General features: G+C 53.9%; 1 protein-coding gene across 1 annotated transcript; it reads right to left on the bottom strand.

Moving 5' to 3' along the window:
* Positions 1–11717: 11717 nt before the first annotated feature.
* LZTS1 (leucine zipper tumor suppressor 1) lies at positions 11718–62382 on the bottom strand. Its single transcript, XM_079773359.1, has 4 exons — positions 62220–62382; positions 19847–20322; positions 18054–18854; positions 11718–15498 (listed from the first exon to the last, which is right to left on the bottom strand). Exons 2-4 carry the CDS (start codon positions 20189–20191, stop codon positions 14827–14829), a joined length of 1818 nt encoding a protein of 605 aa, XP_079629485.1. The 5' UTR covers positions 20192–20322; positions 62220–62382; the 3' UTR covers positions 11718–14826.
* Between the last annotated feature and the right edge of the window lie 8122 nt (positions 62383–70504).

The following is a 70504-nucleotide window of genomic DNA, read 5'->3' as shown; positions in this document are numbered from 1 at the left end:
GATGAGTAGGCATCCTGGTTCCTACTTGGCAGATAAGAAAAGGGAGGCTCCTGTAGCCAACTCCCCCACAGAGGCCGAGAGCCCGCAGCCGGCCCCACACCCTGAGTCGCCAGCCCCGCTGGCTTTTGGAGCAGAGCACCCGGGGTCTGGGTGCCGGCCGGGCCCTGGGTTTGAGGGAAGTCAGGGTCATGGAGCAGCCAGCTGGGACCCTCTGCCACAGAGGCCCGCTTACCTCCTTCTCCCCAAGTTCATCACTGATTCTTAGTAAACCACTAATGCCATCTCATCATTGCCCGGTGTGACCGAGCCCCACGCCCCCAGGGCCGCCTGCTGAACAAAGGGCCTCTTGCCCGCCCCTCCGTCCTCACCCAGCCTGCGGGACAGCAGGTATCCCGGCGGATGGGGAGGCAGGGCAGCTGCGCCGCGCAGTGCACACTCATTCCCTTAATCCTCCTCCGCCAAGTGCTGATTGCGGGGCCTGGGGACCCCCGGGCCTGACCCCCCAGCCACCTGACCGCAGCCGGTGGCGGAGAGCGGGAGCAGCTGGCGGGCGCACTTCCCGGCGGCGGCGGCAGATGCCAGGCCAGATTATTCAGGGAGGGCTGCGCCGGGGGCCGGCATTTGCACTTCAAAGGGGTCGGGCCCCAGTTCCCCACTCTGGGGACTTGGGTCTATTCTGAGGAAAATCAAGTTGCCTGGAGTGAGTTATCCACCCCCTTCTTAACAGGGGGCGGCTTTAAACAACCCGGGAGTGAAAGCCGGCCTGCAGCCCCGCCCAGGCCGCTGCCCCGTCTGCAGCTCCTCTCCCCGGGGCCTGCCTGGTCAGCGCGGGCACCGGACTGAGCGGTGGCCTTTCAGGCTCAGGCCTCTCATCGCTGGCGATGGGCCCCGTTGTGCTGACGTCCGAACCGCCAGATCCTTATTTGGAGATGGGATCCTTGCAGACAACATTAGTTAAGATGAGGTGGCCCCTAATCCAATATGACTGGTGTCCTTACCCAAAGGGGAGAGACAGAGAGAGCGAGGCCGAGTGCAGGCAGCGCGCAGGCAGCGGGGAGCTGGGGCGGAGGCTGGGAGGACGCTGCTGAGGTTAAGCCAGGGACGCCCAGGCCACCAGGAGCTGGGAGAAACGAAGGACCTCCCAGAGCCTTCAGGGGGGCCGGGCCCTGCCCACACCGTGCTGTCTGGCTCCTGGTCCCCAGAATGGGAGGCGATAAATTTCGGTTGTTTCAGGCCACCCCGTCTGTCTGGCACTTGCGAGGCAGCCCTAGGGCACTAACAGAGCCCTGGAAGGTCGGAGGTGGTACCCCAATTTACCCAGAGAGGAGGACGGGGAGCAGGCTGAGAGCTCCCCACTCCCAGGGCCGGAGGCTAAAGGTGGGGGCGGGCCTCTGTCCTCGGCCACCCTCCTGGCTCTGACACCAGGTGGCTTGTGGTGCCTACGGTTGGGGAGGCCAGCCCTGGTACTTCCCACCCCCCACCCCATGTAGTCAGGTGTGACCAGGGGGGGCCTAAAGCTCCGAATGAAATGGGTGGAAGACTGAGCACCCTCCTCCACCCAGACCCGGGCTCCCCCGCTGTTTGCACAGTGCACCCTGTCATTTACTCATGTTTGTGTCTCCAGGACCAGAAAGCCAGTCCTGAGCGCAGCTGGGGTTCAGCCCTCTCCCCACTCCCCCACTCTACTCAGCACGTGTTGAAGGAACCGGATGCCTCTGGGTCTGCGTACTGGGTGGGGATTTGAAAGAAATGAGCACCCTCATGGAGCTCATCGGCTGGAGGAAACCGGAAGAAAGGTGTTTCAAATCCTTCCAGGCCAGTGCTGGGGGGCAGCAGGTACCAAGGCCCGGCCTGGCCCCGAGCACAGACGCTCTTCCTGTCCCCAAGACTACTGTGCAGATGCTCAGCACTGCTCACTGCCAGTGTTAGAAATAAGGTGAGCCCCCCCAAGTCAGGGGTTCTGGTAGCATACAAAACACTCGGGAGCCAGGCAGCAAGGCAAACATATTTACTTCTACGTAGAAGGGTGCACACACATGGTCTGGAAGCACATGCACACCAAGCAGGTGGGCTGCTTGGGTTTATAATCCCTTACGCACGTGACCTGTCCCTTGCTCTTGATTGGAGCTCAGGTGCACAGTCTTTCGCCATTGGCTAATTCAAAGGGAGGGGCTGGCCTTTGCTGTTTCAAGATGGCAGCCTCCAGGGGAGCTGCAAGGTATGAGGCCAACATGGCGGCTGCCAAGTCACGTGGTCCAAAATGGCAGCTGTCTAAACTGTTCTTTGACAGAAAAGATGACTTGTTTATTCTCACACCAGGAACCAAGCGCATTATGAACTTGGGCAAGTTGCAGAGAGAGAAGGGACATTCATTGAATTCATTGAACCTCTTCTACGTGCTAGGTGACAGGCACTGTTAAGGACTTCTCCGATGCCCCAGCAAATCTCCCATGGTGAGACCCCACCCACGCATGTGCAGGGCAGCTGGCTCCCCCAGACCTGGGCTGGCAAGGAAAGGGGCCTGGGGCTGCTGTGCTGTGTGGTGCAGATCTGTGAGTCACCCAAAAGCCAGCCCACTGGTTCAGCTGTTGTAACCCCCAAGCAGTGGCCAGAAGCCAGCCCAGCTCATCCTTGGCCACAGTGGGTGCTCGGTCCTTGGAGAGGTCTCTGAGTGTGACTTCCCACAGGCTCACTGCCAGTTCCCCCAAGTGACCTCGAGCAAACCCCAAACCTCTGAGGTCCAGCTTCTCTAATCCACGTCTGAGGGTCCCTCGTGAAGGCTCCTCCCCTCCAGGTGCTGGTGAGGCCATCTCAGGCTGTACTGTATTTTTCCGTGTGTAAGACACCCCCATGTATAAGATGCCCCCCACTTTTCCAACCCAAAATTAAGAGATCAATATTTTAAGCATAAAACAGAACACATTTTTATTTAGTAACTATAGGCCCGGCGCAGAAATTCATGCACAGGTATGGTCCCTAGGCCTGGCCTGGGATCAGGGCCATCTTCCCTGGCTGCCGGCAGCCGGCCCCACCCTCCGCCACCACCCACCCCCGGTTTCCCCGTTTGCCATCAGGCCATCGGAGCCTTTCGGCTAGGGGGAGGGACTGAGAGGTTGGCTGTTCCCACCCACTCGCTGGCCCCGCTCCCTGCCGCCAGTCACCCTCTATGTGGGGGGCAACTGGTGGGGCAGGGGCCTTGGCCTGGCACTGCCCACATCTGCCATCTGCCGCCACCCACCCCCGGTTCCCCACTCCCCATTGGGTGATTGACGCCTGCCTGCTGGGGGAAGGGACCGAGAGGTTGGCTTGCAGGCCTCGATCAGGCAATCAGGGCCTGCAGGTTGGGGGCAGCTCCTGCATTGAGTGTCTGCCCCCTGGTGGTCAGTGTGCACCATAGTGACCGGTGGTTCCACCATTTGGTCAATTTGCATATTAGCCTTCTATATATAGGATTACCGCAGGTAATGTTTGCATACCAATACTATGACATTATGCAGCATATCACTTTATTCAGCCTCTGTTGCATCACAGCCCTCTTCGTCATCACTATTAGTTTCAGACATATCAATTTCTACGTCTATTGTGTCATTGCTATCTTCTGAGTCACTGTCTATACATGTGAGATCATCCTCATAAACTGGTGGCATTTTCTGAGCTAACTTTGTTCATGTTCTCATGGCCAACCCTTCTATCCTCATGAAATTGAAGCACCATTTTGCCTTTCCTGTAAAATCAACAGTGTTCATTTCGCTTGCAAACATTCTTGCCTGACATTGAATAAGCTTGGTTGACACACATAAGCCACTCAGTGCAGCTCCATAATCCAAGTCTTTTCAGCCTCTGCTCCAAGTTTGTCCATTTTGCTAGTTTTCCTCTTAAGGCCTTCTTCTTTTATAGCATCTTAAGGAGTTGTTCTTCCTGTTTTCTCCTCTGTCTGATCATACACGCAGTGGGAGGAGGTCCAAATTGTCTCTCTGCAGCCCTATTTCCATGCTCTTTTGCATAGCTGATTACATTCAGTTTGAATTTTGCAGAGTAAGACAATCGCTTACCAGTATTTAGTATCTTTTTATTTTTTGACATCTTTATGGACTCCAGTCCCTGTTGCATCTGCACACTCTCCACCTCCACCTCCAATTACAGCATCAGCTGAGGTCAGTAACAATAAGGCTCATGATTGGAGGAAGCCTGTTTGACAAGGTATGGGCAGCTACGCACCCACGCAGCTCCTTCCTCGGCTGACTTCCATGTATAAGAGGCCCCTCGATTTTCAGTCTAACGATTTTAGGAAAAAATAGCGTCTTATACACAGAAAAATACTGTAAGTGACAGGGGAAGTGGCATTTCCAGGCTACTGTGCTCTGCAAAGAGGAGAGAGAGCAGGTTGCAGAATGGGGAGGTGGCCTGGGAGGGCAGAGGGCTCGGCATTCAGCTGCCTAAGGAGGACAGAGGAGATCATTAGCTGCTTCAGCCTCCCGGGCGGAGGCTGGGAGGAGACTAGCATGGGGCGGGATCCAGGACTTCCGCTTTGCCAGGACTCTTGGTTGGTCTGGGTGCCATCCTGTGAGGGCTTGGAGGTGGGTGGTGAGAGCTAGGATGGAGACCCCATCCATTTGGCTTTGGTTTGTGGTGCATGGTTCAGAGGTGGGGGCAGGCGACAATGAGGGTGCAGAGAGGAGGGGGGGAGATGGGTGGGGGGGGGGCCCTCCTGGAGGAGACTCATTCCCTAGCTGAGGGAGAGTAGTGGCTACAGCTCTCAGCTGAGGTTCCCTGAGACTCAACCTGAGACTCAACCACACCTCTCCCCAGGGGGCCACAGGCAGGGTGTGGGGACAGGGAGGGGTGGAGAGGTCCTTGCTCTCACCCAGCTGTGTGAGGATCAGCTGGGCACTCAGGGTGCGTCTCCCCTCTAAGCAGTTCCCCGGCTTCTGTCCCTGAGGGGATGCCAGGACAGGTTTCCCAGGAGGCTGTGCGTTGTGTCCGTCCTAGACCAGCCTCCTGGGGAGCCTCCCAATGTCAGAGGCACTTTCTGAGGTTGACCTGTTCCCTGGCGAGGGGCAGGGGTGAAATAAAGGTAGTGCCCTTCCCCACATGGGAGCGCCTCCCAGCCCCTTCTCACCCACACCCACGTATACACCTGCTCACACCCACCACACACTCACACCCACACACACTCACACATACACACACACTCACACACACTACACACTCACATACACACATTCTCACACACACCATACACACACACACTCATATCCACCACACACACCCACCACACACACACACACACACCACACACACACCACACACACACACCCACCACACACTCACACCCACCACACACTCACACCCACCACACACTCACACACACCACACTCACACCCACCACACACTCACACACACACACCACACTCACACACACTCACACCCACTACACACTCACACCCACCACACACTCACACCCACCACACACTCACACCCACCACACACTCACACCCACACACACACACCAAACACACACACACCACACACTCACACATACAGACACACCCACTCACACCCAGTACACACTCACACACACACACTCTCATACACACCATATACACACATGCTCACACCCACTACACACACACCCCACACACTCACACATACAGACACACATGCTCACACCCACCACACACTCACACCCACCACACACTCACAGACACATAACACTCACACCCACTACATACTCACCCACCACACACTCACACACACACTCTCACACATATTCACACCCACTACACTCACATCCACTACACACTCCCACACACACACTCCCACACACAGACACACATACACCCACTACACTCACACCCTCACATACACTCACACAGACACACACTCACACACACCTTGCAAGCCCTAATTTTCAACATCAACTTAAAAACATCTGGTCCAGAGGAAAGCAGCATTGTCTTTTTGCTGGTTTACCCTGAGGGCATGTGTGTGCGTGCCCTCTGGGAATCGTAAGGAGGAAAATACCTGCTGAAGGAAGGTATTGCAAGATGGCAGAAAGTGAAATGGAGCCTGAGACGGCCTGCTTTTCTCAGGCGCTGGAAGCAGGAGGGAGCTGGTAACCAACTGGGAAAGCCGGGCTTTGGGCTGGGGTCCTCCGGTTTGCCCGTGGCTGTGCCTTTCTGGGATGCCAGCTCTGCCTTGGAGCTGCCAACGGGCCTCGTCGGGGCCCCTCCTGCTTTCTAAGTATAGCCTCTGAGGCCCAGCCAGCTGGGAGCCGGAGCCAGAATTTCCCTGGAAAGCATTTGCTTTCTCAGGGGCCTGGCGGGAAGCTGGGCAGGAGGCTGGCGGGCTGGAGGGTGGGCCAAGGTGCTCAGCCGCCTGGAGGGCCTGGTTCGCTGGGGTCCCTGTCTGTACAGATGGTCCTGAGGCCTGGGAGGGTGGTCCTCGCCCCCCGGTCTGATCGCGCGGGCAAAGCTGGAGCCAGAGCAGACCAAGCTCAGACTGGCGTTTTCAGGGGCTGGAGGAAGGGTGGCGCTGGAGGGCTGGGGCCGCTCAGATGGGCAGCGGAGGGGAAAAGCTAGGTGACCTCGGACCGGCTGACACTGGCCACTCACCACTGCCCCCTTGCTGTGCCTGTGCCCAGCTCCCCGCCTGGAGCCCCACATTCTCCCCGACCCCCTTCTCCTCTAGATTGGGAAATGCTTCAGAACCCCATTCACTTATCGGGGGGTCATCTCTCCTGGGATACTCATACTTCTGAACGTTCACCCCAAAGACACGCCTTTCTAACATGAAATTTCAGGATTCTGGGATGGGAAGGGCGATGGTGAGTTGTGTGTGTGTGTGGGGGGGGGGGGGAGGGGTCGGGGCTCCCTTTGTCTGTGGGTATGTGGGCAAGAGGAGCTCGGACACAACTCTGTGGCCTGCCAGGGACAGGGGACCTGGGCTGTAGCCAGGGTGGCAGGAGAGGCAGCCTGGTGTCCGTGTGATGGCCTCAGCCAGGCCTTGTGGCTAGGGACCTAGGCGCCCCGAGTCACAGCGTCTTCCCGTGTGAAATGCAGGGCCTATGGGGGTGGGTGCAAGTGCAGGTTTGGGAAGTCATGCAGCCCAGCCAGTGCCCCCAATTTCCCTTCCCTGGGCCTGGCCAGCACCCCCGCCCCCCCGGCCTGCTCTGCTGCGCCCCAGCTTCCTGCCTGGAAAACCCAGCCGAGCAAAGGGAGCCTGGGCTTTGCACCCACAGGCTGTGAGCACGGGCCTCGCGGGGCCCAAAGCCCAAGCAGGCACCACCGGTGATGGATCACGGCAGGCAAATCGTCCTGTTACTTCTGGTGAAAGGATTTCATTTGCCTCACCTGCCACTGACCATAAACGCTGTCTTGAGCTACTTACTGTTCAATTAGCCCTAATTGAGGCAGTGGGGGCGGGGAGCAGGAGGGAGAAGGGAGCACATGTGAGCATGTGCGTGTGCCTGTATGGTTGTGAGTGTGCGCGCTCAGGCTGGCGCTGAGAGGCAGGGCTGAGTGGGGGAGGGGCCCTGTGCGAGGAGAGGCTGCACTGGGGTGGGGAGCGGGGTGCTAACTGCTCCCTTTGGCTGGGGTTTTGGTGGGTCACAGGCTGGCTCAGGCCCAGGCCTGTTCCGCACACCCCCTCGCAAACTCCTCTTTGTTCCTTTCTTCCCCAGCTGCGCCCTCTCCCCCAGGGCTTTCCCCACAAGCCCGCCTTCTGGAGTTGAGACGGGGCAGAAGGGCGGGGGAGACAGCTGATCAGAATCCGTCAGCTGCACCCCCAGGGCTGCAGCTTTGCTGGGGCGGCTGGAGCCTGGCTGCCGCTGTAGTTCATCACAGATCGAAGCCGTGGCATTGCACTCACAAACAATAAGCATGGTGAACAAATTATGATAGTAATAATAGTGGCAACACCAGCTTATTTTATTGGGCATTATCTCATTTGATCGTCCAAACAACCTTCTGAAGCACAGGGTTAAGTAACTTATCCAAGGTCACGGGGCAGCTTCGGTGCAGCCAGCTCAGAATCCGCAGATGGAGCACGTGACCCCTGGCCATGCTGCTTCCCATGCAGGCACCTGGGCCTCCCATGCAGGCACCTGGGCCTCCCATGCAGGCACCTGGGCCTCCCATCCAGACACCTGGGCCTCCCATCCAGACACCTGGGCCTCCCATCCAGACACCTGGGCCTCCCATCCAGACACCTGGGCCTCCCATCCAGGCACCTGGGCCTCCCATCCAGACACCTGGGCCTCCCATCCAGGCACCTGGGCCTCCCATCCAGGCACCTGGGCCTCAGGTGGAACGGGACGGGGCAGCAGAGAGGGTTTTCCCACAAAGATCATGACCGACAAGAGGGCTGTCTTGGTGTTATTGAGCCCATATTGATGGTAGACGTGACGTTTCAGTGAATAGACTTTGATCAGCGGTTAGGTTCAGGTTTGCTGAGGTAGGTGTTGGAACCATAAGCTGAAGAGGCTTGAAGCCCGCTGAGAGCATTGAACCCGATTCGGAGGTCAGCGGGGAGCCCCCGAAGGGTGTGAGCAGAGGAGGGCGTGGTGGGAGCAGCACGGGGGATACACCCGCCTCTGTGTGCCGGTGTGTTTGATGGACCAGCTCGGGGCAAAGGAACCGGCAGGGTCAGCAGGGTCAGCACGGTGACTGGGTCTGTCATGCACTAGCTGTGTGACCTTGGGGAAGTCCCTTCCGGTCTCTCTTTAGCACGTCTGTCAGTGAGGTGGGTGGAATTAGATGCCTAAGATGTCTTGGGCGTTCTGTGGTTCTGTAACGACCTCAGCCGGGCCAGTGGATGTAGGAAGGAAAGAGGAGGGAGGCGAGGGCTTTAAGAAGTAGACGCCACAGGATCTAGGCTCTGATTGGAAAGAGAGGATCAAGGAAAAGCAGGGCCCAGGTTGGCTCCCACTGCAAGACGAGACTGAGATTGGAGGAATAAAGCAATCCTGGGGACGGTCCCAGTCATGCAGTGAGCTGGATAAATGTCTGCGGAGGCCCCAGCAAAGCAGACCCTCCCGCCCCAACAAACAGACGTTTAAAAGTATGTGTAGGTGGATAAATTAATTGAGCATTTCTAAGCAAGTTACATGGAAACTTGAGCATCCACACAAGGATCATGCCATTTCACAAAGTGTTGTTTTTCACTTGCACACGTGGAAGAGCGATGCTTAATGCACCAGGCTCGCCCGTGGCCTTCACGGGACGTGATGGGCGGAGTTGTTTCGTGGGAGAGGAAGGCAGGGGCTTCAGGCTGCTCGGGGCTGCGGAGACATCCAGGTGTAGCAAGGAGAGATGCTGCGCTAGAGGACAGTGGGGAGCCGGCCAGGAAGCTGTCTGCTGAGGCCCAGGGAAGGTAAGATTTCCCAGAGAGAGAACTTGGGGGCGGGGGGCGGGGGGCAGGAGTGGGGAGAGGCCCTCGTTAGGAAAGGACAGTGACTAGCAGTCTCCCCACATGTGGAAAGAGGGGAGCTCCCCTTTCCTTGTAGCAATCCCCCCTCCCCCTGCCTTCCAGGCCCAGCACCGCCTGTGCGCAGACCACGGTGCCCGTGTGTCTCCCTCACAGCGCTCAGGGCTCACCGGGATGGAGGCGCTCCCGCTTTATCGGTCACCCCCACCGCGTGAGGCCTGTGAGGGGCAAGGGCCTCAGCTGCTTGCGTCCACCCGGTATCTCTCGTATCTGGATCAGAGCTTGGCACCCAGTGGGACCCGGTAAATATTTGCTGAGTGAACGCATGCAGCACCCGAGGGGATGGAAGGGGATGTTTGATGCGTCGCCTGTGACGCACGGGTTGCGCAGGGATCCGGGAGCAGCATGGCCTTCCTCCCGGCACTCGGGAGGCACCTGCTGCGGGGCTGCGTGGGGACCATGGCCACTGCCTCCCTCCCCACAAGCACAGCGGCAGGTGCTCCGTCCCCGGCCCCGTGAGGACCCTGTGACCGCGCTGGGCGGGCCATGCTGAGGCTCCCTCTGCTTGCTCTACAGCCTCTCTCTCTCTCTCTCTCTCTCTCTCTCTCTCTCTCTCTCTCTCTTTCCCTCCTTCTGCCTCCTTCTGCCTCTCTCTCTTTTGTTCTCTATCTCAATCTCTCTCTTTCCATCTCATTTTGCCTTTTGTCCCCCCCCCCCCAAACAATAAGCAGGTTTGGAGGCTCAAGGAAGGCCGTGTCCCGGACGGCGCTCCAGAGGAAGTGGGGTGGGGAAAGCCGTTGCTCCCCACGTTGCTGGCAGCTCCTGCGGCTGGAAGTCACTTCCCCGGCCTGTCCCTTTCTGAGCCCTCTTCTTCCTCGCCCTTCAGAGGGAGAGGGGCTTGCTGGGGTGGCCTGTCAGGGGCCTGGCTGCCCAGGGGGTTTAGTTATTTACTGCTAAGCCACATGATAACCCCCCTCCCCCGATCGAGGGGGTAAGGATGCTGCCATTTGATGTGTGCTGGGCGCTGAGGCCAGGCTCTGGGGCAGAAGCGGGAGAGGTTTCTGTTCCTCAGGATTGGCTGGGTCCTGGTCACTGGCTCGGTTGCACTTAGCTAGGACAACAGGACCTCCTGCCCCAGGGGGTCTCTCTAGCAGACTTGGGGGGCTTCTTACAAGGCAGCTCAGGGCCCCCAAGAGTATAAAAGTGGAAGGTGAAAGTGAGTCCCAGGGCGTGCCTGAACTCCAGGGGAGGGGGCTACCCCGGGTGTGAACAGGGGGAGACAGAGTCCAGGGGGTATCACCCATGCAACAGCCTAGCAGCCTTGGGACACATTGAGGAGGAAGACTGGACAGGGTCACCCCAGGCCCGCCAGGACCCCTTTGCCTGGGAATTTGACCGATGCGGGATCTAGTTCCAGCTTGGTCACTGCCCTTCCTCGGGCTGGAGGCTCACAGCAGCCGGGCCTTCCTCCCTCTCCAACGTGCTCCTGGCGCCTGTGTGGGCGGGAGGGACCCTGGCTGGTGTGAATGCCTGTCCTGGGATGAGTTTCTTCTCTCTCCCTCCTCCCACTCCACTCATGTCCCACCCTTGCCCCCAACCCCTCCTGCCTGCCACCTTCCCTGGACATTCTGAGCAGCCCCCTGCAGAGGCACTGTCTCCTGTCTCCCCTCACCTGTTCCACAGGCTGCCTCGTGTGCCTAATTCCCTCTTTCCACGGCACCTGCCACCTGAGTAGACCCCCTTTGAGCCTAGGACCTGAGCCCAGGGAAGTAGGTGACTTTGGTCCCGGTAAATAAGGTAGGCTGACAGCAGGAGGCTGGCCAGATGGCCACTGTGGTGCCTGCACCTTCCCAGCTGGGAGGCCCTGGGCAGTGGCAAGAGTAGCCACTCTGGACTCCTGCCAAAGTGGCCATGTGCAACAGACCAAGGGGCTGGCTGGTGAGGTGAGCGTCTGGGGGCGTGAGGCCGGGGAGGCCTTAGATGGGGCTGGGGGAGGGGCTCTTTTGGAGGGGACCCCCCTCCTTTGCAGAGGACCATGCCCCTTGGTCTCCTTTTCCCTCCTCGGGGTCAGCCCAGGGCCCATTCATAGGTAAGGCACAGGGTTGGTGAGTGGCAGGGTCCAGCTGGAAATCCAGCTTTCCCACCAGCCAATCCCGACCTCATCAAGGCCTCCCACCTTCCCCAGTGGGAAGGGCGGCACCTTTGTTTCAAATGGAGGGGCCCCAAGAAGCTGCCGGACCACAGCCCGGGGAAGGAGGGTGGCTTGCGTAGACAAACGTGGCCATGGAAGACAGGAGAAATGGCATTCTTTATTCATAAATAAAAACATAAAATCACCAGAAATAGTTTACATGGCCAAAAGGGGCATCAAAAATAAAATAAAACGAAGCTGTCAAAAGCAAAGCAAACAAAACAACAAGAAGCAACCAAGAGAAAAATAACTGTGTACATATTCTCCCAAACGCTAGTCCGTCCCAAGGCAGCCAGCCCGGCTGGGGGTTCCGGCTCTGCCTGCAGACGCAGCACAGACGCTCCACACTGGAGTGCGGGGAGCACCACCCGCACGGGGGTGGGTGGGGGGAGATGGCTCCAGCTCAGGAGAACTCGGGGCGCAGGGAACGCCCCTCCCGAAGCTGCGGCTCCACCAGCCCAGCCTGCCTCACCCCCGGGCAGCCTGGCTAGGTCGGGACACGGCCAGGGCAGGGGCAGAGGCTCAGCAGTTGCCTCTCGGGGAGAGACGGCCCCCAGTCCCCACAGAGCTCAGTGTCCACAGTCCGTGAGTCTGGTCATCCCAAGTCCCAGAGGCAGAACCCCCTCCTTGGAGAGGTGGTGCGGGCTGCCGCGCTCTCTGCAGACAGCGGGAGCATTTTCAGGCCAGGCACTCTTTGGGGCGCGAGCAAGCCGGCCAGCAGGAGTGCTCAGAGGGAAGGGCCCTGGGTCAGGCTGCCTGCTCTGAGATGCAGTCGTCCAACCTCCCCAGTCCCTGCCAGCCTCTGCTGTCCAGAGCCCCGTCTGGAGAGGCTGGGTCTGGCGGGCACGGTCCAGGAGGAGTAAGGCCTGGAGAGGCTGGGTCTGGCGGGCACGGTCCAGGAGGAGTAAGGCCTGGAGAGGCTGGGTCTGGCGGGCACGGTCCAGGAGTAAGGCCTGGAGAGGCTGGGTCGGGCGGGCACGGTCCAGGAGGAGTAAGGACAGTTTCCACAGGGAGGGGAAGAAAGCCACACGGTGGTGAGGTTGCTATGTTACAAGTCACTGATGCACCTGGTGCCATCCTGGGGCCTTGGGCTGGTGGCGGCCCAGGGTGGGATCCAAGGGTTGGCTGAGGGCAGGGCTGTGGGGTGCAGGGCACAGTCATACCCCGGTTAGCACCCACCTCTTCTCAGGGGAGGGACTGCTCTTTGGGAGGGGTGTCGGGGTGTCTCCGGCCCGGGGAGGGGCCAGCAGCCTCGTTCTCTGGCCTGTGGGGCAGTCTCACTGGGAGGAAGGACTCAAGGCCCGGCTGGTGGAAATGGAGGGATGACGGGCTCAGCACAAGGAATGGGACCTCTTTGACTTGGGGTTCTGCACTAGGCCCAGTGGCCGGTAGGGCCCTGCAGGCGGGGAGGGGGCTCTTGGCCTGTGGATTCCGGGTTTAAATCTGGCTTATGACGAAGAGCCATGGCTTCAGATTCCAGAAACGCTCCTCCGTCGTGTGAAGGCAGCAGGACAGGCAAGGCGTAACCCGGGGACGGAAAGGCAGAGCAACCCCAGAGAAGGTGGCCCTGCCCTCACCCCGGACTCGGGGAAGGAATGCGGTGGGTCCTGGAGGGGCAGGAAGAGGAGCAGCTTCATTCCCACCAGGAGTCTGAAGCCAAAGGTCAGAGGTCGGGAGGCAGATGGGGATTGGTGTGGAACTGCCAAGTGCCCCAGGGAGCTCCCCCCCCCCCCCCCCCACCCACCGCAGGCAGGCATGAGGCGCGGGCACCCAGCAAGGGCTGGCTGTCCTAGGAACAGCAGCTGCGGCTAGAGTCAAAAATAGAACATGGAACAGCCTGGCTGCCTGCTCGATATGGCTTCCTTCTAAAAAGACAAGAAAGAAAGAAAAAGAAAAAAAATTCTGAAACAAACAACTGAGAAACTCTACCTTTTCTGTCCTCCCCAGCGCTGCACATCCTGAGAAAGGAGACCCCGCCTCCCCCGGCGGCCCAGCTCCCAGCAGCTGCAGCCTCTGGCTTCCTGACAGTCTGGCTCTTGTGGGGCTCGGGGTGGAGGGAGGCCCGCGGTGGCCCTGGGACACTCACAAGGCTGTGTCTGTGCCTCTCACTCTCCCTGCCTGGGGCTCGGGCCACCGGCACTCTGGGGACCCCTCCTGACCAGGAAGGACTCTTGCCTGAACCTGGCCCTGGAGCTGTGAGGGGAGAAGACGACCTTCGCTGCCCAGGTCGTCCTGACCATCTTAGTGGATACAGGTTATTCTGGATCCAGCAAAGGCTGGGTTCTTGGGAAGAAAACAAGGTCAAAATAGCTGCTGGCCGACTGAGCCAGGTGGGGAAGCCGTGCTTCCAGACCCGACCAGGAACTATCCGAGGCTCTCCTGGGGACAGCTGGAAAGCCACACCCACCTGTGTCCCCGTCCCTGCAGCCTTCCCTTCCCAGCACCTCCCCAGGTCTCTACGGCTTTAAGAAAAGTGGTCACTGAGATCAGAGGCCACCAGCTGCCCAGAGGCCGCTCACCTTGTTAGCAGGCCCAGCAGGGTCGGGTCAGACTACTGAGCTGCTCCCTCTGGCCCCTGGGGTCCTCGCTGTCCTGGGCTACCCAGCTCTCCCCTCCTTTCTGTGGCTTGCCGGCATCGGGACAGCGCTGATGTGGCTAAGCCAGCTTCTCAGCACCCCACCCCAACCCCTGCACCTCCTCAGCCAGGGGAAGAGCTCAGGTTATGACTGGGTCAGATTACAAGGATTCCGGTCACAAATGGCTTCGTTCTATTCCCAAGGCATCCCAGTGTGTCAGGGGAGAAAGACGGTGGGAAGAGGGGGCCGGGGGAGGGGGGTCGCTGGCCTCCACGGCAGCCACCACCATCCCTGGGGGAGGGTATCTCTAAGTATTTGAATAAAGGCCAAGGTGTGGGGAGACCTTGATCAAATGATGGAGATGCCTGGCCCATCTCTCAGGAAGGCTAGAGATCTGGTGGGCGGCAGAATGGTGAGCACTGCGCCACGGGAAAGGGGAGGAGAGGCCATGGGGCAGTCCCTTCTCTCCCCTCTGCTTCCCTCCCCTGGAGGATGCCAGGTCTGTGCCCGGGCAGGCTTCTCTCAGAGAGGCTCAGCTATGGAGCAGGGAGGAGGGGAGGGAGCCCTCCTGGACAGGGCCTGCACCCTGCCTCCCAGTGCCGGGTCCCAGCTCTCCCCCGCCCAGGAGGCTCCTCAGATCTCGGTGGCTATGATGTCCTCATAGGGGATGTCAGCCCCTTCAAGGTCAATCTCCAGAGGCTCCCCCGCACCGTCTCTGTGGGCCAGCTGCTGCAGGGCCTTCTCCAGGCGCTGGTTCCGCTGGTACATGGCCAGGTAGCTCTGCTGCAGCTGCTTCTGGTACTGGATCACCTTCTCTTTCTCCTCCTTCCAAACCAGCCGCTCATGCTGGAAGCCTGAAGACATCTGGTCGTGGCCTTGCCGCTCCTCCTTCAGCTCAGCCCGCAGCCGCTCCAGCTCCCGCTGCAGGGCGGGGATGTCCTCAGAGAAGGTGGGCCCTGGCCCGGCCCCCAGCACCGGCCCCCGGGGCGTGCAGTCCCGCTGCAGGGCGGCCTGCGCCCGCAGGTCCTGTAGTTCCTGCTCCAGCAGGTTCACCTTCTCCCGCAGGAGCTCCGACTCGTTCTTCTTGCGCTGCAGCTCGTTCTCGCAGACCTCCAGCTCCAGGCCCTTGGTGTGCAGCGCGCCCTCCAAATCCTGCGTCTTCAGCTCCAGGCCCTCCAGCTTGCCCCGTGTGTCCTTCAGCTGCGCCTTCAGACTGAGGATCTCACTGGCCTTGGCGTTGACCTCCATCTGGGACTCCTTCAACTGCTGCTTCAGGAGGGAGATCTCGCCCGACTTCTGGCACACCTGCCGAGGGTCAGGTCGGGGTGGGAGAGAGGAGAGAGTGGGAGGTGAGAGGCCGTGGCCAGGGCGGGCGACGGCTCCGCTGCCTCCCAGAAGGAAGCTGTCCTGACAGCTCCCAGGCGTGCTGGTCTGAGTGACCATGAAGGCCAAGCCCCTCCCAGAAGCTCATTTCATTCTGTGTCCTGGCTCGTTCTGTCCGCATTCCTCCCTCACCCCCAATTCAGAGTCAAAATCTCAGTCTATACCCAAGCCTATAGTCACGTGCAATTGATGACCAGGGGTTTAACCTGCCCACTGCTGGCATCTCCATCATCCACATTTAACATCAGTGGCATCGATTCCCATGTCTGCCACATCTCCATCACCATGTTTATGCACATACACTCTGACCTCACCCCTGCACACACCCAGCTCCCCGGTCCTCCCTACTGGGGTGAAGACCACATTCATGTATTCACCCTATGATGAGTGCCATGCCTGGCTCAGAGACAGGCCCGATTCCGATCTACCAAATGATGGGCGACTGTGTTCTGCCTGCCCCCATGCCTCCACCATTTCTGTTCCTGTTCCCCAACAAATTCGGCCAAGATCCACAAACAACACCCAAGGCACTGAAGCAGACCGGCGTGTTTCCGGGTCTGGGCCATTCAGGGCCGGGAGTGGCTCAGAAGAAGGCCAAGGCCCGTTTGGGTGTGTGTCACAGAGGGCCTCCTGCTGCCCTGGGAAGGCTGGTGGGATGAGCCTGGGGCCTGGGCCTCTAACAGGAGGGATCTGGGAGCAAGACTGGAAGCCACCTGGACATTTCTCACTTTTCCTCGGAATCCCCCTTGTTGTCATGAACTGCCTTGGAAGCATTGACTGGGACCAAGAATGCCTTTCCAGGGCCAAGCCTGTATCTGTTTATGGAGGGAGCAGCAGGAGTGATGGCTGAGGCACGGGCCTGGCTTGGGATCCTGACTTGACCCTTAGGACCTGAGCGACCCCTAGCGTAGTGGCTATATGGCATAGTGATTAGATATTTGAACTCTGGGGCCACGCTGTCAGGATCAAGTCCTGGCTCTGATACTTATTAGGCGGTGGCCATGGGCAAGTCATTTAACTAGCTACTCTCTATCAGAACCTCTCTGTGCCTCAGTCTCCATAATTGAAAACTGAGGATTAGGAACAGTACCTCCTCCATAGGGTAAGGAGTAGATGAGAGAACCTAGGGCCTGACATTTAATAAACACTCTACACATTATTAGCATAAATGGTTGAATATGCTTATCTATAATAATAAAAGCGTAATATGCTAATTAGACCAGACAGCGGAACAACCTTCCAGACATCCTTCCGGACGAAGCCGGGGCTGTGAGGGCTGGGCCCCTTGCACGAATTTCATGCATCGGGCCTCTAGTGTTATCATAAATGTTTAATTTAATTTATTTAACTTACTGTTTTACTACATAGCCTGACTGGACAACCTGGGAGCGAGGTTCGCAGCCATGTCCAGCTTAGCTCCAGGTTGGACGGACAAGGAGGGATGCCTAAAGCCAGCACTAGCTTATATCCCCGAGACGCCCCCAGGTGTCCCCAGGGCTGGCTGAGACACGATAGCTGCGGGAGGGTCTGCTGTGCCCACGTGGACATGCAGGAAGGCACTGCTCTCACGGCTCATTCTTTCCGCCCCAGAAAACCTGCAAACAGGAAGTGACACCCTCCTCCCCTGCCCAGTCCCCCATCCATCTCTTCCACAGAAGGGATCTTTCCCTGCTACGGGGAACACTTCATCCTGACTGCCAGGATCAGCACAGAGAGCTCTAGTGCAAACAGATGTTTGTGCTGCTAGGGTAGTGGTGCTGGTCCACCCAGACCCAGTGGCCCTTCAGACCCTTTCCACACAGAGTTTGCCTGGGGGAGGGGGGGCACAGAGCTGCTATGCACACACTCCTGCCTGTCCCAGCACACCGCCAGGGGCCTCTGGGTGAGAAAGGCTGCCCTCAGGCAGCAGGATGGGGTCTGAGCCTCACCGCCAGGGTGTCTGAGCGCGTGCATGTGCGTGCGTGATCCCTTGTCTTCCTGTCCTGTTTCCATCTCAGACACGTGACAGAACCCCCACTGACACTTCCGGGGGAGGGGAGCGGTCCGTTCTGCCACTGAGACCTGCCACACATGGCGGCACTCTCACCAGTGGGTGGGGACCCTCCCCTCAAAAGTAACACATCCTATGCTCTCTCCGGCATGAACTCAGGTATGGCCGTGCTTCCACTGAGCCTCCTGTGAGCAGGTGAAGCGAGCTGGCCCTCAGATACCCGCTGGGCCTTGCTTCTTAGGGTTCCAGCCTCTTGGTCAGTGACTTGGTCAATAAATTGAATTCTGGGGGCCACGAGGCCCTGAGACAGGGAGAGAGTGGGAAGCGCAGACCAACTGCATCCCTCATATGGGAGGCCCTCGTGTGGGTCATGAAGCTGGCCCTCTAGCGCGGCGTGCTGGGCAGTTTGTGTCCACACACCGCTGGCCGGGACCTGGAGGAGGGGAGGGGCCGGGCACCATTCAGGGCGAGCCCTCCCCAGCCTTACCTCCCACTGGGTCTCCTCCAGCGCGGGCCCGAAGCTGGTCTTCTCCTTCTCGTAGGTCCGCAGCTTGCTCTCCAGCAGGTCCTGCTCCTTCATGAGGCTCTCGAGCTCCTGCCGGAGCTGCCGCTTCTCCTGCTGCAGCTGGAGCACCTGCAGGTGCAGCACCTGCTGTGTGCGCTGGCCCTTCTGCGAGGCCTTCAGCCTGCTGCTGCTCTTCGGCTCGGGGCCCTCCAGCTCCTCGGGGTAGCGCCACTGCCGCTCCTCGTAGGCCTGGCCGGAGGCCAGCTCCTTCTCCTCAAAGCTGCGCCGCAGCTTCTGCAGCTCGCCCTCCCTCTCCAGCAGCTTCTGCTCGAGCTCCTGGATGGCGCACTCGTCCGTGGAGATGGGCGAGCGCACGCACGAGGAGCCCCTGTCCGCCTTGCTCGGGTGGGCCAGCTTGCTGCCGCCGTCGGAGAAGGACAGCGCCTTCAGGCTCATCATGTTGCTGTCCTGGAGGAGGATGCCCTGGGTGATGTTGTGGGCTGAGCCCCCAAAACGGCTGGAGGGCCCCACGGCTGTGACCAGCGGTTCCAGCTGGTAGCTGCTGCTGGTGCTGTGTGTGGGCAGGCTGGACATGGAGTTGCGGCCGGAGTCAGACAGAGCCCCGGAGCACTGGCCGGGCCTCAGCTCCTGCTCCTTGGGCTTGTCCGGGGGGGCGGGGTGCAGCTGGTGGCCGGTGCTGTCGGGGGAGGCGTGCAGGACGGCTCCTGATCGCGGCAGCACCGGCTTGAAGGCTGTGGGCCGCACCGCACCCTTCTCTGAGGCCTGGGGAGAAAAAGAACCACGTGACCTTGGGTCTCCCTGTCCACCCAGCCACGTGGCACCCTTCTTAGTCACAGCCCTAGGCGACCTCGCCGGGTGCTCTGAAGCTGCCGAATGTGCTGAATCTCTCAAGGAGAAGCCACTCTGTGCCACGAGCTGCCACCTGCCACCAGCTCCTCCCAGCCTCCTGAGATGAACACTCCGGCTGTCCTGTGTGGGGCCGGCAGGGGCAGGGGGCTGGGTGGGCATGGTCTCCCTGCAGAAGTCCCTGCTCACCTCACCGCCCTCCCAGCAGGCACCACCGTGGCCTCCTCAAAGGGTTGTGAGGAGCACCTGACATAACCCTTTTCTTAAAATTGTCATTTTCCTGGGTAGAGCATTTGCAGTCTACAATCCCTTTAAACTGAAAAGCTTACGGCTCCACACGGGGCCACTTCCTAGTGGATCAAAGCCCGCGTAGTGCCGGGGCTGAAGTAGGAACATGGTTTTTGGCATCCACCCGTGGGCCCCAGGAGAGCTTGAGCTGGAATGAGGGCTGGCTTTCTGGAGTACGTAGGACTCTTTTGCCCTCGTTTCTGCTAAAGATGATGGCAAGGAACTCACAGCCGGCTCCTGGCCCGGCTTGAGACGAGCTGCCACACCACCCAGCCGCACAGGAGGGTCTGCTAGCAAGAGAAGCTGCCGGCTCTCCAGGCCGGCTCTCCATCTGCTCTTCCGGGGCCCCCTCTCCTTCCCAGGCACTTGAAAATGCTGCTGGTGGTCTTGCCTTGACCATCGGTTACACCCGGGAGCTCAGCAAGCCTTTCATTTCCCCCTGCTCTTTGCTGAACGGCTCACCTAAGATTGACCGACCTTTGGTCTCTGCAGCGCGGCTGAGCATTCCGGAGATCTGAATGTTTGGGTCACCGCCACCCCTCCCTGCCCTGTGCTCTCCACCCGTGTTGCTCTCACCTGCCATTCCAACCCACCCGCCCTTACCAGAGACCCCCACTTACCATTTCTAGCTGATTGGAGAAGGGCATGAGCTTGGGTGGGGTAGACGGGCCGAAGTCCACCCCAGCCTGGCCCCCTAGGTCCCCACTGGACAGAGCAGTGTAATCGGGGTGGTGGGCGCCCCGGGCCTTCTGGCTGACTTTAATGTAGAAGAAGTCTTCGCTCTTGCCCATTTTGGAGCTGGACTTGCCATGCCCCGAGTCCTGGGAGAAGCCGAATCTGAGCAGCCCGTCCGAGTAGCGGTTGAGTTTCTTGAGGTGCGAGGACTTGCGCAGCTTGTACTGCGACGCGCGGCAGTGCTTGCTGTGGAAGCCGTGGCCGGAGATGAGGCTACTGACGCTGCCCATGGTGACGCGGGGCGGGGGACAGGCGGGGCGGCGCGGGCACCTGGCGTGGCTGCGGCAGCGACGGGCAGTCCTGGCTCCGGGAGGGGACTGCGGTCATAGCAAAGGCCTCCAGAGCCTGGGAGAGCGCGGATCTGGAAGAGACACAGGGCAGCGGTCAGCAGGGCTGGCCCTGTGGCCCTGGTGGGACCGGAAGAGGAGTCCTCACTGCTGGCTCTGGCAGTGGAGACAGGCGTGCGTCTGAACAGAAGCCCAGCCCTGTCCCTGGGCTCTCCTTTCTTCCTTTGTCCCCAGATTCAGCAGCGTCCCCTGAGGGCCCTGCTTCTGGAGGGCGCTGTTCTGAGTGGGAAGACAGGGCGGAGGCCAAGACACTTACTGCCCCTGCGCCCGGGGGCTCGTGCTCAGGGTAGTATGGATGGGCCATGGACAGCGTGCACCATCTCATGTGACAGAGGTGCTACGGGATAAAGCAGAGCACCTGGGACGGAATTCAGGGGGCTATTTATACAGGGAGCATCAGGTGACAATGGCCTCTCTGTTGGGGGTATCATTTAAAAAGACCCCCCAAATGGGGCCCCAGCGCTTTGGCTGTTACTCTGTGGCTTTCAGCAGCAACACCATGATCTGACTGAGGCTAAGGAGGGCCCCTCTGGCTGCTGAGTGGGCAAGAGGCTGTGGAGGGGCCTGGGTGGACATGGTGGGCTGATTACGCTAGGCCAGTGGTCGGCAAACTGCGGCTCGCGAGCCACATACAGCTCTTTGGCCCCTTGAGTTTTTAGCAAAGGCCAGCTTAGGAGTACCCTAATTAAGTTAATAACAATGTACCTACCTATATAGTTTAAGTTTAAAAAATTTGGCTCTCAAAAGAAATTTCAATCGTTGTACTGTTGATATTTGGCTCTGTTGACTAATGAGTTTGCCGACCACTGTGCTAGACGAGTGATACCATGGCTGGGACAGGCGGTAGCTTTGGATTACACGTTAGATTTAATTTTAAGTTTCAGCTGCTAGGATTTGCTACAGGATCAATGCAGGGAGCAAGAGAAAGAGAGGAAGGAGTCTAGTCAAGTCACTAGAATAAGTATGTTGCCGTTTATTGAGATGCAAAGACCACAAAAGGAGCCAGTTTAGGATGAAGCGGGGGCGGAAACGTCGGGAAGGTGGTAAGGCGTGCTGGACAGTGGGCAGCAGGGCGGGCGGGAGCTGCGGCGGCTGCAGATTTCTGTGTGAACGGTGCTGCGGAGAGAAGCCAGCTATGAGAGCAGAGGAGGCCACGGAGGAAGCGGAGGCAGGGAGAGAGAGAAGTCTGAGGATCCGCTCGCGGTGGTAGGAGGTGAGGAGTATGCGGAAGGGAAGCTGAGAAGCTCCCAGCTGATGCGGGAGGCCTAAGGCAGCCACGGAAAGAAGTCGTCTCGGGAAGAGGATGGAGCCAGGACTGCTGAAGAAAGATGATGGCTGAGGACTGGCCAGCGGATTTGGCCGTGGGGTCATTGATGGCCTCAGCAAGAGCAGTTTTGGTGGAGTGGCGGGAAGAAAGGCCTCATTGGAGAGGGTTCCAGAGAGAACGAGGAGGGGAAGAATTACCCCCTTGAATGTTGAGCAGCAGCGATAGAAGGTTTGGATTCCCAGTTAGGAGCCCTGCCTGCTACGACATGTGAGGCAAACTCTCTAACATCTTCAACCTTCAGTTTCATAGACTAATGCTAAGACACACAATTTTTTTTAAGGTAATAGGAATGCATCTTATGATAAATGCTGACAATAATAATAATGACCTTGCCCCTCATTGGACAGAGGAATGAATACATCGGGATGTCAATGCCAACACACGCTGATCCAATTAAGAGAGACAAAGCTACACGCTTAATCAAATGGGAAGTCAGACGGACCCTGCGCTCTTTTTCCTGCTCTAAAGGATACTGCTAACCCTGAAGGGGCAGAAGATGTCCAGGCAGGTTATGGGGAGTTGCGTGTGCACAGCGGGAGGAGCCAGAAGACTCCTCAACTCTGCATGTGAAAGCTTAGATTCAACTGAGCATTGCTATCCTGAAGAATCAAGGGGTTATGCATGACTGAATGTGTTCTATGTTCCATTAGTAAAAGCAACACAGCAAAACAAGTTGATTGAATCTTAGAATCTCCGAACCATAGCCATACCTACTCCAGAGGTACGTTATGAGGCATGAGATACCACCATGAGCTAATGGGTATGTATAGGCATTCAATAAATGGTGGGCATTTTCATTGGTAGCTATTATTATGTTATTACCATGGTTCCCTCTAGAATTCATCAACCCTGTTATCTTCAATGCCCCCCATTTTCCAGAACGAGTTATTGCTTTTCTACATGCGACTTTCTTGCATCCTATTCCCTGACAGTGCTACCTATGAGTATGGAGTTCCTCTGTTCGCTTGACAGGTGACAATGACTAAATATATTTCTCATCCCCTAGGTCACCCATCTCTTGCTTAGCTGAGAACTTCAGGTCCTTTGAGACAAAGATTCTTCGGTTTTCCATATGCAGGAAAGCTAGTGTTGGCCAAAAGACTCTCCTGCACTCTGTACAGTACAGCCCTTGGGCAACTGGTGACTTCCTTTTGCACATCCAGTTGCACATTTTTGAGCATCTGTAGGGGCAGTGTTGTGGAGATACGGCAGATCTGGATTTGAAAATCAACTCCTCTGAGATTTCTTTGCTTACAAAATAAAAATAATCGCTCCTTCAGAGGACCAGCATGCGGATGAGGCAAACCAACAGCAGTCAAGGGCAACGCTCGCACATGGTAGGCGCGCTGCAGATGTGCGATCAATGCAAGGATGAGACGAGAGCGTTGCCCTGGAGATGCATAGACGAGTTAGATTACAGCTAGTGTCAGGCTCCATGGACCTGTTTGCGTTCTCCTGCTCCGCCGCCAGCTCCTCTCACCTGCACCTTCAGACAGACTCCAAATTTGTCTTTCCCCAGTCTGTTCATCTTAGGCATCTGAAGGGGCACAACCATCACACACCCTGGTGAAACCCTTCAAGGCTTCCCATTGCTCTTGGAGTAAAGCAGACTCCTCACCAAACCCCGCAGGCCCCTGGCAGGCCTTGGTTTTGCTCCAATCACATCTCACCCCATCCTTCCCTGCTCATAACTACAGTTATAGCCCTCGACTCTTTTCTGTTGGTTGAACACATCAAGCCTTTCACCCCTGCTGTTGCCTTTGCGGACAAGTCCCTTCCCTTAGCTCTTTACACAGAACATCCTCTCATCCATTAGTTCTCAACCCAAATATCACCTCCGAAAAGTAGTTTTCTCTGGCTGCCCTGGAAAAATCCATCTCCCCCATCGCTCCCTATTACTCCAACCTGTTTACTCTTTCGTAACACTTGCTTTAACCTGTAATAATCTTCTTTTTAAATGTGTGTGTTGTGAATGTGTCCAACAGGATATAAGCTCCATGAGAGCGAAGACTTTGCATCTATAGCTCCTGGAACAAAAATGAGGAACATGAAGCACAGACTCAGAGAGGTCGACATGGCTCTTGTTATTTGGTGACCAGTTACCCTCGACCCAAGTGCCATGAATCCACGCTACAGACACTGCTGAGGATTTTAGGTGAGGCTCGGGGATGTTCAGGTCAGTCCTGGATAGCAAAGTGAGTTTCCAGGTAGGGGAGAGAAAGCCTGGAGGACAACTCAAGGTCATCACTTCTGGCCACGGCTTCATTCCCTTTTGGGTGGATGACAACAAGGTTTTGAGTGCAGGTGAGCCCCTGTGCTCCCTGAGCAGCAGCCTGGATGCCTTGTGAAGCACAAGCACTGCCCTAGGCCCAGGGCAGTGATGGCGAACCTATGACACGCGTGTCAGCACTGACACGCGTAGCCATTTCTGATGACACGCGGCCGCTGAGGCGGCCGCGTGCCGAGGATGAAACATTTGCTGCTCCTGAGGATGAAACATTTGCGAAATAATGTTTTTTCCTCAAAGTGACACACTACCCGAGTTATGCTCAGTTTTTTGGCGAAGTTTGACACACCAAGCTCAAAAGGTTGCCCATCGCTGCCCTAGGGGATGGAGAGGAAAAGTCCAATGATGCGGGGAGCAAACGAGAGGAGGGGGTGAAGGATGGTGCCTCTGGCCTCCGAGTGCATCCTTAGCCCCTGATCCCTGCCCTCCCTCCACTCCCCAGGTCATGACACACAGAGGAGCTTTGAAGTTTGAGATTATCCCCAGATCCACTTGGAGCTAAACTAATTACCTTTAAATGCCTGGGCTCGTTCTGTTTTTAACTTGGAGAGAACTTCAGAGAAAACTTGGCTGTGGTCCAGCCCTAGCTTTCCCACCCGCCCAGCCCCGCAGGATTGTGTCTCTGTGCTCAGGGGGAAGGGCACGTTTTAATTCCTGGGAAACAAGCCCCACTGGCCAGGAGTACATACTCAGGGTGGAAATGAGCACACAGATCTTGGCGATCAAGCAGGAGAGAAGGAAGAGGGAAGGACTGGGGAGGGAAAAGGAAGGAACCATGGAACTCACACTGATCATGTTGGAGGAACCTTGTTCTGCATGACCTCCTCCTGACTTCAAAGAAGGAATCCAGCAAGAATTAGACTTCAGGTCTTAAGGGAAGAGAGAACAGCCAGTGGAAAAGGACCCCCCCCCCGCCCCGATGCTATACTCAGAATCTGACCACAGAGAACTCAGGAGACTTCCCCCAGACTCAGTGCCAGCCTCTCTCTCTCCTCTCCCCCAAATGACTAAGGCTGCTACACAGTGACCTGGATCCTGGGGCACCCTCAGCTTTGGGCTGCTTCTATTCCCACCACAGCTGCCTTCCCCGACTCCATTCTGCACCCTCCTTCCCTTCCTGAAACATGAAGATGGAGGTGAAGAGGGGCCTGTCTAGACTCAGGTGAGAAATAATGCTACACACCCTCCCAACCCAAACCACAGGGAAGAGCAGCTCTGGCCTACCCACATCAATCCAAACTTCTGGCCCAGGGCGGGGGAGGCTCCACATCTGCCCTCCCCTCTCCCCTGGGCCTGGAGAGGTCACCACCAGATCAGGATGCTCAGCCTCGTTACCTCACTCCTTCTCAGCTCCCATATTGCCCTTCCTGCTCCGTTTTCTCTCCCTCCTCCGCCCTCCTCATCTATTCTCTCCCCTCAGCCTCCCAGGGAACGGTCCTGGTGGGAGGGTCAACCAGAGGCCCACAGCCACGCTGCAGGGCATCTCCGCTCTCCTGCCAAGGAGGTGCCACCGCCTAGCGCACACCCACGGGGACTCACAGAGCTCGGGGAGGCTGTGCCAGCTCCGATGTGTAGCTTCCTCCAGCACCCAGGCCAAGCTATGCGGCCCACTCCCAGGCCCACTGGCGGGGTGTGTCCCAGTAACTGCTGTGCCTTGTCACCTGCAGGCTGAGCCTAGACGATGGGGCTATGTGTGGGGTTCATTCAATCATTTATTCGATGAATATTTATTCAGCAACTGACAAGGACCAAGTATGCAAAGTGCAGGGGGAGGGAGGGGAGGAGAACAGTAAGCACATAGAATAAAAAACAAAAGCCACAGAGACAGGGAGGAACGGGTGAGCACGCGCACTCACTGCTTCGCTGGCAGTGCCCAGCGAAGACCTCTGAGACGGCACTCAGGCACAGGCAGCCTGGTGACATTTCTGACAGAAGGGTCCCTCGGGGAGAACAGCAGTGCGAAGGCCTGAGGCAGAGCAGTGGTTCTCAAGGGGGGGTGACTTGGCAGGTTTGGAGACAGTCATGACTGCTATGACTGGGGCCTAGGACGTGGAGACAGCACAGCCCCTCTCTAGTACATGTGACAAAAACAGCCCCTTAGGACCAAGAATTACCTGGCCCAAACTGTCACTAGCCCTGAGGGTGAGAAGTCTGGTTTTAGGGGAACAGAAAGAAAAATGTTACAACCTCAGTCCTGCCATCATCGACTGGGTGTGACTTAGAGCAAGTGCCTCGAGCGCTCCATGCGTTTCCTCACTTGTGAAGTGGAGGCAACCACGCCTGCTTTGCCACAGGACATCTGTCTTGACAACGGGTGGTCACTGGCACCAAATCAGCACCAACAGGAACCTCGATTTGGGGGGAAGCAAACTTAATTACTGCAAGCACCTTAAGGGTGATAGCGCATGGCTGTGAACACATCAGCCGTCCTATAGAGTAGGGCCCTGGGGCCAGGCCCTCTTCCACTAGGAAGCTCCGCTCTACTCACAGGTGCACCACGAGACCGTCTCCAGTGTTTCAGTTCCAGCCAGGAAAACACAGTCTTCAATCTTGGAAAGCGCATTCTCCTGGCCAATGAGGAGCTGGCTTATATAGACAGACAGTCCCATCCCTGGCCCCTGATTGGTCAGAACAGAGCCGCTCTGATTGGTCAGAGCTGCGCAGCTCTGATTGGATGCGGAAAGCCTCAGTCCTATTGGTTGAAGTAGGACTCCAGGAGCTCCTTTATAAAGGCTGGCTCACGGGGCAGCAACACAGGGCAGGCCAGCAGTTTTGCAGCCCAAAGGTGGACGGAGGCTTCTCCCCAAGTGAGAGGCCCCTGTGCAGAAATGGCTGGTAGGCTGTTTTTGTTGTTGTTGTTGTTGTTGTTGTGCGTGTGTGTTTAATTTGAGCACATTTAGCCACGAGGAGCGTTTCTTAGCAGGTGCCTTTTTCTTTTTTAAATTCAGGGTTCACAGTTTGAACATGAAGGAAAGTTGGAGCTTAGCACGAATTTGGAAAAATCTCCAGTGCTGGTTATTGTTAGTGTTGTTTTTCATTACTCTCCAGGCCAGTTCGCTGAGATATTTAATTATACAAGAGATGGCTTATTGCAGGAGTGCCCTGCACTCCCAGATCAACCTGGCCGGCCTCAGTGGTCTGAGGACTTCGGATTCCCCATGATGCTCCTGTACCACGGAGACACAGACGAGGGGCCAGGTGTAACCCTCCCTTTACTGAGCAGCTGGGTTCAGCTCAGTTCTCCTCTGAGGCCTCTGGAGAATGAGTGGGAGCTGCTGACCCCCTCCTCACAAGTGTCTCCCCTCTGAGATTTGCTTATGACTTCTCAGGGTTCCTTGACCCGGAATGCCCCTCAATTGACCCACGTTAAACAGATTAATATATCCTGCTCGGGGGGATCAAATGTGAGCTTGGGGCTCTGAGGAGGGACAAATAACTTGGTCTTAGATTCTTGTCTTCACTAATGACTCCCGGCTTTCCTTCTCCTGGATTTCCTTCATGGACTGGGGAGGTGGGAGCAAGGAGAGGAAGTGAAACTAAGGAAACTTAATCACCTCAGTGCAGCCTGCCCCTCCCAAACTCAGACTCCAAGGCCCTGCAGCCCCCCTTCCCAGGACTGGGACAGCCTTCAGACCTACTTCAAAGAGGGTCATAAAATGAAAGGAGGAGCCAGGCAGTCAGAGGGGCAGCCACCTGGACCATGATGAGCACGGCTCTGGGTGGACACCTCACCAATGCTCGCCTGGGTCCCGACATGTCGCTATTTGAGCTTTCTTCTTCTATTTAATTTTAATTGATTATTAAAATACCAGAACGCTACAAAAATAACCTGGGTCGCTCATGCAGAATTGACAACTGTTAAAATGCTGTCATGTTTGTTTCAGAAATAAAACATCTAAGTTGCAATCCCCATTCCCTATTCCTCCCCTCTCCCCATTACTCCCTCCCTAGGGTGGGTGTGGGGGTCCCTGTCATGCATTTTCTGGGTACATTTTTTATATTAAACATATTTTTAACATACAAGACTATTCTGTATTGCCTTGTTTTCCTCTTTTTATAAATGGTATCATGTATCATTCTGCAACCTCAAGTTTTATTTAACCTTTTGCATATTGGGCCCCACTTATGTTGCGTAGTCATCCTATCACATTTTGTTGACCATTCCCTACTCAGGTGCTTCCATTTTGTTGCTAAAATCCTCTTATATATGATTACTTCCCCACATGTGTGGAATTTTTGTAAGATTTACTTTCTTTGAGTCTTGGAAGACACCTAGTTTTTAAAGCCCCTCCCCTTTCCATGGAAACTCTCAAGAAGAGGTGGTACCTGAAACCCATATTGGCCAATATATCAAAGGAGGGCAACAAGAGTGGGACCAGAGCCTCAAATCCCACTTCCCCATTTCACTCCAGGGTGGGGGAGGCATGTCATTGTTATGGAGAAGAGGGTGCCATTGGCAGAGCGGAGGTGGGAGGGAAGGAGTCTTGGCCAGAGACACTGTCCTGCTGCAGGTGACAAGGGACCTTCCCGCTCTGAGGCAGCCTGGATACGGGTCAAAATTCCATAACGCTGAAGCTGTGCAGGACCTTAGAGATACTGTACCCCAAGTCCTTCATGACCCACAGAGGCCAGGAGCAGGGAAGGGACTTACCCAGTCACATCAAAAGTTCTGGACTTGAGACCAGCATCCTTTCCATTTTACCAACAGGACAGGACTTCCATTTTCCAGACCCAGCAAGGGAGGGAGTGAGCAGCTAGCTCCCTGAATGAGTAGGCCAAATGTGTAAGGGAGTGTGTGTGTGTGTGCACGCGCATGCGTGTAAGGCTGCCTGATACAGATGGGATTCTATCCTGTGAGCTCTCAGCTCTTGGCACGGCTTCAATAAGAGATGATTCCCCAGGGGGTTGGTGCCTGGGAAGGCAGAGGAAGCAGCTTTGGGCAGGCTCTGCTTGGGCCCAGCCATGGGGAAAGAGGGAGCTGACCTGTCTCCAGCAATGGCTGATGGTTGCTGAGCTGGGCAGGGCCCAGAGTTCTGCCTGCAGCTGTCTCCCTCACTCTGGGGGCATCACAGTCCAGAACAATTCCTATCTTAGCCTGGGAAGCCGCGCCTTTGCTTTCTCAGTTCAGGTCTCTCTGTGGAACCTGGATGACACACACTCACTATTATTCATTCCCGTTGTCCTTCAGGGTAGACCACGTGCCAAATATCACCTTGGTTGCCTCGAGAAGACAGGCAAGCCTGTCACAAAGAACTGGAACCTCGCAGTGAACCCTCAGCTTCCTTTCAAAGGAAGAATCTTGGGTCTCCCCACCCCGGGAAGCCTTGAAGACCACAGGAAGTCCCTCCACAGGACGCAGACCCTATGGTGCTCAGCCCACTGGGCACTCAGTGACATGGCCTGGGGACCGCTTTTGCATCAGGGATGAAGGGTGATCTCTTAATTATCTTTAAACCTCCTTGAAGGCAGCAATGAGAGCAGCTTCTCTGTGCCCCACACAGTGCTGAGCACAGTGCTCAGGACACAATACGTCCTCAGTGCATGTTTTAATAAGATCAGCTCTCAGCGGCCACTGGCTGAGTTTGCCGAAGGGCAGGTGAGGCCCAGGGAGATGTGGGATTAGGTCGGGTCCCACATGCAGATTGGAAGCCAGGTCTACAGAACTAGAATCCAAATCTGGCTTCAACCCAAACTTCCAGCTCTTAGACTGACTTTGAGTCAGTGGTCACCTTGGAGAGAAGGAGAGATTTACCCTCTCCTTCTTGTCCTTCACATCCCAGTCCTGTTCAAAGGTTTCGGCCAAGACAAAAAAATATATGAGGCAGTCTCTGTTTTCAAGGGGATGGTGGAGAGACAAGACAGGTAAGTAAAAAGCAGCACTAGTTGAACTAAGGCTTACAGCACATGAGTGGTGTTTAATGTTTTCTTTCATACAGAAGTAAGGTAAAAGTTCTCACTCTACTGTCTGCCTATTATGGACTGAATGTCTGTGTGCCCCTAAAATTCATGCATTGAAGCTCTAACCCCCAATAGATGGTATCAGGTGATCAGCCTGGGAGGTGATTAGGGTGAGATGAGCATGCAGGTGGGGTCCTCATGGTGGGATTAGTGTCCTTAAGAGACCAGAGAGCTCCTTCGCTCTCAGTCTCTCTCTCTCTGTCTCTCCTCCCACCTTGTGAGGACACAGCAAGAAGGTACTTTCTACAAGACAGGAAGAGAGGTCACACTAGAGACAGAATCTGCCATTGCCTTGATTCTGGACTTCCAGCCTCCAGAACTCTGAGAAGTAAATGTGTGTTGTTTAAGCCCCCATTTGTAGTATTTTGTTATAGCAGCCCAGCTAAGACACTGGCCCCTGTGCCCCCACCAGACACCCTGGCAGAAGATGCTACGTAGGTCACCCTATTTCTGGCATTGTCCTTATGTTCTTCCCTCCTGCTTCTCTGTCCACATGGTGCTGATTGCTCCAAAGTGCTCAGACCTGCTGTTGTTTGGGGACAGTCCTATAATGGAATAATGCTTGGTGGAGGTCAGGGAAGCTCAGCTCTACTTCCGGTTCTGCCTCCTCCAGCTCTGAGACACGCAGCAAGCCGGTTCAGTTTCTGGCCCTGCCCACTGTGACTTTTTGCTCCTTCAGGCAACCCCCCCGAGGGCAGAGCCTGTGCCTGTATAGCTATGAGTCCACAGGAGGAAGCCATCAGGCACCATTCAGCAGGCCCCTACATGATGTTTATGCCACCTGCATGATGGCATTAGGCTCTTGACAAAGGCTCACTGATTGGCGGATCTGTTTTGTCACCTGGCATAAGGTTTAACCTTCCTGTGTCTCTACTTCCACATGTGTCAGATAAGCACAGCTGACACCTACCTCACCAAGGTGGCATTCATATGATTAGACTATATATATATATTAGAGGCCCGGTGCACGGATTCGTGCACATTGAAAGGAAATTAATTAGAAGGTGGTTGACGGGGCAGACTGGGCGAGATGGGCCAGACATAACCTGGAGCCAACCTCCCGAGGTCCCTCTTAGCCGGCCGCACCTGGGGCAGTGCCAGGGCTCGCAGGGCGTCTGTGGAGTAAGTGGGTCCCTCTGGCAGGTGGGGTCTCTCAGCCTGGCCTCTGGGGATTGGGCCGAAACCAGCAGTCTGAGATCCCCTGAGGGGTCCTGGAGTGTGAGAGGGCACTCTGCAAAGTTGTTGTTGCTCAGCAGCTCCTGCATGGAGCGTCTGCCCCCTGGTAGTCATTGCACATCATAGCTACCGGTCGGACAGGCAAATGGTCGGACAGTCACTTAGGCTTTTATATATATAGATATATATATGAAAATGCTTGACCACAGTAAGAAGAATACAGTGGATAAATTTACACCAAAGTGCTTATGAAATTATAAATCAGTGCGGAAAGATGCTAGAACTAGATCCTCATGTCTTGAAGTTAAAGGAGCAGGTCTTTAGGGAAGGATGACCACCCCACCCCCTTCCCCATCTCCATCTCCTTGTGGAGAGTAGGGCAGGCCAGACGTGCCTCTCAGCCTGCTGGAGGGCAGTGGGGCTTGCAGAATGTGAGAGCAGTCCAGTAGCATCTGCCTGCTGGGGCTGGGGGTGCTGGGATGGCCCCCAGCAGCTCCCCAGCAGAGGTCTCCCTGGGGCTAAACAGGGCACATGCCCAGGGATTACCTGACTCCCCTTTCAAGATGACTCTCCCCCTGACCCTCTGTCCCCCACCCCAGTACACTGCCTGACTCAGCTTTCCTTATCTGGAATTCCAGTGTTTGTATTACTGTCCTTGACCTCTCCTGCCATTTGCTGCTCTGGATAAGGAATGAGGGAGAGGGGAGTTGGGGCCAGGGCTGGGGCAGGGGTGAGCCTGGGAGCTGGTTAATCATTTCAGCCCAATCTGCAACCCTCCCCATGCTTGCTTTGCTGGTGCCTGGAGGGCCCCATGTGCAAAGCTCAATACATATTTCCGGGTGAATGGCTGAATGAAAAAGAGGTGAGGAGGGAGGAGGGAAGGGAGTGTGGGCAGTGCAGAGAGGCTGAGGGGGGCAGGTTGCAGGTGGGCTGGGAGCAGGGGCCCACGCAGCTCTCAGTAAGTGCACTTGGGTTCCGTGGAAAGGCAGCAAGTGAAAGGGAAATCGCTGGTAGGCTGAGTCATCCCATCGGTGAACAATCGGAAGCAATTCTGCTTCCCACTGCTGGGAGGAGTCAAAAGCCATTCCGCCTGGCAGCCTTTTGTGTGCAGATCTCAGCGGTCAGCTGCTGGCTGAGCCTTCCTCCTCCCCAGTGGGCAGTTTGTATCCTAACAGCGCTGATTGATGGCTCTTCTTAGGAACATGATTGCCCACCAACCCCAACCTGCCCTTCTCTTTCCCCAAATTAAACCACAGTTACAGGCAAAGCTCATGCAAATTTCACCCCTGCTGCGGTGAGTGAGTGCAGCGGCTGCTCCCACGTGAGACAGCAGAAGGTGAGCCTCATCCATGCCTATGACGAGGGCACCAAGAGGCACCAGGGCCCACTTCTCCTCCTTTAACTTCTAAACAGTGGTGACTCCGGTGCTCAAAGGGGTAGCCTGTCTGATGGGGTCTGTGTGCACCACACAGGAACCTGTGACCGTTCCTGACTGGTCTCTACACGCCCTGAGTTAATTCTCTCTTGGTACCAACTGATGTGTGTGGCTAGGGAATTTTGACTTCTGTGTCACCTCTGTCCTGATTTCTTACTGTGTCCTCCTCACTGTGTCCTCCTCCAGGGCACGTTCCTGTTGGGGACCTGGAAGCCTTGCAGCCGCTGATGAGCATCAAGTAACCCTGCTCCCCTGTGGGAGCCCACTGCCCCACCGCCCTGACAGTGGGGTAATTACTGGAAAACCTGGGGATCCCTCAGTGTTGGCCAACAAGCTGCTCCTGAAGCCCCTCATTACTGCTCCCTTTACTCTGTGATACTTTAACTGGTAGGCCTTACCATCTGCCACCCCAGAGTTGCAGAGAGAGGCTCTGAAGAGGCACGTGGAGATGCTGGGACTAGAAGGTCGCTCCAGCTTCGCTGCTGCCCCTCCTTGTGCTTCACACTCCAGTGATGCTCATGGTTCCCCAAATTGCCTCTCAGTGCTTTTCCACACGGTCTGCCCTCTGCCAGGAAGGACCTCCCTGACCTGTCTGTTTCTCAGGGGAAGGTAGACAGTCACCTCTCCTTCCTCAAGTGTGTCTGAAGGAGGCCATGCCAGTCCAATGCTCTGTTGGGAAATCAAATCCAAGGCCACAGATACCCATTCCCTGAACTCTGGGGGAGGAAGGAGGGCACACGACAGTGGCTGGAGATCTCAGAGAAGACGTGCGATCGGGGCAGGAGGAGGGACCTCTAGCTGGGGAATCTTTTTTTTTTTTTAAATATATTTTATTGATTTTTTACAGAGAGGAAGGGAGAGGGATAGAGAGTCAGAAACATCGATGAGAGAGAAACATCGATCAGCTGCCTCCTGCACACTCCCCACTGGGGATGTGCCCGCAACCAAGGCATATGCCCTTGACCGGAATCGAACCTGGGACCCTTCAGTCCACAGGCCGACGCTCTCTCCACTGAGCCAAACTGGTCAGGGCAAGCTGGGGAATCTTAAAGAACCCTCAGCAACATCTCCTGTGCTGTGTGCCCTCGACACTGTTTTGAGCTGGTATGGCAAAATGCGTCACCTAGTCCCTCAGTGCCTCTGTGGACATTAACCACATCTACTTCATTCGATTTCTATGAGGATTCGATGAACAATGCAAGCTCAACACAGTCAGATACTCAGTGCCCAGCACATCCTAAGCACTCAGCAATTGTTAGCTATCATCCTTGGGTATCCTGAACCCTATTCACCTCAAGACCCACCTCGAATGCTGCCTCTCTGGGGAGCTTCCCACATGAATTCAAGGCCTGTGGCTCTCTAGATGCTCTTTGGCAGTGGTTCTCAGAGCACGGCCCCCAGCCCAGCAGCAACAGTGTCCTCAGGGACCTTGTTAGACATGCATATTCTCAGGCCACCCCAACCCAGATTCCTGGGGCCCAATCATCTGTGTTTTAACGGCCCTCCAGAGGATTCTGATGCAGGGTAAAGCTTGAGAATCACTGTTTTGGTATGTCCTTTGTAATTTATCATTGTATTGATCATGTGATTTAGCCTGACCTGAATGATTAAAAAAGCTCCTTGAGGGTAGACCTTGTCTTATATTCTGAGGAAAGGTTGGGTAAGTCCATGTGCATTTGAGTTAGATGAACATTTTAATTAGATTTCATCTGAATAATTCCTAACCTTGCATTCTCCCCACCCCTACCCCCTCAACCTTCCCATCCATCCAAGGCCCTGGGGAAATTTTTACCCTCCCTCACTCAGTAAGAGATTTCCTCCCCCTTCCCTCTCTCCCTTCCTTCATCCCTCCCTCCACCCAACCTCCCTCCCTCCCATCTTCCAAGGTAGCCACTTAGGGCTCAAGAAAAAGACAATGTAGAATAAGGGTAGAAGGCACTTTTAGAATGTTAGGAAACTCTAGATATTTAAGTTTGTGTCAGGGGTGTAAAATATATATATTTTTTAAACATTTTTTATTGATTTCAGAGAGGAAGGGAGGGGGGAGAGAGAGAGAGAGATAGAAACATCAATGATGAGAGAGAATCATTGATTGGCTGATTCCTGCACACTCCCACTGGGGACTGAGCCTGCAACTGGAGCAAGTGCCTCGACTGGGAATCAAACCGTGACCTCCTGGTTCATAGGTTGACGGCTCAACCACTGAGCCATACCTGCTGGGCGGGAGTGGGGGTGGAGGGGATATAAGATATTGAGCTGTCCTCTCAAAATGCAAAACCAGGGCAAGGGAGTCTGGTCCTAAGCCCCTTGCACACAGATTCCTTACAGGATACTGACAACCTGCTTGTTGTAACCCATGGCATTATAGCCAAGTGCAGAGGGCCAAGGGCACAAGGACTCCCTTTAATACCTTCCCCGTTGCCACTGAGCTGGCTGCGGGGCTCCTTCCCCAGGCCCTGTGGGCAGTATAACTGAAAGCTGGGGAGACTATGGCCAAGGAAACATATGTGCACATAAACATGTGATTTAGCCAAGCTGCCCGCCACTCTTAGTCCTCTCGGTGTCCAACTGAAGCCACTAGTTTGCAAACATAAGCTTCCCCAGAAACACAGAAGCTGTGAACAGAGCACAGGCTACCAGTAGGGTGATCATATGATTTGGACACGTTTAAGAGTAAACGGGGCACTGGTATTCATTACACTAGGACAGCAGATGTAAAGTGGGATGTGTAGTCACCTTACATATCCGCCATATTTCTTCCCATGAGGGCCAGGCCAGGAGTAAGGATATTGAGGAGGGAGGTTTGGTGTCTATTGGTTCCCTGCCTCCCCGCCTCAGCTACTTAGTGCTCAGTTCACTACAAGGGACAAGGAATGAGAAGCAACTAGGAACTAGTGAGCGCCAGCTAAATGGACCACTTACCAGGTGCTCTGCCTACAGTGATACCTAGGGTACTGTGGCACCTTGTACTTCAAGCACCTACACAGTGGGTCCTTATCTCATCTGTCCTCACCACAGCCAGGGACAGGTACCAGAGCTCCAGGGTCACAGATAGAAGAGCTGGTTCTAGAACCCAGGACTTCTAGCTCATAGGCCAGAGCTCATCCACTGCCACACAGCCCAGCCATGGGGCAAGCAAGGTGAAAGCAGGATAGATATATTTGGCTGGGCAGGCATGGCTGTGTGTCACCTCACAGGACATGTGTCAGTAGTTGCTTTGATAGGTAGAGACATCTGTCACTGTGGGGTGAGCTGCTGGGAGCATGTGTACCTTTGTTCAACATTCACAAGGATCTGGTGAGCATTTACTACATGCAGTCACCATCAGGGCCCATAGACACAGCAACGAGCAGAGTAGAGCCTGCCCTTATCGACATACACAATCGTCTCAGAAAGTGACAATCTAGCTTGCATTCAAGGCCTTGTACAATTTAACCCCAAGTTCTCTTCTCACCCCATCTGCCACTATCACAAGCTACACCAACTAAGCATGCATCCCGACTGATCCAGGATACAGGGCCGTTGACATGCAGGGTTGCAGCTGATATCTAGAATGACCTCCTGGCCAGCATCCCTGAGCTCTCTCAAGCGTCCATGTAGCCCTTTCCCTTCTACCTGCCTTTGTCATGCTGCCTCCTCCCATCTGAGGCATAGTCCCTGGCCCTCTCCTAGATCCATCCCTCCTGGTTTCTCCTGCTCAGAAGACTCAACATTGCTGACTAGTGCTTTTGTCACCTAGAGGGTCAACTCTTTTTGAGCCCATACTCTGATGGGCATACCAAAAAATAATCAACAATCTCCCAGCAAGCCTTGGCTCTTGCTGCTGCCTTTTGTATTTCTCAAGTCAAATCTACTAAATCTTCTCCACTCTGCAAGCCTGTACCCACCTCTGAGCTTGACTCCTGCAGGTAACTTCATCTGCGCAATACAGAGACCACTGGAAGCCCTGGGGGGAAATCTCTCAATTCCTCAATGCAATTGAAGTGCTTCTTGCCTCTTTGTGCCTCTCACTAGGGCATGCCCTCACATCAGGTCATCCTTCCAGCTTTGCTATGATTCCATCACCTCCAACCTTCTCAGGGGTCTTGCTCCAAGGATTACGTATGTTCTCTTCCTCCTATTTCAAGGTCTTGCTTTCTCTTATTCTCTCCTGTGAGCACTTAAAGGTGCACACGTCTGCCAACTCAAAAGCAACACACTAAATCCTACACTCATTTTCCCTCCAGGAACAACCATCGTTCCTCCCATTCACAGCCATGCTTCTTGGGAGAGAAGCTATACTCATTATTGCCACTTGGTCCTTTCCAACTTGTCCTCAGTCCACAAGGGCCTGACTTCTGTTCCTACCAGCCCTCTAGAACTGTTTCCAGGGATGTGGCTAAATCCAATGGACACTTTTCAATAGTTATCAAACTTGACCTCTTCGTGGCTCCATGTTTTGTTTTGTTTTTCCCAACGCCATCCTTTGAGACCACCTTTCCTTGGCCTCTCCTTCATTGTCCTTTTTTACCTCTTTCATCCTGAAATGTTGGTTCTCTTCGGGATTCCATCCTGAGCCTGTCCTCTGCTTCTGGTGGGCCCTTCCTTTCAGTGGTTTCTGCTGCATCCACCTGGTGATGAATTTTGGATCTGTGTCTGCAGCCCAAACCACTTTCCCGAGCTCCTGACCTGAACCTCTGCCTGCCGGCCATCTTCCCTTGGCTGGGCTACCACGTCTCACACTGAGCATGTCCCAAACGGAATATAACAGTTCCTCTTCCCTGCCATCACTCACCTTCCCCCAACACGTCCCTGCTTCTGGCTCCTAGTCTTGGAGAATGGCACAACCAAGTCAGAAATCTGATTCTAAGAAATCCTACCAACAGGTGGGTATAAGACTTATTGGGGTCATCACTTTGTTAAGTTATATAAATGTTTAATCACTATGTTGTACACCTGAAGCTAATATAATATTGTATGTCAACTGCAATTGGGCGGTGGGGGGGGGGAGGGGGGAGAGGAGAGAAACTTGACCAAGCCAGGAAGCCTTGATTCCTTCTTCTCTCTCACCCCCATCTGAAGAATCACTACGTCCTGTCTTATGACTGAGTTTCCTCAAAGCCAGCATTCCCCTCCAACTCCACTTCTGCTACCTTAGTCTAAGTGTCTGCCATATTTTTCTTGGGATATTAATAGGCCTGTTGTTTGCTCTTTTCCAACGTCTCCCAAGGATTCCCTCTTGCCCAAAGGATAAAGTCCAAGTCCCCTAACATGGCAGAGAAGGCCGTCCTGATTACGACTGTTCACCCTTGCATCTTCCTGCTGTGTGGCACCACTGCGCCCGCCCCCCTCCTGCCCTCCACCCATTCTGACTGGTGGGAGTCGGTGTGCAGAGGTCTCCCGCTGGCCCTCTCCCAGGTCTTCCTGTGCAGCTCCCTAGGCCTCCGTCCCTGGGATCTGCTGAGAAGGGCTTCTGTGAGGCCTTCCTGTCCTCAGCACACACTCTGCTTGTTCCTACAGCAGCGTTAATCACACCACAGCGCAGGGCCTCCTGACTCACATCTATAAGACTGTGTTTTATTCAACACTGCATCCCTAACTTCTAAGCACAGTACCTGCCCTGGAGTCCAATAAATGTTTGTGAAATGAATGGATAAGCATGAGTTTAAAATTCATATTCTATTTTATGGTTCCACGAGCAGCACCCTTTCCTAGCTCAACACCATAAAACATGACACAGTGGGTTTATAAACCTTTTCAGCTTAACCCCCTCCCCAGGGGGCTCCTTGGACCGCACTAGGTAGCCTGGAGCAGAGCTGTGACAACCCTCCACGCTCTAGAGGAGCCTTCTCTTGTGCCCCAGTGGCTCCCAGGTCTGAGTGTCTGGTCCAGGGCAGTGGTGGGGGGGTGAGGGTTTGGGGTTTGCAAGCCTAAGACCTTCCTCATGCTGTAAGAGCACAGCTGAATGACTGGGCCTGCAGGGGTACACATTTATGCACTGGACTCGGCATCCCTATTGGTATTAGGCTTTTCTAAGTCGTCTGCACTCTGAGCTCCATTTTGTGCAGAGAATCTGGACTCACAGAGTGACCCGCTGTCCAGATTTGCCTGGGACTGTGGGAATCCTGGGGTGTGAGAATTCAGCACTGAAACAGGGAAAGTCCCAGGAAAACCGGGATGAGTTGGTGGCCTTATCTCGTTGGAAGTTGGAGTTAGTACAAAAGAAGATTGAATTAGCCCTAGTGACATCCTGACCTGACCCTCGACCCCTCACCGAGTGGCTCCCTGGGGTGATGTTATAGAAAACAAAGGTAGAGTAACTGCTTGTGTGTATATGCGCACGTGCAAGGGGTTACCTATCAGCTGTGTGATGCTGGGCTCCTGGAGGGAAATGTCTGTAGGGTCATGAGTTGAGGGCAAAGTAAAAGCCATAGAGAGGGGGAACGTGAATCTTTACTGGTAAGCTGCGGGGTCAAAAGAAAAGGAAGAACTGAGCACATCGGTTAGTCCCCATCCCCACTCCTTCCTGACTGAAGCTTTCCTGAAGACCCCAGAGAGAGGTGAGCAGGAGCAGGTCTAAGAGCATTAGGGAAGGGTGGGACCCCAAAAGGTGAAGGGAAATCTGGGGAGGGGGAGAATAGAGAAAAGAGGAAGGAGGAGAAGGAGGAGGAGGAGGAGGGGAGGGAAAGTGCTGGTTGGCTCATCTGGGAGGCTCAGTTGGAAAGGGCCTTCATTGTGATGTAAATGCAGTGGCTGAGAAGCGGGGTGGGGAGCTGAGTGTGGAAGGTGAGGGTCCTGCAGAAACATCAGTGGAGATAAAGGCAGAGATTATATCATAGCTGCTGGTTACGGAGATCTGATTTCTTTTGTGCAGATGTCACATGCTGGATGAGCTGTTATTAACTCAAAGAAGTCAGGGCTTAGTAGCTAGCGGGTGTGTGGCTGAGTGCATTTTAGCATGGTGGAAGAAATCTCGCCGCCTGCAGAAACGAAGGCAGCTGTCAGAGACCCGCACACATTTTAATCGGAAGGGACATCGCTAACCAGTAGCCACCCACTCCCCCCATCACCACCACTATCAGCTCAAGAAGTAAAATAAAATAAGTGTGAGAGGCCTGCAGGTTATCAACAAATAATAGAATTCAGAAGTAGACTTGTTTTCTTTTATCCATTTTAAGGTACAATGGCTTGAAGAGTAGATAATTATTGGAGGTTTGCCCAGGAGTGAAGGAAAGTATATAAGGTTGGTATTACATTTTTTTTTTCTGGTATTAATTTTAACCAAGAAAAGAATGGTTTAAGAACTGGGCTTTGAACCAGGCATTTTCACTTTGGAGGTCACTCTGAGTGGGAGGGAGGAGGGAGAATGCTAGAAAGCCCCGGCAGGCACCCTGTCCTAGAAGCACCCCCTTCTCTCTTTTACCCACTGCAGAGCCAAGAATCTCCTGCAAGAGCCACAACAACAGGATTCGTCAGCGTTTTGGAAATTTCCCAGAGGGGCTATCAGTGTCGATGGCCAACTCTGACTTGGTGCAGTTTGGGAATTCTGGGCCTGCAGGGAAGCTGGCGGGGGGACAGTGTGTGTGAGAGCCTCCCATGCAACCAGGCGTGTCTGGGAGAGGCGTGTAGAAACAGCCCCATTGACTGCGAGTCGCTAGGACGGTCTCGTTTAGCACAGCGCCTGGCACACTGTTGGAATGTTCATCGAGTAAATGAACTTGAGAAATGTTCATCGAGTAAATCTGGCTCAAATAGAGCTTCCACATGGCAACACTAAAAGTCGCCTTTTCAAAACACAGACCGGGCGTCAGGCTGACGTCCTTTTCGGCCTCTCCCCTAATTTTCCTTCCTCAGACACCTGTGCGCCCAGGGCATTCGTGACTCTGCGTGACCTGGGCCCCAACCCCTCTTTCCAGTTCTGTTCCACCTTCTACCCTCCAACTTTCCTCACCATTTCTCCCAAGACCACTCTGTATATAATACAACCCGCCTAGCCTTGCTCAGGTCAACCTAGAATCTCTTTCACAACTTCCCGTGACCCCAGCTTTCAGCCTGTGATAACCTACTCGTCAGAGTCCCACCCAAATACCGCTTCCTCCGGGAAGGCCTCCTGCATCTCCCCTGCCTCTTTATCAGCCATTTCACATCAGGGGGCCTGACTCCAGCCTGTCTCTTAAATTGCTTGTTCTTTACCTATCACCCTGCACTCCTAATTGGGCTTCTTGAAGACTAACACTGTTTTATTTGTCCCCGCAGACTCAGCTTAATGACTCGTAAAGGAAGGAGGGAGAGAAGCCAGAGAGGCTTAAAGAGGTTGGCAGAAGAAACGTTAATGGGGCGGCGGTGGCGGCAGGAAAATAAAGAATGGCAGACACCTAGCCCTTTGCCTCGGAAATTGCTGTAATTGGCACAGATTTCCTTTTCCCCGATTTAGCTTCCATCCCAAGAAGCAGAACTGCTACTGAAAGAGGGGAGATGAGGGAGCCTCATTCCCCCCACCCTCACCAAGTTCCACCAGAGAGAAGCTGCGACTGGGTTTCCCTCCTTCCTCGGTTCTTCCCTTCGGCCCTGATCTGAGAGCTTCCCACAACGAGGGCGCACCTTCCTCCCCCTTTCATCCGCCCAGGAACGGGCCGACGGGAGGGCTTCCTCTCCTGCAGCCCTGCTGTGTCTGGCATCACAGCCCCCTCTCATTTCCTGGATGTGGCTACTGTTCGGGCTGGCACCCTTCCTTGGGAGTCCAATTGTCATTCAGGCCCCATGAAAGGCGCCTTACAACGCGCTCATTCACTGCACCGCATTGTTCCTGTCCATTCACTGGCATTCACGGGGATAATGCCTCCTGTGCCACGTGCATGGAGGCGCGTGCACATGCGTCCAGACGCGTGTTCCATTAGCCGTGAGGACACTTGAAATAAAGGGCAGCGCTCCGCCCTCCCCCTCTGACAGCTGGGGCAGCCATTGCGCAATGTTATTTCAAGAAGCAGTGGGAGAACTGGGGGCCTCCGAGGAGCAGGCAGGGAGGGAGGGGCAGGGGCGTCCCCACAGCTCCCTTCTCTAAACACTGGCAGCTGCATCACTCCAGACCGACGCTGCTCTCCCTCCCAAGGGCCGGTTAGTTCTGGAGATCCAGCCTCTGCCTTCCTCTCAGCTGTTAGCCTGGCATTCAGAGGTCTCCACAAGCCGGCTCTCAAGGACCTTCCAGGCTCATCTGCTGCCTCCTCCCTCCACAAAGCCCTACCCCCACCATCCAGGGCTGCTTCTGTGATCTGCGTGTACGCTTTGCTTATGTCGCCTTCGCATCCCTGCTGAGGGGCCAGGCGGGCGCAATGCAACTCAGAGGAAACACTCTTTCAGCGTTTTTTAAGGTAATGGTTAACAAGATGGCTGTTAGGGCCATGAAAAAGTCATTAGAGGAAGCAGGGCACATGTCAGACCGAGAAGGAGACAGAGGCGAGAGTGAGTGGTCTATTCTATCACTCGTCTGCCAAACCAGAGCCCCGCTTCCCCCGCCCAGGCCTGGCCTCAGAGTCAGGCTCATTCTCCCAGATGTCAGGATCCCAATTCTTTCCTGAGCACTGAGGCCCCCCTAGAGGCTCCCAAGACATACTCTAGCCCCGCCCTCCCATAGGGAGACATCCCTGATTCCCACCGGGGCCCACACGCCTTCTGATGCCCATGGGCTTCTGGGCAATACCCTCAACTGGCACTTACCAGGCCCCTCCATGTGCACATACTGTAACCACTAGTGAGATCGCACCCCGTAACCCTCCGGAGCACTGGTGGGAAAGGCCTGCACCTGAGCAGCTGCTCCCCAAGGTCACGGGCTTCTGGTCGGCGGGTGCAGATGCCTGTCTGCTTGCAGAGTGAGAAAAATCTGTCCTCTCCCTGGACAGGGGGGACTTCGTGGGCAGTTGCTCTTGAATGGGGCATTTTGTAACCACAGAAGTACAGGCTTTTGGGTCAGACAGATGCGGACAGCACGCAGCTTGGCTCTGAACTCCTGTGTCTCTGTGTGCATTTGTAAATTGCACTTGGGTCTGCAGCCTTGGCATATTGACGAGTTGGGCTAGATCATTCTTTGTTGTAAGGGGCTGTCCTGTGTATTTAGGACATTTAGCAGCATCCCTGGCCTCTATCCACTAGATGCCAATTATACCTAAACTCCACCCCTCTCCCAGTTGTGACAAAAATGTCTTAGACATTGCAAAAGGTCCCTGGAGACAAAGTCTCTCTCAGCTGAAAAGCACTAATATGTACGCCCTGGGGTTGTTCTAAAGATTAGACAATGTGATCGTATGTGTGAAGTGTCTGACACATAGAGTAGGTGCTCAATGAAGGTTAGTCCCATTTGGTATTTTAAGTAAAATTTGGCAGTTTGCCTTCCATCCTCACCTGCCAGGGCAGGTCCCTGGGCCTCGGAAGTGGGTGGAGGTGGGACAGCTCCGGGGAAGAGCTCAGTGGAAGGTGTCTGAGCCCAACCATCTCTCCAGTGGCTTCGCGGGTCTCAGGGGAGACGGCTCAGGCAGGCTCAGCTGCGTCTCAGGAGTGTCTCATGGGAAAGAGGTGGCGTAGCTGGAGGTCCAGAAAGGTTTCCACAGAAAGCCTTCTCCAAGCAGGCAGCCTGTTTCTGCTTCGCTCCCTCCTCCCCACCTGGCTGCTCTGGGGAGACATACGGCTCTTTCTAGACGAGGGACTCCAGCTTACACAGAGTAGCAGTCGGTACCAGCAAGGAGAGCGTGTGGAAGACCCTGCTGAGAAGCTGGCTTGGCTGGGGCACGGGAGGGAAGGGCCTAGTGCACCGGCTGAAACTGCAGGCCTCAGAGGGCAGACTGCCTGCCCACCCAGCCCTCGGCACATCTGGCCTTTGAAGCTGCCCCGTCCTGCCTGCCCAGCTCCAGGCCTCGCCACTGGGGCAGGAAGACAGAGGCAGGGGAGAGGTCTCTGGAGGCTGTACTTCCTTTGTTCCATGGACATCTTCCAAGTCCAGAACTGGATTGTATGAGAGTCAAAACTAACCCAGTATGGGAACCTCAGTGTTGCCCAAGCTATAGCCACCCCACCTCCTCGGGTTGGTTCTTCTAAACGGTGGGGTAGAAATGACAGTGGACTAGGGGCTTGAACTTTCTCCTCTGGACCCGTGACGAGTTGTGTGGTCCTGAGTGAGTCATTCTCTCCTGCGCTCCCTTCATCATCTCCCTGGGGCAGCGGCAGGACTGCTCTCTCCGATACGGACACTTTGAGAGGCTCTGGTGAGATCAACGACCAAACACACTCTGAGAAGAGAGAAAGGATTGTTGGTGTCCACCACCGCCAAGTTCAGCCTCATGCTGAGGGAGCACGGGGCACAGCAGGGCCGTTTAAAAGGGAGTCACCGGATGAAAGGACTGAGCTAACCGGACGAGCGCAAGCCAAGGCGGGTCCCCTCTGGGAGGCCGGAGGAGCGGCCCTCTGAAGGTTAATGAGTTCAGTGTGTAAGGAGCTGGAGCCAGCCCACAGCCCTGGAAGAGGCGGTCCAGCAGAGCAGATGCGGGACAGTTTGTTGTTTGGGGTTTAGATTTAATCATGAGATTAGCTGCCTGATCTGTGACTCCCTCCTCTGCGTTGCTCCCTCCTCCTTCTCGGAGGGTCTGCGTCATCCCAGGCCCACCCTGTGGCCACAACCTTCAGGATGGCCTGCTGCCTCCCCTTCTGCACAAAGGTCTTCTAAACACGGGTTTCAACACTCTCATCACTTATCTCCCTGATAACCTTTTCTGCTCCCATGGCCGAGCTCATCAAGACCCATGCCACCATGCGCTCGTGCTAGAAAACCTCTCCATTACGCGGTGAAACCTACCTTACCACTTCCTTCCTCACGGAGAGACTTTGGCCAGGCCTTTTCACGCTGAGCCCTTTCCTCATCTCTGAAAATGACCTTGCGTGTGACCTCATGTGCAGTGAGGATCAATGACAGAGTGGCTGTACCACCATGACAATCCACTCAGGTCTCTTCCACCTTGCTCAAGGCCCATCCGAGATGGTTTTCTCCTGTTGTTTCTCTCCATAGGGATTCTCCCTCCTTCAACCGGCCAGGCAAGTCCTGCCCTCCAGGGCTCACTGGCCTTCTCATCCCAATGTCCCCCTTCACTAAGTGCACCTTTGGTACCGAGTCCCTGTCCGGCCTCGGTTCTTTTGCACACAGACAGGAGTTAGTGAGCCCCTCGCTATATGCCTGGGGTTAATCCATGACCTCATGTAATCCTTGCAATAAATGTAGCAAAGTGAATGGATTCAAGGTCTGTATACAAAAAACAATTGCACTTCTATATACTAGCACCAAATTAAAAAAAAAAAATTAAAAACGTACCATTTAGAAAATGTAGATGCCTGGGAACAACTAACATTCATTGTACATGATCTCTACACTGAAAACTGTAAAGTACTGTTATGATAAATTAAAGGGAATCTAAGCAGACGCAGACATATGTCAGGTTCATGGATTCGGAAGACTTTTATTCTAAAGATGTTCATTCTCTCCTAATCGATCTACGGGGTCAATACAGCCCCAATCAAAATCCCAGCACTTATATAGGGTGTCCCCCCAAATGTATTCACACACTTGGAATAATTATAAAGGCAATGTTTATTAAAATACATTTCATTTTCAAAATTGAGCTATCAGCTGTTAAAGTATGTATACATTTTGGGGGGACACCCTATATAGTAAAATGCAAAGGGACAGGAATAACCAAGACCATTTTGAAAAGAACAAAGCTGGAGGGTGCACGTTACCAGACTATGAAGTGAGAGTGACGAAGACAATGTCAGATTGACAAACAGCTAGAGATACTGACCACTGGGACAGAATAGCGTCCAGAAACAGTCCTGTCACTTGATTTATGACAAAGGGGACAGTGCAGAGCGGTGGGAAAATAAAGTTACGTTTATTAATTGCTGCTGGTTAACTGGTACCCATTTATAAAAAAAGTAAATTTTGACTCCTACGTCACCCTACACACAAATAGTTCCAGATGACTTGTAGATAGAAATATGAAAGGTAACAGACTAAAGCTTCTAGAAGAAAACATAGAAGAACAACTTCTTGGCCTTTGGATAGACAAAAATTTCTTAACCAGGACATCCAAAACACTAACCACACAGGAAATAATATTGACAAATTAGGAAGTTCTCTTCCTCAGAGGTCTCCGCTGAAATTAAACGGCAAAACAGAGTGGAAGGAGGTGTTTCTAAGACACATATCTGACAAAGGACTCCCATCCAAATACCAAAAAGAGCTCATGTAAATCTCTAATGAAAAGGCAGAAACCAAATTAAAAATGAACAAGAGATTTTAACTAGGCACTTCATAAAACAGAATATGCAAAAGGCAAAAAATGTATAGACAGACACTCCTCAGGATAATGCAAATTAAAACCGTGATTAAATACCACTGCACAACCATTGCAGTGGGTAAACGAAAAAGCCCCACAACATTAAGTTTTGGCGAGGATGTGCGCAAGTGGGGCTGTCTCACAGCGCTGGGGGCAGGGCAAGCGCCCTCGACCTCACTGAGAGGGGTTGGCAGATGCACATCTTATGCCCCAGAGGCTCCACTTCTAGGTGTGCACCCAGGAGACATGGTCCCGCGTTTACTAAAACGTTTACTAAAAGACCTAGCAGCATTGTGTGTACGAGTCCCCAACCGGAAACACCTGGAAACCTCAATCCTATCCCCAGTGGAGTATTTGTACAGTAGCACATTATGGAGCTATGAGAATGCCAGAACTACTGTTGCACACAACCACAGGACCCGCCTCCCCAAGGATGCATACATGAGATTCTCTTAATAAGATATTTACAGAGAGGTAAGCGTTGGTGCGGGGGGTGGGGGGGGGGGGTGGGGGGGGTGGCCGTAATTCGAAGAGGAGCAGAGGGGTTCCTGGAGTACCGTTATGTTCTATCTTCTGCCTTGGGTTTTATTTATGTGAGAACTGTGGAAAATCATCTGACTGTCCATCCTGCCGGGGTTCTTGTTCTGGCATTAAGAAGGGTTCAGCAATCTGGAGAAAGGCTGTGTGTAACTTAAGTAAGAGTCCAGAGACGGAAGATAATTTTGAAAAGCTTTGGGGGTCTGAGGAGCCTGGCTAAAGAAACCAAGTTCCCCTTGTCTCAGGACCCCTTACTTTTTATTAACACAAATTGTCCTAAGGCAAGGTGGAGATATACACTTCAAAGGGTAGGGTTTAGTCTACAGAGTCCATTGTCAGAATGGGGAATAGCCTAAGGCTGTTCAGGTGTTTGGCCAGTAGGAGGCAATAACATGTAGATTAAGATGCCCTGAGCTGTCTGGCAGCAAACAATCAATTTAATGCATCCTTTTCAGGTTTGGGGAAATGCCTTTAGCCATTCCAGCCGGTGATAACATATGTGACTCAGCCCTTGTTGAGTCCCCAAGTTCCATCAACCTTTCGATGAAACTCTTGCAATTATGACATGATGGAATTGGCTTCTGGCACATCCATGATTTGTGCATATTCCTGTATGTATATTATACTTGAATAAAAATTTCACTTAAAAAATTTCTACAAGGTGTTTTTTTTCTTTCCTCCCAATTTACCAATGAGGAGACTGGGGTTAGAGAGAACAAGGAACTGGTCTCAGGTCATCTGGGGATGAGAGGTGGAGAAGGATTCAAACCCACCTGGGAGGGCCCCTAAGCACCGTCTCCTGACTTGAGGTCAGTGCTGCTCTCTCCCTCAGTCGCTCAGTTCCTCACAGGGGTTTTACACCCTCACAGTCAGGAACCCTGACCTTCCTGCTTTGTGTGCCCCTTGCTGTCAGCACAGGGCTACACACTGCAGCCCAAGGGATGCTCGGAGCTATGGACTGAATGCTTCTATCCCCCCAAATTCACACGTTGAAGGCCTAACCCCAAGGTGGTATTTGGAGGTGGAGCCTTTGGGGGTTGATGAGGTCAAATGAGGTCACAAGGGTGGAGCCCCTTGACGGGATTAGTGCCCTTATAAGATAAGAAGAGGAAGAAACCAGGACCCTCTTTCTCCACCAGGAGGACACAGCAGGAAGGTGGCCATCTGCAAACCAGGAAGTGGGCTCTCAGCAGACGCCAAATCTGCCAGCACCTTGACCTGAGACTTCCCAGCCCCCAGCACTGTGAGAAATGAATGGTTATTGTTTCCGTCACCCACTATGGTATTTTGTTATAGCAGCCTGAGCTAAGACACAGGAGAGGAAGGCTGAAAGCTAAATTTATAAACACAACCACCTGCCCTTTTTCTCTCCCTCCCTCCCTTTCTCTCCTGGCTCTAAAAAGTGTTCCCCAGCTTGCCAGGCTCTTGACTCCACCTCCTGACTTGGCAGAAAGGTGTCACCTTTAGGATGGGGCTGGCAGGTGGCTTCAGCAGTGCTCCCAGACCTGGGGGTCTCCTTCACTCAGCTGCTCCTTGTGAGACGCTCCCGGGCACAGGCGCTGGACGGCAGTGTCTGCTCACTCTCACCCCTCCTGTTCCCAGGGCTTAGTCCTGGCTCCTCCATCTCCCTCTCAGCCTCGCAGCTCTTTTCTCCAAGAAAAGAGGAGGGGGTGGGGGTGAAGCATGTTGGCAGATCGCTGAGCAGGGCTTCCTTCCCGCTGCCTCCCTCCTCCTTCCCCCGCACAGCTGGGGATCCTTAAGTCTCTGTCTCCCTGAAGAACCAGGACCTGGAAGCTGTTGGGAGCCTCCTCTGGAAAAGCTGATCACCAGCCCCCCACGGCTCAGGAATGGGGGCGCTGCTGCCCAGGAAAGGCCATGGGGGATGCCCTCCCCTCCCAACTCCTCTGCCAGAGGAGGATGTCCAAGCAGGACAGCAGAGGCCGGTGATGCCAAGAGGGGGAAGAGCTTCCTCTTCAGCTCCCAGTGCTGAGCGTTTCCTTAGGTTTGGACTAAGCACCATGCACACATGATCTGGTGCAAGCTGCACCCCAAAGCACCCCGAGAGCGAGGCACCACTGTGATCCCCACCTGACGGACCCACAAATGAGGCCTCAGGTTTTGTACTGGCAAGTGCAGGGCCTGGCTTTGACCCTGAGTTGTGGTGAGTCGCTACTCTGGTTCTTTATCTCCAGCAGTTGGCTCACCCCTGGCGGTGGTCCCCCTGGCCCCTATCCCCCCCCTCCTCCCCACAGGCCTGCGGCTCCTCCAGACCTCACCCTAACTGTGCCCGGTAGCCCAGCCCCTGCTCCATCACCCCCTGTGCTGTGGGGTCACCCTCGGCTTTGGCCACACTGCAGCCTCTCCACACTGCTGCTTCCTTCTGCAGACTGGAGCTGACAGCTGTGCCCGCCTCACAGGGCTTCTGTACATATGGAGAGCAGTTTTCATTGTAAAGGCACTAGGATATAAGCAAGAGCTTAACAAATGGCAGCAGGTTTTTGTTGTTGTTTTTAGACATATGGGGCTTGGTGACTCAAGACACCGCTGGGCTCTGAGGCTAGGCTCAAACTCCTGATCTATTTCTCTCCAACTCTGCAGGTCCCTGGTCTCCACCATTTTTCTTTCATCGGCTAAAGAACTGGGGACATTTCCATGTGGGGCACTTAGAGATTAGATTTTTAAGAAGATGAGTAATCACTTATCAATTGTTTATAAGAATTGCTCTTAAAGGACTTAGGACTCACTGATCTGACGGGTGGATGGTAACACCTCTCAGGCCCCCTGGTGTCCCTGGGCCCCGCACAGAGCCTGCCAGGCAGGACTCTGGACACTCAAGGAGAGGAGCAGACAGTCAGCAGCTCGCTGTGCAGGGGGAGCGGTCCCAGCCTCTGGCCTTGGTGAACAGAGGGTAGAGGCGAGGTGTGTTCAGCGGTAGCATCTCCTGCTCTGCAGTGCTTGGTGCTCCAGCCACAGGCGGCTCACGGCAGGCAGCCGGGCCTCCCAGAGGCATTTCTGTGCATCTCAGCCCTGCCGTCCTCCTGGGCTGCAGCATTGTCTCTGGCCTCCACTCTCAGCCCACATTTCCACCACGACGAGTGCAGGGAGGGGCAAGGAGGGGACAGAAAGAGTGACCGGGAGGCAGCGCAGGCTGGTTTGCCCTGAGCAAGGCTTAGTCTTGCACAGGGGCTGGTGCACACTGAACACCCCTGGTTTTCTTGCAAAAGAAACCTTCATAGTCACCAACTGCTCTTAGAAACCAGCCTGCCTTCTGCCGGCGCCCTTCTGTGACTCAATGTGGAAACACATTTGCCTGCAAAGGCTGAGATCCTATAAGGCCTTCTGGACCTCAGGAAAGTGGGGTCCCCCGCCACCGGCTCCTGCAGATGCCATCCTGGCTGCCTCAGAAGCGCTGTGCGGCCAGCACAGGGCTGGGGGAGACAGGGAGGCAGCACTGTGATGAGACCAGATCTGCTCCCAGAAATCCCCGCGCCTCCCTGTCCCTGTCCCGGCGCTGGTTGCTCAGGTTCGGGTGATGGAGCACAGTCCTTGGCTGCTGGTGGAAAGGTGTGCCGGAGGGTTTGTGCTGCCATGTCCTGGACCATCTCTGAGGACTACTGGGCAGAGCCATCTGAAGCAGGCCTGTGTTCCCTTAACGAGTTCCACGTCTCTGTCAGCTTCTCAGTCACAGAGCACAGCCAAGGGGTGGTTCATAGACTGTCCCCCAGGGACTGTGCAGAGGGCAGTCAGTCCTTCGAGCTCTGTTGGGAGGTGGGCAGGCGGATGCCCGATTTAGGGTTGGGGGGTCAGAGACGGCCCCAGGCAAGTCCCAGGACTTCTCTGTTCCTGGGCAGCGCTTTGAGATCTTTTCAAACTCTCCTGGTCCCAGAATAGAGGCTCCTGCAGCTGGGCTGGCATCCCCTCCCCCTAAATGCCATGTGAGCCCCACGATGGTAGAGGCACTGCCTTCTCCCCAGTAGATACCAACACGCCAGGACAGAGAAACCGCGGGACTGGTCAGATCAGACACCTAACGGCTGTGTGCTGTGTGCTCTGGAGGAAATCTCTTCAACTCTCTGGGCTTCACTATTAAAGTGAAATTTCTTCTACTTAAAAAATAAGCATCCAGAGGAAGAGGAGAGGCAGGTGGAAGGTGCGTTCGATGCCCCTGCTTGTTTCACGGGGAGGATCGGTGTCTGTGTCGCTGCTGGGGAATGTGTCCAACAGGAGCAGCTTCTCCTGGGTCCACCAGGCCCCGCCCCGCCCCGCCCCGCCAGGTGGGTGCATAAATGATCTAATTTTCCAGTGCAGAATTCAACTTCAGTCGTTTGCACGCTCCTGTGTGAGGCAGCCGGACCTTGGGCCCCCTCACATCTGTGCATCCCCCTCAACTGAATGCACAGACAAGTTTCAGTTTACTTGCTTTTCTTTCTCCCCCTTTCCTGACCTTACGTGCTGCATCATCCAGAAAACAGTCCAAATGGGAAAGACATTGGCCTTGAAGCGAGAGGCAGGAGGAAGGAAGAAAGAGACACAGCGTATGCCCCTTCCATCCAGCCCTTCTCCCTGGGGAGGAACCATCCTCCATCCAGGTGCTGGAGTGGAGCTGCGGGGTCCTCCCTGAGGCAGAGGGACCTCCCAGCTGAGCCCTGGCCTCTGGGCCCGCCTCCCACCTCCTCCTCTCCTTCACACACGTGGCATAAGCCGAAGTGAGCAAGGTACACTTTCAGCACTGAGTCTCTACCTAGGACATTCCGTGAGGTCTCCCTCACTGCTTCTGCCTCACCTCATATCTCAAGTCAAAATTGAGTCAAATTGACAGAGCGGATGGAGACCCCAGGGACAAGGTGGAGTGGTTCCCTCACATTCTTGTCAGCTACAACGGTCTCCCTTTGCAGGGGAAGCAGATAAGAAGGTAGCTGTCACAGAGAGCACAGCTTGACTCCAAAGTTGTCCCTCCCAGACCCCCGGACATGTGCCTGGACCACGGGCTCAGGAGCCTCCCAAATAGAGAACTTACTCCTATGCCTGGCTTCCTTCCCTTGGAGCTGATGGGAGGGGGGCTGAGGTTAACACAAATGAAGCTCCTACTATGTTTCATGTGTCTTTGCTCATATTGGCTCATGGAATTTTCATAAAAACTCTATGTGGGACACAAAGCATTTTACAGATGAGAGAAATGAGGCTCAGAGAGGCTAAGTGACCTGCCCGATGCCACACAGCTAACAGACAGCACGCATAGCTGGGATCCAAACACTGGTCTCTGATTCCTTCTGCTGTCCGCTCCCCAACTTGCCACACTTGTTTCATGGAATCTTCAAGCAGGAAAAAGCCCTTGCCTCACCTTTGGGACTTGCCTGCTCCCTCTGCCAGGGCTGAGGTTACCATCCAGGTGAAGACGAACATGGCAGGGGCTGGATTATTTCTGGAGGAAGGTGCTGTGTACAGGTGTCACTTCACCCGAGACTTCACAGGACACTGCCCTGGCATTGCCCTCCCTTGACTATGAAGGTAGTTAGCAAGCAAGAAGCAAGCTCTTAGGCAGGTGCCAGGCTGAGGAGCCTTCCAGAAGAAGGTGGGGAATAGTGTTCTGAGAGCTTCATGGCTGTGGGCAGGGGACCCCTGGCACCCTGTTCCCCTGAGAGTAATGGAGGTCCCCTGCTTGACAAGACCTGCCTCCTTGTCCAGAGGAGAGGCAGGTGGAAGGTGCATTCGAACTCTCTGCCCATGTGGCATCAACACCCTGGGCGGTTAGCACGGCTGATTGGCACCCACAACCTTTGCGTTTTGTTTGGATTTGGTTTAGACTGAGCTCGGATGAGACAGAGGCAGAGAACAGGTTTTTCATTTCTGAAAGGTGCCAACTGGTAGTAAGTTTCATTGTCACATCAGCTGGGAACTTCTCAGAACCCTCAGAACCAAGGAAAAGGCAGAGGAACGGAGGAAAATAAAATGTCGGAAGCAGCCAGAGAGTAAGAAAGAAGACAGGAGAGAAAACGGAGGTCATGGGTATCAGCTGTCCCTGACCTCCAGGGCATCCCTCGGCCTGCTGGGGAGAAGTCCAGAGACTGAGAGCACCCACTGTGGACGTGTTCTCATGGGTCCCTGCGGCACACCTGCTGAACGTTCACGGTTGAGGATCTGACTAACTCTACTGGCCCTGCAGTCCTCGCTCCCCGTTACTAGTGGGCGACAGGAAGAAGCCTGAAGTGGGAGCACAGCTCTGGTTTTGCCACCAGGCAGCCTCATGACCCTGAGCAAGACCCTCCAGTCGGGCCTCTGTGTAGAAAGAAAGAAAGAAAGAGAGAGAAAAGAAGAGAAGAGAAGAGAAGAGAAGAGAAGAGAAGAGAAGAGAAGAGAAGAGAAGAGAAGAGAAGAGAAGAGAAGAGAAGAGAAGAGAGGAAGAAAGAAAGAAAGAAAGAAAGAAAGAAAGAAAGAAAGAAAGAAAGAAAGAAAGAAAGAAAGAAAGAAAGAAAGAAAGAAAAGCCAGTTGTGATTGGTCCCGGGTCCAAAGCAAGGTGTTAGCCATGTCTCCTGTTACAAGTCCTCCACATGGCACATTAACCCTGACCTTTGACCTTGGACTAGGAACTCCCCTCTCCTGGAGGCCTGGCTCCCCCACATTTCCAGGCTGCATGACATCTCTAGGAACATGAGCTATCAACGCGCAGACAGGGAGGATAGAGAGGCGTTCTAATAAATGATGCTATTTCTAGAAAGTGTTCCCCCCTCACCTCCATTCCATGCTCCATTGCTAGATGAGCCTGCTAAAACCCAGGTCTGCTCCGTGCCAGCCCTCTCCTATGACGGCCATGGCTCCCCACTGCTGCCAACCAGCACGCGAACCTAGAGCTGGGTGGGCAGGGCGCTCCTCAATGTGACTCAACTTGCCTTTGTTTCCCTGCCACTTATTGTCCCCATCTCTGCCACCCTCTCCCTCCATCTCTTAAAATCACTGCCAGCCCTAGCCGGTTTGGCTCAGTGGACAGAGCGTCAACCTGCGGACTGAAGGGTCCCGGGTTCGATTCCAGTCAAGGGCACGTACCTCGGTTGCAGGCTCAATCCCTGGCCCTGGTTGGGCGCATGCTGGAGGCAACCAATCGATGTGTCTCTCTCACATCGATGTTTCTCTCTCTTTTTCTCTCCCCCTCCTTTCCACTTCCTCTAAAAATCAATGGGCGAGGATTAACCATAAATAAATAAATGAATAAAAATTTTAAAAATTAAAAAAAAAATCACAGCCAGCCCACAGGGTCCTTCTCAAATTCTACATCTTTGTCTAGTCATACATTTTAAGGTATCTGTCTCCTCCCCCAATTCCAGGCCAGCTATGCCTGGTGGAGGGGTCCCCTCCCAGGCGCTGGCAGAGTGCTTGACAGGGACATAGCATTCTGTCTTTGAAGGAATGGAACTAAAATAGAAAGAACTGTGTTCCTGGGTCCAGAACAGCAATTCTTGGAAGTAAGTAGGGAGGGAAGAGACAACTGGGGGGAGGAGATTTTGCTGGGGGGTGGGCGCGGGGGGGGGGGTTTGGAAGGCGGCCGATAGACTGGGACTTAAAGATCCCTTCAACCCTGAGATTGTGTGTTTCTATGCAGAGTACTGGCCATTTCTTTAATGCAGGCTCTTTCGTTTCCAGGTAAATCTTGGACCCTGAACTTGGAGGTCCTGCTGTAGCTCTAGCACAGAAGTAACTCCGTCAAAAATAGCAAGTTTCTAAGTCAACAGATGGCCCGGGCGCTGCTAGGAGGGAGGTCTGGGGAAGCTGAAAGCCTGGCTTCTAGTCTTCCAGGTGGATGAGGAAATGTCGCGTCAGGAAAAGCCCCGCATCCTGCCCCCAGGCGCCCGGAGCTGGTGCAGAGCCTTCAGGCAGGGGCGGCTGCAGGCCAGCCAGGGAGGAGGCAGGCAGCTGGAGGCCCTCCTGGTCGGGCAGCTCCCTTTCCAGGGCAGGTGGCGGCTGGGGGCTGCCTGGGGCTCGCTTTCCCCCACCTGCCTGCCGTGCGGTTTGTCTGCTGGCGCCACTGAGACGTGGGGGCTGGGGGAATTTGATCAGCAAGGAGGGGGAGGCTGTCTCCCCAAGACATGAGCCCAGTCTAATCCTTCCCTCCTCCTCCTCCTCGTGCACTGCTGAGAAGCCCTTCCCGGAGGCGCAGAAGGGAGCCCAAGCAGCGAAGTCTGAAGGTTGCAACCAATAAGGGAGGCTCCTGAGTGCTTCAAGTATCTTCTGAAGCCCCTCCGCCCCTGAGCTCACCGCGGAGGTGGTGGGGCGGCCGCCCAGGCCTCCTGAGACACTCAGACAGTCTGCCTCTTGGCGACTGGCAGGAGGTCAAGAGCAGGGCTCACTCCCCAGACTTCTGACCCTTGACATTCGGAGTGTGGTTTCCCAGTGCCCCTGCCTCCCCAGCTGTGTAACGGCTTTTGTTCTCCCAGTTTTCCCATTATCTTACTGGAGAAGGGGGTGGGAGGGAACAGGGGTGGGGGCCCACCGGGTTCCAAGCTGGCGTGGGCTGTTGCTGTGTTCCCCTTCCACCCTGTCCCTGGGAGACCAAACAAATGTTATCTGGGACTCCGAGAACCTCCTGTCAAGGTCACACTGGCCTTGCCCGATGATGTCTCTGCTGTCTGATGTGAGAGCCACTCTTGGTCACCTCCTGCCAGCCCCAGTGTAATGCTGGGTGAGCCATCCAGGAGCCGCACAGCACCGCACCGGAGCCTCTGCACCAGGACACGGGGCTCCGAGTGTCCGCTTCCCTAGCCGGTCCGCTTTCCCTCCCTGCAACTTCCTCCCCAAGATGGGAGGCCAACCCTGCCGCTCCTCTGTCATTCCTGCTACTCTTGGCTGCCGTGGTCCTCAGGTCCGGAGGCCCTGGGGCAGCACAGGGAGATGTGAAGTGGCCGGGGAGGAAGGACCACGGCAGGCTCTCCACCATCAGTCTCATCCGCTTGGGGCTGAGCCCTGACTGTGTCCAGGGCCTGGTGCTACACACCTGAGGCGTGACACACTTGCTCTTTCAGGGGGTTTATAGTCCAGGCAGGGAGCCGCGGAGCGATGAGAAGTAATCACACATGGGAACAGACGCTCACTGGGCGTGAAGCACCTACCGTAGACCTTAAAGAACAGGGAGCTAAGGAGGGCGAGGTCTTTCTCCCCCCACAGTTGTGTCCTTTCCTCCCTCCAGACCATGCAGGTGCTGCCTCCCAGTAGTGCGTGTACCACTCTCACCCTAGAGCCCCTGCCGCTCCTCCTACTGAGCCCAGACCCACACAACCCATGCTCACTGCCCCTTCCACCCTCCAACATGATTGGGGTCAGGGGAAAAGGTGCTGGGGAACCCAAGCTGTGTTTCCCTGCCTCCTTCACTTTCTCTTAGCTCCTTCCCTCTCTCCTTTCCTTGCCTGCCTATACTCAATTCTCTCGCTTTTCAGCAGGAATATAATGTTCGGCTGCTTTACACCCACTCTCTGAATGCTGCCAGTGAATAATGACTAAGGTGGTGGGTGGAAGTACAGCAAGTTGAGACCAATTTAGCAGTCCGGGGTGCCAGGAGGAGGCTGACTGAGCAGCAAATGGCTTTGCCACAGCAAGGAGAGTGCAGCTGCCCCGGAGCCAGCAGGCCGGCCAGCCTCCTGCACAGCCCTGGGGCCCGGCAGGCCCTGCCTCGGCCACCCACAGTCTGGGCACAGGGTCGTAGCCATGCATGGGGCTGGGTTTGTCCTTAGACGTGATCGGATTTCCAGAGCTATACCCATCGCACCCCGATTTTAGCTCCGCTTCTGGCCCCCTCGAGAGGCTGTTTCCTTGTCCACCCCCTGGGCTGGGAGATCTACCTAGACCTTTCCCTCTGCTTCTGAGGATGCTTTGGCCTGGGGGCACCGGCAGCTCTAAAGGCTGATGGCAGCCAGACTGACTGCTCTGGGCATGGCAGAAATGAGGTCCTGGGGTGTCAGGGAGGTGGGCTGCCCGAGTACACTCCACATCATGCCACAGAGAGGCCAAACCCAGATGCGACCGTGAGTGTGGGTATCACAGGAGGGCATGTCTCAGAGGGAGAAATGACAAGACTGGATAAATGAATGAGTGTGAGTGTGTGTGTGTGTGTGTGTGTGTGTGTGTCTGCTGGCTGCCATCCTGAAGGCAGTCATCTTCTCCCACAGTGACTCACTGACATGGAAGCAAATCTATGGGTGATCTGGGTACAGTAGCTCTTCACTGCCTTTGTTCCAGGTCCTGGATATAGCCCACATCATCTGTTCAAATACCAATTTGGCCTGTCACTTAGTAAGAAAAATCACCTCTCTGCTGGATTGATTAGAAGAGCAATTAGTGAGCGTGCGCGCGCACACACACACATACACACACACGCTGTCTGTCCTCTGTCTCTTCCATCTCCGTCCGAACCCACCCCTCTTCCCCCCCGCACTCTTTCCCCATCCATGCTCCATACAAATCTCTCCTAAACTCCTCCTCTTCGGAGGCAGCCTCCCTGTGCGATCACCTTCCAAGCCTGGTTTCCACTCTGCTCACATTGCCAGGGGAGACTGCCAGCCCACTTTACTTTGGAACTTACTTCGTGCCCATGGTGGAAACACTGACAAAGAGAACGCAGTCAAGTTTGGTATTCCAGTGAAATGGCATGAATTCAGATTCTGCGAAGGCAAAATTTGCTATCATTTCAACGTGGAGGGAACGAAACCTTATGAATTGACCAGCTATAAAGAAAGAACTGATATGAGAGAAAAGTTCATTTCTTAAAGTAAATCTCAAGTAGACATTCCATTATGCTAGATACGTCCTAGTTTATTGTTTATTGATTCAGCATACATGCATGACAAGTGCTTAGGGAGAAGTGGGGCTTAGAAAAAGTGAAGAAAACTCTGACTCCCATCATGCTTGTAATTATAATGATTACGAAAGTAACTGAGTTCTTATGATTTTAAAAATATATTTTTTTGCCCAGTTGGCATGGGTGAGCATTGACCTAAGAACCAAGAGGTCACAGTTTGATTCCCAGTCAGGGCACATGCCTGAATTGCGGGCTTGATCCCCAGTGCGGGCACACAGGAGGCAGCCAATTAATGATTCTCTTTCATCATTGATGTTTCTTTCTTTTTTTTTTTTAATATATTTTTATTGATTTCAGAGAGGAAGGGAGAGGAAGAGAGAGATAGAAACATCAATGATGAGAGAGAATCATTGATTGACTGCCTCCTGCATGTTGGACCGAGCCTGCAACCCAGGCATGTGCCCTTGATGGGAATCGAACCTGGGACCTTTCAGTCCGCAGGCCGATGCTCTATCCACTGAGCCAAACTAGCTAGGGCTCATCATTGATGTTTCTATCTCTCTCTCCCTCTCCCTTCCTCTCTGAAATCAGGAAAAATATCTTTTTAAAATATCTTTCCCCCCCCCCCCCCTGAAGATTAAACATTTGTCAACAATGCAGTGAACCTAAATCTGTTTAATTAGCGTCGCCTGATGATGGGTGGCTATAACCCAGATTGGCAGTCAGGATGGCTGGGTTCAAATCCCAGCGTTCCACTTAAAATCTTGGGTAAACTCTTTTACCTCTGACGAGCTCACTCAGTTTTCTCATCTGTCACATTGTAGAAGAAATCTTCCTATAGAGTCGTTAATAACAACATTCCTTTTAAGGTGTATAGTCCTGGACAGATAAAAGGGGCTATTAGAATCATTATTGCAGGAAGGCCAGGAATGGCGTTCACCGTCTGGTGGAAGTCGATGTCTGGCAGGAAGCAAGAGAGTGAGAGAAGCAGGATGGAGATCGCAGACACAGAGGCAGCCGTGCCAAGGGCAGCTCGCCCGAAGCCCAACTCCACTGCGCTCGACTGCGACACATCCCCACGCACTGCTCTCAACCCTTGGAGGAGGAGGCCCAGGCCAGTCTTGTAAGAGGTGAGCCCTCCCACCCTTCATTCCCAGCTCTGTCTGGGCAGGGTGACTGGCTTAGTGGGAAAGGAGGTAACAGGGTGCCCCCAGGGATCCCCCTGGAAGACAAAGCCAGGTCCCCTCAGCTCTCAGCTTCCATCTTGGAGCTGTGACCTGGCTGCTGTTACGTCTCCTCTCTCCTACCTTCTTGAGGGTCAGTCCACCACCACCTCCTTCCTGACATCCTTGAGCTCACCTTCCTCAGGCTGAGCAGCTGCTGCGTTTAAAGTTAGTATAATCCACGTGTCATTGATTCGAGTGTGCTGCTCCCCCTTCCCAATTCTCATCACAAAATTTAATCTCAAACCGTTATTTAGCCTTTTTTAACCCTTTGCACTCGCTTGCTTTTTTCTCGATTCCTTTATTCTAATGCTAACCGTGTTGAGTCACACTCGACATCTAAGTGCAAAAGGTTAAAGATCTCCCATCAACCTGATGGGAATTCATGATGTACTTTGCGCTGGGAATTCATGAACTCAGGAAGGCCTGTGACCTTGCATGGATAAGACCTTTAACAAACAGTGAAATGCAGAGTTTTTCAAACTTGAGTCATGATCTTTGAGAGGAAAACTGAAATCATCACAATCCCTGCGAAGGCATGGGGCAACCCTGATGTGAGAAATAATGGGGTGGTCCAAAGAGCATGGGAAGGGAGTCACCAGACTGTGACTGGGTGACCTTGGGCAAATCATGGCCAGATTACCTCCCCAAACATGGTAGCAATTCACACTCCCAGCAGCAGAGTCAGAGTGTCCAATTTAGATCAGTGGCTTTCAACCGCAGCAACACAAAGACCTATTGAAAAGGAAACTCAAAGACCAGCCGTGTAAATTGCCTAAAGATTCCCCAGGCCTTTGGACACTTCTCTGCTGGCAAAGTCCCAGAAACACCTCATCATCGCCCTGGAACCACTGCCCCCCTTGGGGTTCCAAGTCTAGATCACACATAGCGCCTCCCTTTATCACTGTACTTGTCGGTTGACTGGGCTGGAAATTGAGTGGATTGGCAGATAGAGTGGGAGGTGGGGGGCGGCCTAGACTTTCCTTAGGCTCCCAAACTATTGGAGGCAGGAGCTGGGATGGAGAAGCCCTGACTAGGCAGAGCCTCTGAAGGAACTGGCCCAAAGCAGAGGCTGGAGTATCAGAGGCCAGGCCCTGCCCAGGGTCTCCCGCGGCTCTTTTCCCTCCCACCACTCCATTAAACAAGCACTGACTAAGGGCCTCCTCAGAGTAGCCGGACACTGTACTTTGCGCTGGGAATTCATGACACAATCTCTGCCTCTAAGAACGTTGCTGGCTCTTGAGGAGCCAGTGGGCACAGGGGGGATAGCATGGAATGATGGCAGGAACTCCGGAAGGCCCGTGACCCAGACTTAAGGAAAGGAGAGGGGACGGTTTCTTGGAGGAGTTGATCCACATGGTCAAAACCAGAAGTGCAAGCGGGAGCTAGCTAGGTGGAGGGACTGGGCAAGAGCATTTTACGGAGAAGAAACACGTATTTCTACGTTCAAAGGTAGCAGGAGAAAGCGGAAGATCCAGGGGGCAGAGCTGAGGTCAAATCCTCGCTCCCTCCTCCATTTGCTATCTCCTCCTCTGATCATCACACATCCCCTGCAGGGCTGAGATAAGATGAGATAATGGATAAAAAATACCGGGCACAGTGTACGCAGTGGACGTGATTAGATGTCGTGAACTATTACCCATTACGCTCATCTGTAAGCTGCTTAATGACAGGTTTGCCATCGTTACTTTACTCATCTTTGAAGCCTCACTGCCTGGCCCAGAGCCTTGCATTTTGTTGGCACCCACTGCATACTTATTAAATGAATGTGGAATGCGTGTAAAGGTATATAAATAAATTTGGGGAATTAGAAGGCCATATTTTATGGCTGAAGCCCACCTACCTCTCGGTCTATACAGGCAGATGCACGGCTTCTCAAAACTGCCTGGCAAATCCTCCCCTGACACATGCCCAATGCACAGGCTCTCCCAACACACACACCTGCATGGCAGCGCACCATGGTGGCAGCGACCCTGCCACAGGTCTACTGAGGCACACGCACAGACACACATGCACACGCTGAATGGCTGAAACAGGTTTTACCTCGCGAAGCACACAGAGGCTGCCATAAATGTTAAATGACAAACGTCCTCCCTCTCGTTCGCCCACACCTTCGAGAGACACCCTTCTTTCTCCACCTGAGCTTCTTCTCACAGCTCAAGCCCGGTGAGTCCCCCACTCACATCTATCCAGCTGAGACCTTGTACTTGAACTCCCAGTTGCTAAGTCCAACTTTGCTCCCATTAGCTGTGGGCCTCAGGGAAAGCCCTGCCCCTCTGGTGCCTCAGTTTCTTCACTGGTAAACACAGAGAGCTAACCATGCTTCATGACCACCTGGTAGTTACGTTGTGAGGATAATGGAGATAACAAAGAAGATAACATCTGTGAGAGGCAGAAAGTGCCTCAGAAGAAAGGCGCTGGATAAATATAAGGTGCAGACGCCACGCCTGGTTAGCGTATATGCCTCTGCCCACAGACCTGGCTCTTTTCCACCCCGGAGCACAGACACCCTCCCCCCTACGAACTTTGTCTCTAATACCCACTTTCACGTGCATACATATACATTCTTCCAGCACCTGCATTTTCCCCAGCATGCCCACAGCAAATTGTTTTTGAACTTAGAGGAAGCTCAGGTTACACACACTCTTGCTCCCACAGACTGTTCTCAAGGGTCTCTCAAGAACTGCCAAGCAGACAGCTCATCTCTCCGTCCGAGGCTGGGCTCCTCTGCTCCCACGATGATAATTAGGCTGCACTTCCAGCAGAGCAGGAGCCCCTTATCTGGTGCAGCTCCTGCCAAGAGCTCCCCAGAACTCAGAGCCTCCTCATTCATTTGCCAGCACCCAAGACCAGTGTGGATGGAATAAAGAGGAAGGACGTGGGAACTTCAGATGCTCAGATCCCTAAGCACTCCTTGTTCCTGGGAAAGTGAGGGCTCTGAAGCTAACAAGTCTGGGACACTTTTCCTAAGGCTGACATACTCGTGGGCGAGCAGAACACTCATTTGCTCCACAGTCCAATCCTTTCCACTTGGAGCAAGAAAGAGAAAGATCACCTGGCTCTTGTTTCGGTGCCTTAAGCATGTGGAAGGGTGTGTGTGTGTGTGTGTGTGTGTGTGTGTGTGTGTGTGTGTAGGAGTGCAGAGAGTGGGGGGTTGGCTGCCTGTGGTGGGTGAGAGAAATAAGTGAATGTGGTATGTGTCTGTGTGTGTTGTGCTGTGTGCATGTTCAGGACTGAGCCTGGTGACCTGCAGTACCAGGGGGTCACTTAAATTCTGGGGTTATCACCCCCCTCTCTATCTACCTCATCCTCTGTGACATACTCCTCCAGGGAAACATTCCAAACCTCTAACTGCATCAGTGTCCCTGCCACTGATGCGGACACAGCCCATCACCAAAGTTCCAGAAGGCCAAGTTCAGGGGCCAGGCTTCAGCTGTCAAACTCTCTGTCTGGGGCCAGGGCCCCTCCAGCCTCACCATCACCTCTGGCTCCCTCATCTCGACACCAGTGTCACCCAACACTTTTGTCTATCAGATTCGGGGCTGGGAGCAGATACCCCCCGTCTGCAGGAGACAGAGATGAAGACAGAAGGACAGACGTACCATTCTCTCTTCTGGGCTGGGACCAGCCAGCAGACCCACCCTGGCGGAGGGGAGACCCTGACAGTTAGGTACAGAGACAAAGACACCTAGACAGACCGGGCACACACAAAGACTGACGGACGCGCGGACGCGCTGCACCCCTCGGGGAGCGCGGTGTCCCCGGAACCTGGGCGTCCTCCGTGGCAACACACCCTTAAGGAAGGGAGCGAGACCCCTCGCTCACCGCACCTTACCTGCCCCCGCGCCTCGGGCTGACTTGAGAATTATTTTTCAGTGGCTCTGCAGTTTGCTTTCGTCCCTCTTTTCTCAGAGGTGCGGGGTGGCTCTGGCTCCCGGGACGAGGCAGGCGGAGAAACTTCGGCCGCTCCTCCCGCGCGCTGCCCGCCACCCGCCCGCTCCCAGCGCGCCTGCCTCTGCTCGGTGTCCCGGAGCCGCGGGCGGGCAGGCGGGAGGGGCCGCGGGCGGAGCGGGGCGGGGCGAGACAGGCACTTCTCATTGGCAGGGCCTGGTATGGGCGGAGCCTCGGGCGGGGCGGGGCGGGGCCCTCGCCGGGCCCGGCGCCTCTCATTGGCCGGGGCGGGGCAGAGTCGCGGCAGGCGGGGCGGGGCCGGTCATTGGTCAGAGCAGGGCGGGGCGGGACGAGCGCCGGCGCCGCTCATTGGCACAGGCGCGGCCCGCAGCCTCCCCCTCCCCGCTCCGTGGCCTTTGTTTCTGGCTGACAGCTGGGGCTGCAGGCGACTTCCAGGCTCCTGTGCGTCCGTGCGGGAGCGGGGTCCCGGCCCCCATCTCCCCGCTCTCACTTCCAGCAAAACCCGCCGAGCGGCCCTTGGTCTTTCTCTCCTCTCTTTCTCCCAATGTTCCCATCTTATTCTTCTCCCCTCCCTCTTTCCTTTTATTACCTGCACTCCGCTCTGACTCCAGGTTTCCTTTATCCATTCCTTCTCTTTCTCCTCTTCCCAGTACTTGCCATCTTCTTTATCACCCCTTCGTATTCACTAGTATCCTTTTACAAGGTTTCCCCACTCCAAGCCCCAAACCCCGCCAAAAGGCTGGATTACTAGGTTCAGAGACTTGACCAGCAGCTTAGTGAGGGGCATTGCTTCCCCATGCCAGGATTACAGACCCGAACCCAGAGCACTGGCACTCTTACTCCCAAGACATTTCAAAGGCAAACTTTTTCAGTTCCCTCCCAGCGACTGCGTTTCAGGGAAAAGCTGAGGCCTGTTTCAAGTTTATAGCTATTAATTTCACCCAGTACCTTTCTAACACTATCATTTTCTTTACCACACTCACTTTCAACTTTTCGTAATTGAGCTAGGAGGAAAACCAAGCTTACAAGCTTTGGTTGGACAGTTAAACGGGGTGCCAGGTGTTGCATGAAGCTCTGGTTCTGTGGGTGCACTGGAGCTAATCCTCTAAAAGCCAGGCCTGGCTCTGCCCAGGCAGCATCAACCTCAGACAAAAGAGGTATGTGTGTGTGTGTGTGTGTGTGTGTGTGTGTGTGTGTGTGTGGTGGCAGGGAATATTTAGTAGCTGACCTCTGATTATAAGTAGAATGGAGGAAGACAGCCCTAAGGGACAGCCCCACCCTCTGCTCAATACCCTGTAGGAGATCCTCACTAGATCGAGACCCTTCCTGGAAGGCAGCACCCTTCCTGGAAGGCAGCATAGCACGGGGCTTGAGAGCACAGACAGGTTCTGTCACTTACCATCTGTGTGACCCCGAGCAGTGCTTTAACTAACCTCCTTAGATCTCAGTTTTTTCATGTATAACACGAAGGTGACAATTCCCAGTATGTAAACTCCTGAGGGCAGGGACTATTCTCTTGTGTTCATGGCCCAGGGAGTTGGTCTTGTTTTGTTCATGGATGTTCTCCCAACACATAGAACTTGCCTGGCATGTAGTAGGCAATAAAATTTTGTTAAATAATGAATTCATAGTTTGTAGTTTGTTGTGAGGATTCAGTGAGAATCCTGGCATGTGGTCAGTACTTACCCATGGTAATTATTACAAGTAACACTACAGCTTCTCTGTGTCAACCCAAAGGGCTACCCAGCCTTCTCTGAACTTCACCTCGTCTCTCCCACCTTTGTCTGTACTTGTTCCTCCATTTGAAAAGCCTTTCTCTGTCAATATTTGAGACCCACCAATGCACACCTTCTCTGATCACCCCAGGCAGAACGATGGCCCCTTTATCTAAAGCCCCGTGCTTCCTGTAGCCCATTCATGGACATAGCAAATGCATGCTTGCTTGCATGGTGGCTGACACTGTAGGTCTGCCTCCCTAGAGTGTGAGCGGCCCTTAGTCAGGGACTGGACTCTATACCTAGCTCCAGAGACAAATGTGGTGCCTCCCAGGTGGCATTTTCTCAGGAATATTTGCTGAATGGGTTAATATTGACCAAACACCCCAGCCCCTTAAGTAAAGGGTAGAATCTTGGAAGGTAGAGTACAGGATCAGGGGAGCTCCAGACTTCAGTCAAACTCATTGTAGCGTCTTCAGATGTGGAATTCTATGGAAGAGGCAAACGGCTTCTGGAGGCCTGCTGCTCCTGGCTTTGACCCCACCAATGACTACTTAAATGCTGTTGGAAAAGCCATGTCCCTGGCTAGGCCTCAGTTTCTCTCCCGCTCCCCTCTCCCCCCTTCTCCCAATGTTCCCATCTTACTCTTCTCCCCTCCCTCTTTCCTTTTATTACCCGCACTCCATTCTGACTCCAGGTTTCCTTTATCCATTCCTTCTCTCCTCTTCTCCGTATTTGCCATCTTCTTTTTCTGTTTCTCCCCCCTCTCCTCTCCCTTGTATTCTCTCTAAATATCAATGGAAAAAATACCCTTACTTTAGGTGAGGATTTAAAAAAGGGAAGAAACATCCTGTGCAAGGGATGCTTCAGAGATAAAGGTGCATTGACCATGGAGGTGGAAGTAAGGAAGTGAAATGGAGGGAGGAGAGCTGTGATGGTATAGTATGTGTGTGTGTGTGTGTGTGTGTGTGTGTGTGTGTGTGTGTGTGTGTTCATAAAAGCCTCAGGAATGTGGTCTCCAGGAGCACAAGGCCATAATTAGCTCCCTGATTCAGCTGTTTGGTATGGTAATGCAATGGCTGGGTGTGTCTGCCCCTAAAACCCCTGGTGAGATTCTCAGTGTGGCCCCTCTTCCTTCCTTTGCCTCCTGAAGAAGTGCTGCTGTTCCTGGGCCCTGGGTATCCCATTTGGACATCTGCATCACTCAGGCTTGCCCTTGTCTGAGCTGAGTCTAGAAAGCTGGGTTATAAAGCATGTTTTTATAAATAGTCTTTTGCCATCTTCATCCACTCATCACTTAAGACCAAGTAGTTTACTGTTCTGGCTTATCATTCTGTTCTTCATCTCTAGAACCTAGGATTGGCCATATAGGACAGGTCCATGGACCAGCAGCTTGTCTGGATTAGAAACATCCCCGCCTTTCCAATGGACTTATCACAGTTCAAATAATTGTCTTCCTTCTTGTTCACTTTCAACGCTTCTGTAAGTTTCTCATTCAAGACCACTTGTCTCTTATTCAGCGTTAAATCCCCAACACATTGTTGGTATTTGGCAAACACTCAAAAAATAGTTGAATGAGTTCTATGGAGGGGGCAGGATGATGTTTCAGAAAGGCATGGACTCACACACAGAAGATCCGCATCTGCTCCCACTTTTCAAACGTGTGCTCTTGTCATAACCTTTTTGAGACTCAGTTTGCTCATTGGTAAAATGGGCCCAATAACATTTGCCCTATTTGTCTTGTGGCAATGACACAAAGATGAAAAGAATTAATAAAGTCAAAGGTGGTAAGGAAAGTAAAAATGTTAAATAATTGTTTAATTTCTTCTAAGTCTAAAAATCCAGGGCCTTGTATTGGGAGATAGAAAGGCTAACTAGCCCTGGCCGGTGTTGCTCAGAAGTAATTAGAGCGCCGGCCCACGCACCAAAGGGTCACGGGTTCTATTCTGGTCAAGGGCACATACCTTGTTGCAGGTTCAATTCCCAGCCCCCAGTGGGGGTGGGGTGGAATGGAGGCACGTATGTGAGACAACCAATTAATGTGGCTCTATCAGATCAGTGTTTCTCTCTCTCTCTCTCTCTCTCTCTCTCTCTCTCTCTCTCTCTCTCTCTCCCCTCTCCTACTCCTTTTTCCTCCCTCCCTTTCTCTCTCTCTAAAAATCAATGGGAAGAAAGGCTGACTATATTTAGTTGATGTTGGGTACTCTCCAAAGGTAGATGAGAAAATATTATAATGCTAGATCATTGAGAAAGGCTTTCAGGGAACAGGCTTCCACTACTCCATCTATCTCCCAACTAACCAGAAAAAGTACAGGAAGGTGTCTTTTCCTGCAGGTCGAGCCCAGGCCTTCTGACCTTAGAGGACAGGGTCCTGTCTCCCTCCAGGGTACAAAACGGGTCCCCAGGAGTTGCCTTGGAGGTGTAGCTCTTATAACCAGACTCTACCTTCCTCACCTGTAAGGCCTGGGGCACCTTGCCTCTTATCTCTGTGCTTCAATAAACTCTCCTTTGTACTGGGAGGAAGAGCTCCTCCTTGACTTGTCTGAGTGTTCAATGAGATAAAATGCAAGGGGCATTTCTCATTTCCTAGGAAGTACTACATGACTTCAAGGAATTGTTTGTCACTACCATTATCCTCCTCACCATCAGTAGCGTAATTATCTATAGCTATGCTGAGTATTGTGTTCAGGCTCAGGCAACCAGGGAAGCTGTAGAGGGAACAAATTCTTAGGGGCCCTAGGGGAAACTTGCTGACCTCAGAATTCCTGTCCAAGGGTGACTCATCCCAACCAACATGCTCAAGTTACCTCAGGAAAGATGTCCACCCCACTCTTTCATCGAAAGGAAAACTGAGTCCAAGAGAAGAAATAGACCCAGTTTCACTGAAGATAGGACCCACAGGGTTTAAGGCATGTGTCCCCTACCTGCCGCAGAAACCATGTAAGTGATGCAGTGCCTCAGTGTGGTTTGGTTTGGGCAGTGTAGCCCATAGGCAGTCAGCCTTCCCCTGAGAACAGCGAACCGGACATCTTGGCTAATGTAAAAGCAGGACTCAAATGGCACTAACTAGCTCCTAGTGCAAATATACTTTATTTAGCCTCTAGTTGACAAGGCTCATGATAATCGTTTAGCAAACCCTTCAATATAAATGCAGGGTTGAACAAGATGACAGAGAAATAAGAAGGAAATATTCAAATGTTACTTCCCTCACCCCCAAACACCATTTCAAAAGGATACACTAGGCTATTTCTAATTCAGTATCCTCACTCTGAAAGGTCCAGGCCCATCCAAAGGTTCTGGAATCTATCTCTACCATGGTTTTGACTAATTTCTCTAAACCTGTGAATCAGGAAGATGTTTCCACTTACAGCTAACAAAAAAGCCAACTCAAACTGGCTTAAACAATAGAAAATATTTCACAAAAGAGATAAGTTAAGAGATCAACTCCCAGGTTACTTCATACCTTGGCTTCACAGTGTCATCAGAGACCAGGTCTTTCCATCTCTCTGTGCTGACAACCCAGAGTACAGCTCTCCTTCTGGATGGTTGCTTCACGACTGCACCCATCAGTCTAGTCGTCACACCCAGAACCAGCAATGGGCTGAGGAATAAAAGGCCTTTGTTCCTACATCTCTTTCCTAGGATCAAGGAAACCTTTCCTGGAAGGCTCTCGGCCGACTCTGGACGGGCTTGGCAACATCATCTGACAATCACTGGCAAGCTCAAGGAGATTACCGTGGTTGGCTTCGACCAATTGGTTAGGGTGGAATAGATATAGAGATATATCTGTATATCTCATCTTTGTCTCCCAGGAGAAAGGGAAAAACTGTGGAGAAAAATAGTCATTGCTGCCTATTATGCACCACGTTTTTGCTGGACATTTTAATCTATGGCTTCTTATTTAATACTCACAGAAATCATTATCGCTATTTTCTAAATGAAGAAATTGCAGCTGAGGGTTGTTAAATGATGTGCCCCCAAATTCCACCACTAGAATATAGAGTAAAAAGGACTGGAATCAGGTCCATCCAAAGCCTTTGCTCCCAGCTGGCTCTCTAGAGTTGACTCTTCTCAGCTCTACCCAAGTCTAGAGACCCCAAACGGAGCCAGAGCCTTCCTCTTACCATCAAGTTTACACTTCTTTGCTTAGCTCTAAACACCTCTACAATGTGACCCCATCCTTACCTACTCATCCCTTTTCTCCCTCTTCCCCAACGTGTATGCCTCCTCAGTTCCATGCTGCTTCCCATCTCCATCAAGGCTACATCCTCCTCCTTCAAGCCAGAATGAAAGTGTCTTTGAAGACCCTACCCAAGCCCTGACCCAGCCCTCCTGGGTCCCCCACCCCATTGAAGTTCCATTAAAGAGCCTATCCATGTCCTGCTTTTCTTTCCTTCATTGTGCACGTTGTAACTTGTGTTCTGTTGTTTCAGGTGAATGAATCTCATTTTCCTACTGGATTGTTAAGTGCTCAGCTCAATGCCCGGCATACGATGGACACTCAACAAATATTTAATGATAAATGAAGGCAGGGACCACCTCTTGTTTTTCTATATCCCTAATAACACCCAGCCTGCTGCTGAGCACATGGGGGGTGACTAATGGGCTAATTGACTTTGGGCTAATTTCTCCCCAGGGCTGAGGAATAGCATGCAGACAAAGAAGTTGGCATGACCTTTGTCAGTTCTGAGGGAGGCCTTTGGCAAATGGGTCCTGTCAAGCTTACATTTGCTGTAGCCCTAAACTCATTTAAGCAAATAGAACACATGAGACCAGGACTCCAGGGAAATCATTTAGTTACCCCATGGGGAATGTTGGCTCGCTCGTTTCCTCCTCCCAGGGGGGAGAAACAAATAGCAGAGGCTTTTACATCCTGTGTGTTGAAATTTAATTTACACATTGACTCAGTCATTTCTCAGGAAGTCCTATATGGAAAGGCCTATACTGTCCCCTAGGAATTGGTGGGATCAGAGAAAGGAGAGTCTGGGACAAAGGATCGTCCTGGGCTTGGGCTCCTGCTGGCCCGCCTGGCTTTCTAATTGAATCCTCCAGGTCCCTGCACCTCTCAGCTAGTACGGCCATTCTCCCCACACGTCTTCTGGGATTAACCTCACTCCCTTTACTTTGTATATCAAATTCTCTAGGTGTCGGCCACATACTTTGCTTTATTTCCAGACTGAATGTGGTCTCCAGGAGAAGGCCTCAATCTTATCACTGGCAAAAATAGAGGAGGTGGAGGGAAAGGGACAGAGGGGAGGCAAGTGCCGGCGGCTGCCTCAGGTTATCTCCACAGTCACTTCTAGCATTTTCTGACTCTTTAGCTGGCAGGTGTCTGGGAGCAGCTCAGGACTGCTGCAGTGCCGTCAGGAGAGCATTTCATTCAGAAGAGGCTGTAGGTAAACTTGGGAGGGATTTTCCCTTTTGCCTTGAGTGCAATCGAGGCAAAGTGGGAAACAGCATCCGTTAGCCTGAGGTTTCTGGTACCAGTGCCCACACGCCTGTGTGGCTGGGTTTGGTACTGGTGATGTGTGTAGCACAGCACCCGCCAGCCAGGAACCCCCTGCCCTTGTTGTTCCTCACCAACTGCCTCCCCCAGTACAGACCCAGAGCCTTTTCTACCCTAAATCTCCCCAGCGGAATCAGCCGCCTGATTTGGCCTGAAGCAGACTCCGCAAGGTGCAAGGGGAAGGGAACAGCATTTTGAGTCTAGACTGGAGGTAAGATCTGGGTTTGAATTCGACTGTTCTTAGTAGCTGCATGACCTTGGCCAATTCTCTTGCCCTCATCGCCTCAGTTTTAGTGACATTGACAGCGTAATTCCCCAGGCAGGGATACAGGAACGCACATGGAGCAGATTAAATGACATTTACCACAGTTCTTGGGGCTGCTGGTATTGCCAACAAATAGGGCTCTTCACACCAAGGTGTGTGTGACACACAGCTTCCTGCTGCTTCCTTCCCAGCTCCACCTCCCACCCGCTTCCCTAGGGGGAAAGTGTTTGAATTTTATCAAAGAAGATAAGCTAAATGAACGAGCTTTCTGGCACAAGCTGTGGGCAGAGGAGGTGCTGGGGAGGTCAGCGGGGCTGCATCTTGTCCTTGAGATCCCAAGGTCAGGTTCCCAGCAGAGCGGGAATGCTGAGTGCGGAGGAGCAAGCTCAAAGTCAAGGGCAGTCAGTGGGGAGCCGGTCCAAAATGGCAGCTTGAGAGGAAGTCTGGGCTGCCTGTTCTGGAACCTCTCAGAGCAGTGTTTAGCATGTTCTCTCATTAATCCTATTTAAAGCCCGGCTGCTGAGAGGGGAGGCGGGGAGTCCTGTTTCAACTTGCAGCGGTGAAGTTCCCTGTGCTGCAGGGCTGAGCCCAGTGCTGGGAGGGGGGAGGGGGCTTTCTGGGACCACCTGGAAGCCTTTTAGAAGAGCTTCTGAGGCTCCCCTGTAGATCTGCACTTCCCTGGGGCGATCCCTGCCTTTCCCCGCCGGCCCTGGCCCTGACCT

The sequence above is a fragment of the Cnephaeus nilssonii genome (genome assembly GCF_951640355.1).
Source record: "Cnephaeus nilssonii genome assembly, chromosome: 5".
Classification (NCBI taxonomy): Eukaryota; Metazoa; Chordata; class Mammalia; order Chiroptera; family Vespertilionidae; genus Cnephaeus; species Cnephaeus nilssonii.
The sequence above is the reverse complement of the archived record's forward strand: the minus strand, read 5'-3'. Positions and strand labels throughout refer to the sequence as shown.

Excerpts from the sequence above, each read along its gene's own strand:
- LZTS1 (XM_079773359.1), bottom strand. The coding sequence starts at position 20,191 with ATGGGCAGCGTCAGTAGCCTCATCTCCGGCCACGGCTTCCACAGCAAG. Across the intron at positions 18,855-19,846 it reads TCTCCAATCAGCTAGAAATG|GCCTCAGAGAAGGGTGCGGT; the intron begins GTAAGTGGGGGT and ends TTTTCTCCCCAG. Across the intron at positions 15,499-18,053 it reads TGGAGGAGACCCAGTGGGAG|GTGTGCCAGAAGTCGGGCGA; the intron begins GTAAGGCTGGGG and ends GACCCTCGGCAG.